The sequence below is a fragment of the Dipteris shenzhenensis genome, chromosome 17, assembly GCF_047967505.1.
Source record: "Dipteris shenzhenensis isolate YYH24624 ecotype China chromosome 17, Dip_SZ_1.0, whole genome shotgun sequence".
Lineage (NCBI taxonomy): Eukaryota > Viridiplantae > Streptophyta > Polypodiopsida > Gleicheniales > Dipteridaceae > Dipteris > Dipteris shenzhenensis.
Window position 1 is genome coordinate 46420707 of NC_141612.1, and position 72089 is coordinate 46492795.

General features: G+C 41.9%; 1 protein-coding gene across 4 annotated transcripts; it reads right to left on the bottom strand.

Annotated features, from left to right (window-relative positions):
• Positions 1-10418: 10418 nt before the first annotated feature.
• On the bottom strand, positions 10419-48342 carry LOC147892191 (putative serine protease EDA2). 4 transcript variants are annotated; one of them, XM_087387911.1, is made up of 13 exons: positions 48236-48342; positions 46979-47104; positions 43827-43982; positions 43463-43648; positions 32371-32487; positions 32008-32061; positions 15473-15544; positions 15240-15351; positions 14996-15092; positions 11096-11190; positions 10922-10996; positions 10735-10818; positions 10419-10528 (listed from the first exon to the last, which is right to left on the bottom strand). In XM_087387911.1, the coding sequence occupies exons 1-13, from the start codon at positions 48272-48274 to the stop codon at positions 10437-10439; spliced, it is 1305 nt and encodes a 434-aa protein (XP_087244037.1). In that variant the 5' UTR covers positions 48275-48342; the 3' UTR covers positions 10419-10436. The 4 variants fall into 4 exon arrangements, with proteins under 4 accessions (XP_087244037.1, XP_087244034.1, XP_087244036.1 ...); XM_087387908.1 differs by lacking the exon at positions 48236-48342 and adding an exon at positions 47660-48194; XM_087387910.1 differs by lacking the exon at positions 48236-48342 and adding an exon at positions 47237-47653.
• Between the last annotated feature and the right edge of the window lie 23747 nt (positions 48343-72089).

Consider the following 72089-nt stretch of genomic DNA (forward strand, 5'->3'; position numbering starts at 1 on the left):
TGGCTTTGGCTAAATGTTCCATGGCGGATTTTTGTGTGGCAACTAGCTCAAAGCACCAGTGACTATTGGGGCTCTTAGTGAGGTCTTGGGTACTTTAATTTAGGCTATAGTGTGTTAACAACTTTGGCAGTTTGCCCCTTTGTGTCGTTTTTTGTATCTTTGGTCTTCTTTAGGGATTGACCACCTCAATCTTCATCTTGTTCTTCTTTTTTAATGGGTCTATTGATATTGTATACTTTCTTCTAATATCTATATCTAATGCTACATATCTTTTTTTTTGAAAGGTCTACTAATGTTGTCTACTTCCTTCTAAAATTAATGCCACATAATGAGAAAATGGTTTCCATTTTGTGAGCCCTCATACAACCACGTGGTCAAATGAATTTCATTGATCTTCATGGTGATCGAATAGTGTAGGTTTTTGCTTTCTTGGGTAGTTGATTTAATTCTCTTTCAATTGTTCTTATGATATGCTTTTCAAGATGCTTTGGCATATGTTTTTAGGTGCTTTTAATTGTTTGGCCAAATGCCTCAATGAGTCAAAGTGATTACTTCTTAAGAGTCTTATGATCAACTAAAACCTCAAAAGTTGAGCCATATAAATAATGTCTTCATACCTTTAAATCATCTATTAACACATATAATTCCTTTTCTTGTGTGTAATACTATAGTTGATCATCATTTAGTAGCCCACTTCCCTTCCTATCTTTCTGCCATGGCTCAGACCATCCCCTCCCCCCTCTGCTTTTAGCATAAATCTTAGCTTTTGATACCATGTCAACGCATGCAACAAAAAATAACAAGCTTGCCCATGAGATCAGATTTTGAAGAAAATACAGATTCTACTCAAGATGTAGGCAAACATGTAAATGAACCACCACCCTACCTATAAAGCCCTCTAGACAAAGTTATAAATCCCTCCAATGGATGCACCATTTATGCCCATGTTGAAGTCTAATAGAAGCTTGTGCCCCTCAAATTGGGCCTCCAAAATACTCCAAAACTACCCTAAATCTAGGTCAAATTACTCGATAGGTTTGCAAGATCGAGATGTCAAAAGGTAGGAAAGTTCTTATGTGATCATTACTGCACCCTAGATGTACAGTTTATTGACACACAAACGGCTAAGATGGTATCTTCTATGAGTTGCCATCATGCATATGGGCTACATGAGGTGAGACATGCATTAGTGCTATATCACTTGCCTTTCTATTGAACCCCATCCGATGTCTCAAGGATTCAACTAAGGTTGCAAATAAATGGAAAGGGAGCAAGTAGTTGGTTGAGGAGCAAATGACCAACTCGAGAAAATTATAGGGCAAAGTAAGAGGCAAACCCTTCTTGCAAGTCAATGTTGTCTTCAACAAGACAAATCCCATGTAGACATTATTGCAAGGTGATGAGGGTGAGACAATGAGGGAGCAACTATTAGGAGATTCAAAGGGTTTCCCATAAGTGTGGCTGGTAAGTGTATTCTATGAGAATCAAGATGTTAGATGTGTTGGGTCTATTTTGGCATCAAAGTAATGGCACCTACCCATCACCTACCCATCTAATGGATAGTTTCTAAGTGACAAATGTGGGCAGGTAGTACCCACCATGCAGTGTCAAAACATCATGTATGGAAGGTCCTAGAGTCCTTTATGTTAAAGTCATCTTGTTGCCATAGAAACTCATGTGTGCAAAGTGGAGTCAAAGTGCTAATTGTATCTTGATTTTTGATTTGGATAAGTAGTACAAGATCTTTTTTTCCAATTTGTTGTGTACATTTCTCCTTGCTTCAATTGTTCCTAAGTTGGGCACCTCCCCTTGCCCCCCCCTATGGCTTATTTTTACACTGCATTCATCTGCATGTATTTATAGAGGCAAACATCATTTGGCCATTTAGAAATGTCTATCTACCCCATACACCCAAAGCAAAGGCAAAGGGCATAGCATGATGGGATAAACCAAACTCAGCATGCAACACCATGATTTGGGCATGAACATTTTTTAGCCTATGCATGAGAGTTACCCTAAAGCTTTGATGGAATCAACAAGAAAGCGCTCAATGTCTTGCATGGGCAAGAAATATAGGTTCATTGAAAGGCAATCCAAGGACAAATAAAGAAGAGAAAACACGTTGAATTGTCATGGGTTAGCAAGATAATGATAGTGGTAATGACACTTTGCACACATGTTACAATGACCTCAATGATGCTTTAATACTTCAGCATCCTAATACACATGATGGTTGGAGCAGCAACATGTTGGTTACAAGTATGGCAAAGATGCAAACACAAGATATTAGCCTAGCATGCATTATGGATGCAGATTTGGAAGCAAAGTTTTTGGGGACAGAATGCATATAGAGCACCTAGACATGGATGGCAGTACTCAACATGATAAGGATGATGAATAGTCTTCAAAGCTTGTAAAGTAGATGCATTCCCACTATAAGATCTCAAACTGGGAAATGCACAATCAATACATTGGGCAACGTGTGGTCCCACAACAATCTCACAAAAAGATGTGAAAGCAAGGGATCCCATGTGAAAGATGCATACTGTGAAGAGCATCTTGATGGTTTTGCATTTGAAATTGGATCACAAGATCATCGTGCTCTTGATAATAATATAGATGATGCCAATATAGATAAGGCAACCTTCAAATCAAGACAGCTCAACAACATGATGTATAGTGGGTTTATGTTAGTCAAGGAAGGTCAATGAAAGTGGGTACTTTGCATCCAAGGATACACTTATGCCTTTTGCCTATGATGCAACCCAACCATGTTCTTTGCTTTCACATGAGGGCTACAAATTAATATGGTACTTCTATGCCCTTTCTAGCACCCTTTCTAGCATGTAGACTAATAATGCCTCAGTTCTATTGATGCTGTAATCATATCCAAAACAATATTGTTAGGTTGTTGTAGTCTAGATGCGAAAGAATGGAACAAATTGTTTGCTCTTGTGTAGCAAGAAGTGATTTCAGTTATTCTGCACATGGACTAACGAGCAATTGAAGAATTTGGGCTCGATCAAAATTTGTTAGATGCATTTAAGGAAACTATTGTACAAAGAATGAGCAAACAGGAGGATGTCTTGATGAACCGTATGTAGTTCAAAGACATAAGCCATTAGATCAGCTGAGTTGCTGAAACATATTACAAAGATTATAGAAAACATCAAGCAATATGCAATTTGCATTGAGGACACTGTTCTCTCGGATGAAAAGAAAGTACTTTAGAATGCCATGTGGGCAAGACGAAAAGCACATGCAGCCCAAGTCAAAGTCATTACATTGGCAAAGAAAAAGATAGGAATAAAGGAACCTTGTTACCATCCAACCTTCACAACAAGTCCACCGAGCGATTTCAGTCCTATTGTAAGAGAGGACCACTTTTATGCGAAACCTTTAACAAGTAGCTATGTTGTATGGTTGCACAGAACACAACACGAAGTCTTTGCTAGCAAAAGGTTGGAGTTGGTTCAGAAGGGCAGATTTTTTTGGCAAAGATACAAGGAGTGGTAGGTTTAAATTTGACTAGGTGTTTTGTTGCCAAATCTATTGAGTGCTTGCTATGGCAATGGGTCATCCACATTGTGCGTTCATGCCATACTTCAATGGGGGGGCATTGTACAACCTTTACTATGAATCGTGTAATGGCTGAAAGAGTTGTGGCCTTGGTGCAGGTGTAGGATGTCTAGAATGCATCAAGTTATCACTTCTACACCAAAGATTTCCTATGCCCTTTGTCTAGGTTTGCAAGATTTTTCATGGACAATGTTGGTTGCACAATGATTTGCATAGCGGCGGGATGCTCTTGGATTATGCACACTAGAGGACAAGTGCGAGAATTGGCATTTGTGATTGGGGGCATGTAGCTTGTAAATGAATTTTCAAAGGAAATTTGTTACCTAGATGCTCACTTGAAAAGGCTTTCGAATAGAAATAGAGATTTTCCTATAAGAATTGGTTAGCACATGAGGTGTACGATGGCAAAACCAAGAGGCTACTGTAGTGGATATCTATTCTCTAGGTTGGATATTATCAAAGTTTTGTAAGTTCAGTCCCTATGTAGTGAAAAATACACTATTCCTCCACACCATAATGATTGGATGTTGTCTCTGTGCCAACATGGTGGACTTAGGTAGCACAGAATGTGTGTAGAGTAGCGACAAAGCTCCACTTGTACTTGCATAAGGCTAGGATAGTCTCTCTTAGGAATCCTCAACATGTATCTCCAACATGCAAGTTCTTTTTGCAACTCCTACATGCATGTTCTACATGCGAGTTCTACATACTCCTACATGCAACATGCAACTCCTACATGCCACTTGCAACTCCTACATGCAACTTCTAGATGTAAGTTCTACATGTAGAGAGAGAATGTCTTATAATTCCTACATGCAGAGAGAGAAGCTCTCCAACTTGTATAAATACCCCATAATGGAATGAAGCCCACAATCTTTGGGGCATTGAGTTGAGTTCTACTTTGGTATTCCAAGCAATTGGCACCAAGTGTCCATGCTTCCTTGCACTCCATGTCCAAAAGCATGTCCTAACCTTGCAACTCCTCCTCCCCTCTCCTCCAACCTTGCAACCCATCCTCTCCCTCTTCTCCTGTTCCTCCTCCTCCTCCCTTGTCCCTCTCCCTCTTCCTCTCCCTCTGCCTCTCCCTCTCCTCCTCCGTCCTCCTCCTCCTCCTCCTCCTCCCTTCTCCTCCTCCCTTCTCCTCCCTCTCCTCTTCCCTTCTCCTCCCTCCTCTTCCTCCCTTCTTACCCTCTCCTCCTCACTTCTCCTCCCTCCTCTCTTACACCTTCTTCCTCTCCCACTCCTATACCCCAATCATAATGATGCACGTCCCTTTCACACATGCATGCACTATGTTTTCTTACCACACTTAAGCCTACGTCTTTCATCGAAATATGACCCAAGGTCCAAGGCAAGTCTCAAAATGTCTATGCATATGTGCTTGTCCACAAAGGCCTCAACCTTCTCAACCTTCCACCTATTGCAGTTATGGTGCATTGCATCTTGCCCTTAAACTCCAAGACTTTGCAACAAACACACAAGGAAATGAAGGTGTACCTTCAATGCTCTTCAAGTACCTTACAATGGTGTTGCTTTGGACTACCTCTTATACAGTGCAAGCTACTTGCTAATAGCTTGAGCGCTCTTGATTGTGTCGGGCTGGGTCGAAGGCATGCTATGCATTTGGCCAGCATGGGGGGTGTTGTTGGACAATGCCATCTTGCACGCCATGTCCTTTCACTATATGTACGCTCGTTTCACAATAGCCAGCACAGAGTGCTTGGACTACTATGGAAATATCCTTTGTAGTAGCATGTGGTAGAATATGCACCAATGTTTGCAAAGAGCTCTCATGCTCCGCATCCAAAAGAATGTAGGTACGTTTACGATTTTGCCTATGCACTGGAGCTATCTCTGCAGGGCTGACTAGCTCATACACGAGCAAAGTGTACACAACTTCTATGCCATCACCCACCTTGAATGCAATGGGTGAAGTGTCTTGACAAATGACTTTGAAGGAACATTCCAAGGCCACACTTGCATGAACAAGGCAATCGTGGATAAACGCACACAAGTTCGAGGTGGTCTTAAGTATGCAGACCATGTGTTTGAGTTCTATATTGTTTGGATGAATTTCTAGCTCTTTTGCAAGTAATTCTTTCCAAGGTACCTTGACACATGGTGAACGAATAAATATGGAATTGTATAACATTTGTGCAAACATTTCCTATGTGTGAGCTGGGGTAAAATCAAGCAAAGATGGAGGCGAGTCAAAGTTCCTTGAATGAATCTTTTTGAACATGTTGTACTTATTAGTGTCATACAGTTGTATGTCAACTTGTTCGCCCATCATGTGAATGTCCACTTGTCACATAAGCATGGCAACAAAATAAACTTGACCAAACAACTACTAGATTGGAACCATGAAAGTACACGATCACATTACTGGAAGGTTTAGGTTGGTACAAAAGTTTTTCACGCGTTCGGCTCAAATGCCAGCAAGCACCTAGAATTTTTGATTGCGAAGCTCTTGCTTGGCTTAATGCCAAGGAGCATCGAGGGCACATGCAAAACACTCTCATTGTACAATTCTAAGAAAGTTGTTTTGGACTCAAGCAAAGTGTCCATGTGTACGAGACGCCCAATACATGTCTAGAAACATATTTTATTTATTTCTTTTCTTAAGTTGCATATAATGAGGTCACTATGAAAGAGAGGCTCTGCAAGGAATTATGTCTTTTGAACCACAAAGTTATCAGACCGACAAGTGAACGGAAAGCAAAAGAAAGTTAATTGGGGCTCAACCAAGCCGTAAATGCTAATAATAATTATGGATTGACTAAATCTAATTTGTTCATCAGCGAAGCTTGAGTGGATAATGGTACTAGTCTGAAGAGATTTCAACCCAGGGCTAAGGGACGTGGTTACCCAATCAAAAAGCCTACCTATCACATGATTACTAAACTGAAGAGCAAAAGATAGAGCCGATATATTCCCATATTTTTGATTTCCCCTATTTTCATTTTTCTTACTCTCATAGAAGTACTCATATAGAGACAAGAAAGAATGATATCGCGATAGACGGGAATAATTGAATCTAAAGAAGAGTGATAGATCATGTTAAAATATACATAGGCTGTATAGGATCTAGGATAATCTAGATGAGCTAAGAGTTTTTTTTAATTAAATAAGCATGATTATATGCATTGAGAAGGGTCAAAAGACGTACATTATATGGTATGCATGAAATAAGAAAAACATGAAATAAGAAATAAGCATGATTATGTACATTGATAAGGGTCAGAAGACGTACATTATATGGTAGGCATGATTATGTGGATTGTGCATTGATAAGGGTCAGAAGACGTACATTATATGGTATGCATGAAATAAGAAAACAATTACTTATAGGGCTTGTATCCTCATAGCTTGCTTGAGTAGATGCCAATCCTAGCTTAATTGTAGATAACAAAATTATTATTGTGTGATACAAATGGTATGATTCAATAAAGTGTTCTACTAAAGTGAAGTGAATTGGAGGAAATTTAAGAGAAGAAAAAGCATATGACATTTTCCTTAAGCAAGAGGGAAGGCATCACTGGCAAGCTTTTTGCTTTGGTGGTATGTCAGATAATATCTTCTATGTTATTTCTAGCAGCTGAAGAAAATATGTATTGGATCATTACTAGCTACCAAGCTAAATAAGAAACTTTGACGTGTGATTATACAATGATGTGCATATAGCCTTCTGTAATCACACATAAGAATAGTATATGTCATGTTACAAAATGGAGTCAATTTGAGTGACTTTTAGTGTGTTTCTATTGAGTTCTAGAGTAGTACTATACTACTTTATATCCTAGAGTGCCACATGTCACTATGGGACTTATCCCATATACATTTACCACTTAGAGTGTGTGTGTGCCTATCCTATAAAGACATTTGCTTTCTCATGTCAAATCACTCAAGTCTCAAGCCTTTCTTGGTGATGTAAGTACTTTACTTTGGTTCTACATTTCTTTCTAGCTTTCTTTCATTTCCATTATGTTCGTTTAGTCTTGCTTTCACTTTCCATTCCATTCCATTCCATTCCATGTCTTGCATCTACATGTGCTATCAGAGCTAGGCTACCTTCCAAGAGGTTGAGGTAAGAGATTGAGGACATTGAAGCCTCTCTCCCTCATTCCCCTTGGAGGAATGCCTTCTCTAATCCCACCTTGAGCTCTCCTCTTTTCCACCGTGAGCTCTTCTTCTCCTAGCCAAGCCTCACCAACGTGGAGCTACCCATCTATGACATGATGCTGAGATTCTACCACGACTTGGAGCTGCCACATATCCTGCACTTTGCCCGCCATTGCTTAGCCAACTGAGCCGCCATTTTTCCTCCTCTTTCCACCTGCTTCTACTACTCCAAACCCCCTGCCTTTTCTGTGATTCTACCTCCACACTGCCCATGCAGCTCTAGATTTGCTACTCACACTACCCTCAGGATTGTTGTCAAGCTATTGCTCCTATGCCCACCATTCTGCTTCAAAGAGCCACCTCTTTCTGCCTACAGTTCGGCCTCTACTTAGTCACTTTTTTGCCCGCCATTAGTTCTGCCCGCCTATAGTTCTACCTGCCACTGTTCTCTACTCGCCATCATCTAAGACAATACCTCTTCCTCTACTACTGCCATCCATTGTGCTCACCATCTATAGTTGCTCCAATCCTTCCATCACTCTTCTTATCCCGCTATCTCTCCTAGCTGCCAGCTTTATCAAGTTCATTCACTATGGGTTCGATTTCCATAAACTTTCTACTTGTGGACAAATTCAAGGGGGAAGGATTCCCCACATGGCAAACAAAAGTGCAACTCCTTCTCATGAAGGAGAATGTTTGGGATGCCATCAAAGATGATGAAGGACTTGAGGAATCAATGGAGCCTCAAATACGCAAGATTTGGAAGCAACACGACTCAAGGGCCATCGCAATCATCGAGCTTTGCCTAGATGATTCATTGATTCATCATATCGACTTCAAGTTCATGGCTAAGGAGATTTGGGCATGCCTCGAGAATATATTTGGTAACAAATTCACCAACTCCAAGGTTTTTTTGAAAATGCAATTTTATAAGTTGAAAATGGAAGAGTGCGATACCTTGAGTGCACATATAGCAAAAATTCAATCTTTAGTTCAACAACTCTCCAACTTGAAGTGTTCCCTGGATGACGAGGACAAAATGACTATCCTCATGACGAGTATGGAAGGGATCTCTCGCTTTGAGAATGCCCTTGAAGTACTTCGAATTGCATTGACTATCTTTGAAAATATGGTGTCTCTTCTTCTTGAAAAGGATCGCCGCAACAAAGAATCTCCATCTTACTCATCGGATATTACACAAGCTCTTGCCTCCACCAGCAAATGGAGGGCCTAGGCCATCGCCTCCACCAACATGAGGAAACAAATTCAAACCGTTCAAGTGCACATATTGCAACAAGCTTGGTCACATAGAGGACAGGTGCTACCAGAAGCTTGCCCAACAATAATCGAAGGATCATGCCAGTTGGGTGGCATCCACCACCACTAGTGATGATGCAGACAAAGATGACCATTTGACACAGGATCATGCTCTCACTACTTAAATTCGACATGTCTATCTCCAACATCTAGAGGATGATGGAGATGATGATTCATGCACTTTTTGAGCATGATGTGTTTGGGCTCTCTGCCCTTGGGGTGTTTCCAAAAAATGAATGCAATAAATCATGTGTGTTGAGTCAAGAAAGGTACTCTGCCTTGGATAGTCCTCCTAAAATGATGTATTTCTTTTCTATTTTTGGTGTGTGGCTCCATGTTCCTCATTAGTCTTTGGAGCCAGGAGGGGATGTACTGTGGGAGCCATATGTTTTGGCTTTGATAGGTCTATTTGTTGGTGCATTGGTCTCCTAGACCTTTGAGTTGATCATGCATCCATGCATGATGAGCCTCTGAGCCATGCTAGATGAGCTTTCTATGTTATGCTCACTAGCCTCTAAGCCATGCTCACTTGCCTCTAAGATTGTGTGGGAACCATGTTTAGTTCTAGAGTAGTACTATACTACTTTATATCCTAGAGTGTCACGTGTCACTATGGGACTTATCCCATATACATTTGACACTTAGAGTGTGTGTGTGCCTATCCTATAAAGGCATTGTACTTTCTCATGTCAGATCACTCAAGCCTCAAGCCTTTCTTGGTGATGTAAGTACTTTACTTTGGTTCTACATTTCTTTCAAGCTTTCTCTCATTTCGTCCTCTATTCGTCCCCTAGTTCACAAAACCAATGAGCTCTTGAGATCAATGGTTTTTTCAGAAAAAAACATTTGAGGGTTGAAAATGACATAGACTTCACATTTTCACAAAACATTATGATATTTAACATAGAAGATTAGATTTCACAAAACAACTTGTTTCCCATCATGTCATTAAGATTGTAGTTGCTATAGCTCTCTCTCTCTCTCTCTCTCTCTCTCTCTCTCATTTCCTAAGTGACTCACTTCATTCATTCACTCATTTATCCATTCATTTATTTATTTTAAATCTCATATGCAATCCTTGATATCATAACCATGGGATATATAAAGAAATTGATAGACACTTTTTTGTATGGCACAAAATTATAGCATGATAGACCACCATTACTAAAATACATATGCAATCAGCCTAACCTCTTTGCCCATAAGGCTTGAGGGTTAAAACTCATCTAGTCATACTTGAAAGAGTGCTACTTTGACCATCTCGTGCAATTTGAAAGACAAATATTTAACTGAGTAAATTAGATTAGCAAAGGAGTAACTAGATTAGAGAGAGAGAGAGAGAGAGAGAGAGAGAGAGAGAGAAGTAACTAGATTAGCAAAGGAGTAACTAGATTAGCCAACTTTTATAATGCAAACTGTCAATCTTGGCCAAGCCAGAGCTTGATGTACTCAGTGATGAGTTTCCGAGCTTCATCTATGCTCTCCCGCGGCTCGCATAACCTCGCATCACCTGCATTCCATCATATTTCTGTCTTAGAAACGCTTGCAGCCCACAAGTGCAAGATTTTTGATGTCATTGCTAGAGCGGTTTCTAAGCGAAATCGAGGTTCGTAACACCTTATGCTCCATGCAACTGCATTCCTACCGGCTTCCTAGCTGTACCCATCAGTGCACCAGCTTCATAATTGGGACGGCTGTTACAAATCCACACTTTACCTTGAGGGTTGAATGGGAACTGCGGGCATCCGCTGAGGTCTACGCAATGGGCGCAATTTTTGCACTTGATCACAAAGGCTGGCTCTGCAAAGCCAGGCAGTCAACATCATTTCTAGTACACATGTGCTTGAATCGATTTACAGCTTATTACATAGAACTAGAATCAGGAAGCTAGCATTGGACTTACGGCCAGGAGACGAGACTTGTTTGGACGCGTGTCGCCACGGATCTTTAGATCCATTAGTGAAAAATATTCTGGAACCTGGTCAGCTTGAACGCTTGGATTAACACATTACCAATCTCAATGGAAGCAACAGAAGTATCACGCAAAACTCGGGGGGAAGAAACCTATTCAAACAACCTGCAATTCGGCTCCCACCGTAGTAAAGGTTTGTCACGCCTGCTTTGGGGCTTGTTCCTTTGCCAAAAATAAAGGCACACAGGTCCAAGTAGTACCTGAAAATAGACAAACCTTTGGATTTCACATGCAAATGTCCTGAATGCGTTGACTGCACAGGCAAATACACACATATCCCCTCATACACCAGCCCAGTGCCACCTCACAAAGACATTAAACGTGCGTGTGCAGCTTCCCGTTGTCTGTCCTCTCTGATAGACCCTGTGGAGAATAATTGCAGAGCTTGGTCCGGTCAAGGTAACACTTCAATATGCAGATTTATTTATTTGTCAGGGAAGCGAGTGATTCATTACAATGTGATTTCGCCTTTGTGAAGTACCAGACAAGCCTTGGGCAGTTTGCATTATAATAGATGAATGAGACACGTTTGTGTTCTAGGATGAGATTGACGAGGTATTGAGTATTCACTTGTGAGACATTTCACGAAGAGGCCTCTTTTACTAGACGTGACACATGACACACATACATGACACAATATTCTGGATAAGTTGTTCCTTCCCCAGCAGTCCATCTTATTGTTGGAGTACGAGAGCCTTATCCGAGTACAAAAGCGATTAAGGCATCTGAGTGTGTGCTTGCGTTTGTGCGATGTCGTATGCTGTGAGTTTGGTTGGTATGATGGAGAGATTTGTGGATCTGGAGATGTTCTCATCCATGATTATGTAACTTAGGCCACTTAAATGCTCATTTCAAATCAATAAAATGGCTCCGCATTCTCTCAACATCCTTCATCTCAGTAGTGTCTTTAGTAGCCTATTTCCAAGATACGATATTAGAGCGAGACTTTCTTGAGGCACCTACTATCTACAACCTTGCTCCTGCCGATTGAATTACCCATTTGCTCCAGCTCTTAGTCAACCGCTCTTGTTTCTCCCATCCAACTCAGGAGCTTGCTCTGGGTCTAGAGGAGCTTCTTCATCGTTGCAATGGCAACTCGCATTGCTTGTTAAAATCAAGGCATATAAATGTCCCATCCCTACTCGTCGAGCAGCCGACAGTCACATGCATCCCCCTCCCCTCCACGCTTAAGCAATGGTGGTGGAAGATTTCACGTGGGGGGGATGGTGGCATGGATGACGGAGGGAGGCCATGCCTTTTTTATTGACTGAGCCTCTCCAGCCTACAAGATCCAGGGCCAGCGAGTTCTCATGATAGAGGCAGATGACACGACACCTCCTTCCTGCATGCGCTCTTTGCTTTTGCCGAAGGATGGTGTTGGGAGTCGATGTCCATCATCCTGCCTGGAACATCTGAGTCATTCATTGTGGTCTTGTGATAGGAGGCCAACAAGTCCCTCTTTGACCGCTGAGAGGCGGGAGCATTTTTGCAAGGCTTGACATGTAGGTATCTTTTATATCATAATTGCGAGAGGTATTCGTTGGATGAATAGACCTCCACCCTAGTTCTTAGCCCCTAATCCATAGATCCCTAGGCAGTGAGCTGGGCTCTCTAGAAATAGGCTGGTTTTTCTCTGACAACCAATTGTTTCTCTTTCCCATGATCAACGCCTATGGATTACTGATTTGTCATGTTGGTTTTTCAAGAATCAATAGAAGTTCTTTCCAGGGGAAAGAAAGTCAAACTCTCTTATGGAACACAGTCTAGTGTCTTGCTTTCCATTTCATCACATACTTGTTCTATTTAAGTTCGATCTGCTTCAAAGGCTTGCATGGTGGGGCAGTACTTATTCCCTTTGAAGTGGAGTGCCATTGGTGGACCTGTTTATGTCCAACCTCCTTCAAAGGCTTGCAAGGTAGGGCAATATTCCTTTTGAATTGGAGGTGACCTCTTTTGGGATGCAAACGGTCAAAATTTTATACATAGGGCCCAAGGCTGCATCTCAGCATGCAAATGACCAATTTTATGTAGGGCCCGAGGCCGGTAAAATTTTGTAATATTAAAAATTGTAATTAATACAGAAACATATCCTCTCAACAAGTGCCACATGGTGAATCTGCTTAGACTATTGTAATCATTTTTTTTTAGTACATTGTGATTTTGTAGTAGAGTATACCACTGTTGGGGTGCTAAGGATTTCTAATATATCCTTGAACGCACGTGATAGTCTAGTTTTTAATATAAAATATGAGTGTCTCTGAGCAATCATATTTTTTGCTTTGTGTTAGTCTCTGTGCGATCATGAGAATGCTCTAAAAGACAAGTCTCCTCCCTGTCTGCTGCAAAACTCTAGAGAACCCCCCTTGCTTTGCCATACAGACCCTCAGCCCCTTCTAGCACCTCGAAAATTCCCTCCTTCCCAGCATGTGCTGTAGAGCACAATATCCCCCTCGCCACCCACTCGAAAGCATCCCAACCTGGCTGTGCCCTCTTCCCCCCCTCGCAATCCTCTCAAAGCTGCCCCCCTGCCTGTGGCATACAGACTGCACCATCTGCTCAAAACCACCCCTCCCTGGTTGTGCCATCCAGCCCTCCTTTCCCCCTTGCAATCCTCTCAAACCTTCCCCCTGCCTGTGCCATCCAACCCTCTTTCCTCCCTTACAATCCTCTCAAACTGGCCATACAGCCCCAGCCAGCACCCTCCCCTCCCCCCCCCACGGCTGGCCATACATTCCCAGCCAGCCCCCTCCCTTCTCTTAAATTCTCCCCCCTGGTGGCAGTATAGGCCAGCCCCCTCCACTCCACTCTCTCACTCCCCCTTCGCCCCCTGCCTCTTCTCTTCCCGGCCGTACAGAGCAGCCCTCCCCTTCCTTCACCAAAATTCGTGCACCCTTTTCCTCCCTTCACTCATATTCTCCCTCCCCCCTTCCCCCTTCTCTCAGATTCATGCACCTCCCTTACCCCTCCTCACTGCACCCCATCCTGCTACCCGTACAGCCCCCAGTTCCCCTTTCGTACTCCCTTCAACTCTCCCTCTAATATCTGCAGTACAGCCCTTTTCCCCCCTCGAATCCCCACCCATTCTCAGCCATTTTCCTTGCTGAATACCCTCCCTCAATCTCTATGGTCTCCCTCAAATTCCTCCATTATATGGGGTTTCAGACAGTTGGGCACTGCATTGTACTCTTCCATGGGACGTAACTATCTCAAACATAATAGGATCATGGAATCTGAGAGGTAAGCATAGGAGAGAGAAAAAGAAGGCTCAAGTGGGGAAATTCCAAATGAAGCGGGCAGCCTTGGGTAAAAAGATTCGTGAGCTGCAACAAGAAAAGGCGGAGCACGGTAAACATATATGGGAGCAACAGGTCAATACGACTCAAGAAAGTCATTATATTAGCCAAGGCAATTAGCCTTTGCTTCTAGAGTGATTTATGACACACATGGGAGCTATGCGAATGGCAGGGGCATTTTTTATAATATTTTTATGGGCGGCTTTAAAGTGAGCCAAGGATAGAGATCAAGACTTTGCTATACTTCTTTTGGAATTTGAGAAATCCTATCACAGAGTAGGTTGGGGCTTTCTAGAAGGTACTTTACTACATCTAGGCTTCTCAGACTCGTAGGTCAGAGATGCATCCTCACTTTACCAAACAGCCCATAGCCAGGTTCTTCTTAGGGGTGCTAGAGAAGACATATTGGATATTTCCAGATTTGTAGACCAGGAACATGGTGTCTTGATACCTGGAGTCTTTCCACTCATGTATTAGTTTTTCATACTTAATAGAAATCTCTTTTTGGGGGAAGAGCTACAATCGTTTTCAAAAGAAGTCTATTCAGGGGGGGCACAGAGAGAGAGAGAGAGAGAGAGAGAGAGAGAGAGCTTACAAATAGAGAGAGAGAGAGAGCTTACAAGTGTTTGCAAAGCAAAAATGCATTTTGTTACTCACTACAAAACAAAAGGTAGTAGTGTGGAGACCATGATTAGAGAGTCTAAGTATTTACTCTCTGTCCAACTGAGCAAATCGAATACTGTTGTTTGCAGGAGCAGTCTGAAGGAAGCCAAATTCTGTACAAAACTGATATGTCCATAATCGTGTGCCTGAAAGATCACGTTTGGGTGTCTGAGAGAGAGAGAGAGAGAGAGAGAGAGAGAGAGACTCCTTTCAAACATAATGTATTGCATGACTCAAAAAGATCTATCGAAAATGAGTGTGTGACTATACTAGAGCAGGGAGATATGGCTCACCACTGTCAGGACCAGCTTGAGAAGAAATTTTTATGTGTTCTCGGTCATATTCAAGAGGTTTGATACCAAAACTTCCATAAACAAAAGTTTTAACAAAATCCTGGTAAACACTCTATTTCAAAAACCAACAGAAAATGGTAATTAGTGGAAATCTCTGCTCACATGTAAACAGAGCATATGAAGGTACAGATGTACAAGTCATGTAAGTAATGTTTGAGAAATTTTATTTGTACCAAAACATTGTTTCCTGACTTGAAGGCTTCAACAAGTGGCCTGCATAAAACGTCATAAAAGCCATATTGTACCTGAGAATGTGGAACTATCAGCTTGTGAACATATCGCTTGTCAGAAAGAAAAATACACCTACTTGACACGTTTTGTATACTAAAATAGCTTAAATTTCCCTCATTCACAGTTGTAAGCAATCTGCACCATGTCATGTCAAGATATATAATTTTGAGGGTGCAGCTTAATCAGAACCATACAAGGTAAAATAGCTGAAATTTCCATGATTCTCAACTTTGATCAATCTGCGCTGTATTATGTCAAGATATATAATTTTAAGGGGTGTAGGTTATTCAGAACCATATAAAAGTCTCCCCTGCAATAGCTCCCCGTCGCCTCCCCCTTGCTGCCTCGGAAGCCTCCCTCGCTGCCTGTCTCTCTCCCCCCTGCTGCCCGCTGTCCCTTCCCTGCCCATCTATTCCCTGCTCCCTTGTCCCCTCTCCCCTTGCTTCCCTCCCCCCCACACCCCCCCGTTGTCCTGCGCTGCTTCTACCCCCCCACTGCCCTCACCTGCCTCCCCCCCCCTCATCTCACTGCTCAATTCTACCCCCTCCTACTATTACAGGCATCCACAGCCCGTGGCCATGCTGGCTGACTGCCAGCACAGTAGCCATGTAGGCAGCCACATGGGCTGCTGTACAGCCCAGTGCAGACGTAGTTACAGGAGCAAGTGATGGCATCAGCACTGATATAAGCAGTCAGTGCTGACTGCCACGTCAGCAGACAGGGTTGGGGCTAGCAGAGCCAGGGCAGGGGTCAGTGTAGGTCGATGCAGTAGCAGCCAGTTGGCTTCCCAATCGGTTGATCTAGGGGCCCAAGTGGGCCTATAAAAGACAGCCCCTTGGCCCTCATTCTTCATCCACTCTTTGGGTCTTTCAGAGGCATAGTTCAGCAGCTCCTGAAGCCAGGATCAGTGCAGTACATTCCACAGCAGCAGACCAACAATACAGTTGTATTCAGCCCTTTGGGCATTCATTCGTTTAGCTATATATTCCTCTTCGGAGGCCTGCTATATTTTCTCCCTCTGATTCTCTCACTCACATCCATAGCATCTCGTGTATTGAGTGCATCCTTCTTGTAGTTTAATGAGCAGGAGAGAGAGTGAGTCAGTCTATCTCTATCTACATTGTTATCAGAGCTTCAGCTTTCTTTCCTGAGATAGGGAGGGTCAGTTTAGGGACAGTGCCACTGGTTTATGGTCTAGACGAGATCCGGGAAGGACACCATGAGCACTAATGAGCAGTCCAAGACAAGAGGGAAGAGGGATCAGATATCCGACCCCTACCACCACAGAATCCTGCAGATACTTCCATGTCTTCCATGACGGCCTTGCAGACTATGATGCAGATGCAAAAATAGCAGTCCGAGGCGCTCTTCACCTGCATGACCCAGCTTCAGGAAATGTGGAAAGAACATGAGCAAGCCGCCAAAGAGCGTGAGAGGGCAGCTCGGGAGGCAAAACAAGAATGCGATTGAGAGGCTTCAGAGCCAAGGAGCTCTGGGACTGCGAGGCTCAAGAGGCCAGGGTACTCAGGGAATGTACTGCTCGAAAAGAGGGAAGAACGGGATTGGCATCTCCTCATTTCTCTACTCCAACCATCGGAAGAGGAGGAGAGACTCTCCCCGCCAGTCAAGCCTTTTTTGGGGAAGCTCAACTTTACGTGGTTTGATGGTAAGGAAAAACCCTTAGTATTGACTTCGTGGATCAATCAGTTCAAAAGTAATTTTTCAGTGGTGCCTACGAACGACGATGAGTGGCGCATCCATGCACCTTATAGGCGAGGCTGTCACAAGGTGGCTCAACTGGTAGAAGGACCACTATGATGTAGATGAGGAGACACCTCTTTATAGGTGGACGGAATTCGTGAAAGATTTTCGATCATGGTTCCTGCCGCCCCAGTACTACTACTGGTGCATCTACACTCGTTGATGCTTTTGTATTGATAGAGTTGGGGCTTCACTCTTGCTTTTGCGATGGTGTACATTTAGGCTTAGGGCAAGCATGGATGGGCTGTTGATTGTTCTGGCGAGACTTGGGTACCCATATATAAGAGTTGCCAAGGTAATATCCCTAGGCCTTGAGTAGTCTTGTGGGAACCCATTGGTGATGTACCTTCCTTGTTGGATGGTGTTGTCTTCTTCTTTGATGTTGAGGTTTGTTGTTTATATGAGGGGGTAGCTGGCGATGGTGAGGCTACGCCATGAGAACACGGAGATGGTGAATCATTATGCCAATATATTCGCTCAGGTATTTGTATAGTTGCAACTGGAGGAAACTCAGAAACTGAGTAAGTTCCTTCATCGACTGCGGTCAGACATCCAATGGTATGTCCGTGGTTTTCGGCCACGGCACTATGAGTGTGCATATGAGCTTGCTCAAAACTTTGAGCTTGCAATGAAGGGGGATAGGGGCTGAATTGGTGAAGGCTAGCAGGAGAGGGGGAAGAGGAGAGGGGAGAAGGAGGAGAGAGAAAGAAATGAGGGAAAGGGGGTAGAGGGAGAGGAAGAGGGAGAGAAGGAGTGAGGGGAAGAGAGATAGGGAGAGACGAGTGTAGTTAGCACGTTGGAGGAAGGAGGTGGGAGTAGATAGGATTAGATGTGACATCAAAAAGTACATAGTAGGGGGTGGATGGGGACTTATATAGTCCCTCCACATTTTCCACCTAAAGGGCCTCAAAAGGACCTCTAACTTGGCCCCTTTTCAACTTCATTATAGCCATCCCTTCCCATAGAATTTTGCCCTTAAAAATTCACAGCATGGTTGTCCAAAAAGTGCAGCAAACAACTACTAATCAATCCACTAGGAGATAGGGGTCGTCCTGGACAATGCCATTAATTTTCATCCTCAGGTAGTCCCCGCTACTTGATAAGATACTCTATGTAGGCCTTGTTTCGGAGTACATGGTCTCTGAAACCCACGATGCGCTGCGGGACATATGTGGCCCTCTTCATCCATAGGTGGCAACTCAAGAAGAACATGGACATGCTGTCCAACATGTGGTTTCAGCAAAGATACATGGAAACCATCATGGATCGTGGAGATACTTGGTAGCTCCAACTGATATGCTACCTCTCCCACCTTGCGGATGATCTTGTAAGGACCGTAATACCTAAGAGCAAGCTTTGTGTTGGTATTACCTTTCAGCGAGGCATAATGGTTCTTATGGAGACGCAAATGCACATAATCTCCCTCTTTGAAAGACAAATATCTCTTGCATTCATCGGCATATTTCTTCTGCTTGGCTTGGGCATCCTGCATATTCTTTTTTGCCAACTGCAGAGGGGCATCCATCCTCTCCAAGTCATTCTGTGCTTGCTGATTTTTCACAGCCATGTTAGCAATTGAAGAAGGCATCCCGACCTTGCATCCGTACATTGCCTCAAACGGGCTCATGCCAATGGAGAGGTGCTTGGTACTGTTGTAGCAAAATTCAGCAATTGCCAACCATTTATCCCAAGACTTCATGAGTATCATGACAAAAGTGCCTCAAATATTCCTCCACCCATTTGTTCACCCTTTCTGATTGTCCATCGGTCAAGCAGTGCTAGGTGTGAGTAAAGTATCCACTGTTGTAAATATCTCCTGCCAAAAGTGACCCATAAATTTTGCATTTCTGTCACTGACAATTTCTTGAGGGAAACCATGATGCTTAAAGACATACTCAATGAATTGCCAAGCAACTTGTGATGCTGAATACCGGGTCTTAGTGGGTATGAAATGGGCCTGTTTTGTCATTCTATCCACCACAACAAAGATGTTGTCCCATCCCCTCTCTGTAGAAGGCAATCTTATGATGAAATCCATTGCTATGTGCATCTATTTGCCCTCTGGAATGGGTAATGGCTGCATGAGACCTATGGGTAATTTGCTGTCCACTGTATTTTGTTGGCAAGGCAAGCATTCAGCCACATATTTAACCACATCTCTCCACGTGCCTTCCCAAGTAAAGCTTTGCTTGATTCTTTCATAAGTTTTAGTGATACCCGCATGTCCAGCTATGGGAGAGGAGTGCATTTCTTGCAAAACCAACTAGCGGTACTTTGAGTCTGGCACTAAATAAATCCTATCTTGGCACCACAACAGCCCATTATGCAATTTGAAATCCGGATGACCTTGACTAGAAGGCTTTTGCAAATTTGAAAGTATGGGAGCTGCCTTAGAATTCTGCATATACTCTTCCTGAGTGCCATGTCCACTCCTGATATATGGTAGAGATAGCAGACAAATTGCAAGCCCACATCTTGGACAAGGCATCTGCAACCACATTTTCCTTCCCCTTTCTGTACTCAATGTCAAAATCATAGGATTGGACTACAGCCAACCACCTCTTCTGCTTATATGACAAATTTGGCTGGGTGAGGAAGAATCTAAGTGTCTTATGATCTGTTTTCACCTTAATTTAACTTTCGTACAGATAGTGGTGCCATTTCTTGAAAGCATGCAAGATAGCCAGCGTCTCCTAATCATAAACATGGTAATTGAGTTCTTTGGCATCAAACTTCCAGTTTTCAAAGGCTATTACCCCGTGTTCCTGCCTTAGAACATCTCCCAATCCTTTGCCATTGGCATCTGCCTCCACAATGAAAGGACGTGAAAAATTAGGGCATACCAAGACAGGTGCATGAGAGCAAATTTCAGGTCTTCAAAGCTGCATTGTGCTTCCTTTGACCACCGAAAAGCATCCTTCTTCAAGAGATCAGTAAGAGGAGCTGCCCTCTTGGCAAATTTGCAAATAAAGTGCTTGTAGAAGAAAGCAAGACCTAAAAATCATCTCAACTGGGTGGGATTTGGTGGCTGTGGCCAATCTTTGATGCATTTCACCTTTGCAGGATCCACCCGAATGCCACATCTACTCACAATATGTCCCAAGTACTCAACCTCCTTTGCCATAAAAGTGCATTTGCTGGCTTTTGCATAAAGCTGATGCATCGTCAAAATTTCCAGGACTTGCTTCACATGCTTAATGTGCTTTTGTCTATCCTTTCTGTAAATGAGGATATCATCAAAGAAAACTAGCACACATCTGAAAAGAAGTGGCTGCAATATCTTGTTCATCAATGCCTGGAAAGTGGCCGGTGCATTAGTCAATCCCAAAGGCATCACCTTGAATTCATACCAGGCCCGTTCTGTGCGGAAGGCCATCTTGTGCTCATCTCCTTCTTTCACTCTGATTTGATGGTAACTAGACCTCAAATCTATCTTCGTGAAAAACTGAGCACCCTTAAGTTCATCCAACGAGTCATGTATCCTGGGGATTGGAAACATGTTCTTGATAGTGGCCTTATTTAGATCCCTGTAATCAATGCACATGCGGTACGATCCATCCTTCTTCTTCAGTAGAAGCACCGGAGAGGCAAAAGGAGAAGTTCTATGAGAGATGAAGCTCTTCTCAAGCAATTCCCACACTTGTACTGCCACTTCCTCCTGCTCAACCTTAGAGAGACGGTATGGGGCTTTGTTTATGGGCTTACTGCCAGGCTCTAGAACAATGGTATGATCCACATTCCTCTTTGGAGGCAATTGGGATGGCATATCAGCAAATACATCAGCAAACTTCGATAGCAACTATTGCATATCACAATCCTCAACATAGGGAATGCTACCCCCATGAGATACTGACACATTCAATGCGTAGAGGGCATGCTCCTTCCTGAGCTCTCTGGCCAACTGCCTTGCTGAAATGACCTGCAATTTAGGAGTGGCAATGCCATGCAATGCTACAGTTCTACCCTTGTGGACAAAGCTGAGTGATAGGGCATTTAAATCCGTGTTGATTTTACCCAAAGATTTTAGCCAATTGCAGCCCCTAGGACAACATCTATTGGGCTCATATCTAGTGCCAAGAGATCCCCAACAAATTCATAATCCTCAAAGAGCTTGATCCTTGCATCTTGGCAACAAAATTTACCGACCAAATACTGTCCATTTGCCACCTCTACTCTCAGCTCATGATCAATCTCAGTAGCAATCAGGCCCACCTTCTGTATGGTCTTAGAATTGATGAAACTATGAGTGCTACCGCTGTCCACAAGCATGTGAATAGTCCTGCCATTAATTTACCCTTTCGATATGATAGTTTCAGCACTTTGAGCACCCATCAAGGCATGAAAAGAGAGAGCATAAATTGTTTGCTGCACATCCCAATAGATCTCCTCGTCCATAGGAGCATTTCCAATTGTATCCTCTCGTGTAAGGAAAGTGAGTGATAGGGCATTTAAATCCGTGTTGATTTTACCCAAAGATTTTAGCCAATTGCAGCCCCTAGGACAACATCTATTGGGCCCATATCTAGTGCCAAGAGATCCCCAACAAATTCATAATCCTCAAAGAGCTTGATCCTTGCATCTTGGCAACAAAATTTACCGACCAAATACTGTCCATTTGCCACCTCTACTCTCAGCTCATGATCAATCTCAGTAGCAATCAGGCCCACCTTCGTATGGTCTTAGAATTGATGAAACTATGAGTGCTACCGCTGTCCACAAGCATGTGAACAGTCCTGCCATTAATTTACCCTTTCGATATGATAGTTTCAGCACTTTTAGCACCCATCAAGGCATGAAAAGAAATAGCATAAATTGTTTGCTGCGCATCCCAATAGATCTCCTCCTCGTCCATAGGAGCATTTCCAATTGTATCCTCTCGCGTAAGGGAAGGCATAGCAACCTGATGCTCCACATGAAAGACTTTAGGCCAACGGCCTCGCATGTTGTAGTACATGTGGATTTAGTGTCATCGGATTCTTTACCATGCATATTATGTTCATTAGCACCACCAGGATCAAAGGGAAAATCAGCCCCTTCGTGGCTCCAACATCTGGAGCTTCTTCCATGACGTGTGCACCCTCTAAATCATCATGAGTGGCATCCAAAGTCTCTAAAGCATCGATTAAATCCTCATCATCTGATATCTCAATAATCATGCTGAGTTTTGCAGTACCAATGTTAACGCATTTTGCAAACTTCTCAATGCTCAAGAGTCCACTTCTCACCATACTTAAAGCATAAGTTTGCCTACTTTCTGCTGTCCATAATAGCCCTGGTGTGTTGTTTAAATTATGAATTTTCATTTCCAACACTTGGCTTAGCTCCGGGCTTAGCATAAAATGCCCTGTATGGCTTAGCATATGGCATCTTGTTGCTTGTGATGGTGGGAAACCTCAGAAAAGGTGTTGCTGCTGATTTTCTTTCATGCCAATCAATCACCTTAGGTTTCTTCTCAGCCTCATTTGTATTCCCATATGCGCTGCCCGTTGTCATCTTATACTTGCTGGCATATATGGGCGCAAATACCTCTACCAATTGGGTTGCATGCTCAATTGTTTGAGGGTTATGTGCCTTAACATCTGCAGCGAGAGAAGGCCTCAATCCCTGGATGAAACATAGCAACTTCCCTCTCTCAGATACGTCATGTACAAACAAGGAAAGTCTCAAAAAACGCTGCAAGTACTCTTGGACAGTACTAGTCTGTGATAATGCATAGAATTCAGCCAGATATTGCTCCAGTATGAGCGGGGATACAAATGTGGTGATCATCAACTCCTTGAACTCTTTCCATGTGGCTGGCCTCTGAGGCGAGTCCCTCATATAACGCCACCAAGTATGTGCATAGTCCTGCATGTGCATACTCGCAAAGATTATGCGATCCTCATCCTACTTTGGGTAGTAGCGGAAATAATCTTCCAACTTCGTAAGCCACTCCTCCAGCTCATTAGGTGTGCTAGTGTCCCCCTTGCACTGTGAGTTTGTCCTTGATATCCTTGGCTGCATAATTCTTGTGTGTATAACCTCCGGAAGTGCGGGCATCATCATGCTTGAGGTTCACATAATCGGAGGAGGACATCTCAAGTTTGATGGCCTTAGGTAGGGCCTTTTATGAATGGAAAGAATCTGCCAGCATGTCATCAAAAGTGGCTTGCTGCGCACCACTAACCCCTTGCTACATAGTAGCTGCTGCCATCTGATGCACTGGCTCCGTCTGGCTATATGTTCTCGTTGGCAGAGCGATAGGTGCATGAACCCCTAGCTAGGTCTCTCTGCCAAATGCATCGCTCCAGAATGATGGCCTACCAAAGGGAGAGGACTAACCTCTCTCCCAGGGGTGTGGGCTGCCATATAACCCAAGCCAACTCTAGGCATATTCGCTGGTATGGTGAAAGGAGCACTAACCAAATGCACACCAACAGGTCGGCCCAAAAGAGACGGATTAGCCTGCATAGATGCAGAAAGTTGTGAGCCAAAAGATGGCCTGACATCTTGCAAGAAAGTGCTTTGTGGCACAAAAAATGCATCATCTAAGGGAGCGGACAAAACATCCTGACTGCCTGAGTGGTCCCCTTGTTGGGGTGCGGGCTGCTTACCCTTATCCTGCATAGCAATGGCAGATGTGATCTACTGACCAATCTGCTGTCCCATTTGGGGAAGAGCGCTATCCTGCATAACCATGGCTGTGGTAAGCTGCTGGCTGAACTCCTGTCCTATCTTGCGAAAAGCACCCTGGAGCATAGAGGAGAGGGCATCCAGAAACTGTCTGTGCTGCCTGCGCTTCCCGGGATGCAAGAGAGAGAGGCTGAGTGGAAGGAACCTTTGTACCACCAGTGAATGTAGCCACTGTGGCAAGCACTTGCTCATACTGAGGAGCCTCATCACTGTCATGCAATATATCACTAGGGACACGCTTCGGTTGCATGGTGACTGGCCTTGGAGAGAGGAGCTGAATGTAGGCGAGGAGAAATGAATAGCAAATCCCTTTTGTAATGAGCACCTGAGATAGTGTGGGGAAACACGAGAAGGTCGATGGAGAGGCTCGGGAGAAAGGTCGTGAAAGAAGCTTCGTAATGGGGCCCGAATGAGCCTATGGAAAGTCCCTCAAAGAGACTGTAAAATTCTAGGGTGGGGTGGGGGGGGAGAGGTCCCCTAAGTCATCTAGGACACTTACGACTCCTAACCTAAAGACTGGAAAGACAGTGAGGACATTGACCTACGGTAACCCAACTTGACCATTTAACCCTAGTTAGCACTAACCTAACCTAGCCCAACTAACTAAACCTAAACCTAACCAAACTAACCCAACCCACTAACTAGTTAGACCTAACTAGACCTAAACCACACCCTAACTACTAGCCTAACCAACCAATTAACTAAACCTAATGAGCCAAACTGACCTACCTTAGTCAGAACCTTAGACAGGTCTAAGGTGAAATTAAAGCGGACGACGGCATCGTGGTAGCGGCATAGGCGCAACAAGGGTCAAGGACCCAAACACATCAACATTAAGAAGCCCCCGGATTCCACTGCTCTTGATGGTGAGAAGAAATCTAGCACGGGGCAGCAGAAGAAAAACTGGACGGCAAAAGACAACAATGGCCATGGAGGGCACTTGGATTCAGCGACCTGAGCTATCTATGCCAAAGAGAACCGCTGCTTCTTTTGCGATCAACAGGGGCACAAGAAGAAGGATTGCTTGCATTTTAAGAGGCTTCAGGCAGATGGAGCCATGTCAGGTGGTTCTTCCACAGCTTTGACTCCAGCCAAGACTAACTTAGTGGTTATAGAGGAGATCTAAGATCAGTAGGAGGGGGACTCTCAACAGTTTTCCACTAAGTTCTAGTTCTATGGTCAGATCGGCAGCTAGAAAGTCCTCATTCTTGCAGATTCAGGACATACCATGGACGTTATTTCTATCAAGGCCACTCAACGAGCAGGTTTCCGCATTCATAGGACAACATGTGGGGATCAAGAAGGTGGCCTCATCAGCCACTCTGAAGATAGGAGGATAGGTAGATACCCATAGTTTCAGGGCCGCACCCACTCAAGTTGCGGGCATCATCTTGGGAGCCTGATGGCGGCACCACTTCCAAGTTCATCCGAACTATCAAAACCCTCAAAATTCTAGATTACGGGGGTAAGTTCATCTCTTGGCTCAAGAATACTTTGCCTCGCCCTTTGATTTCCGCAATCCAAATGGCACACGAGATTCGCAAGGGAGGTGAGGCATACATAGTCTATGTCAACTCAACCAATACATAAGTTCTAGCTAGGACCCCTGTACAGGAAGCTTTGCTTCAGCAGCACCAGGACAATTTTCTCACATCGAGCCTTCCTCCAGCTTTACCACCGAGCCGGCCAAAGGACCGTCTATTCAGCTCGTTCGTGGATCATCGCCCCCAGCAAGCATCCTTACCGTTTCAGCAAGACGATGGAGGAGGAGCTTGAGTAGTACTTAGAGGAGTTGCTACGAAGTGGCTTCATCCGCCCCAGTAATTCACCGTATGGAGCTCTGATCTTTTTCGTCAAGAAGGACAAATCAACTCAAATGTGTGTGGATTACCGCGCATTGAACAAGCTGACCGTCAAGAGCAGGTTCTCCATACCAAGGATCGACTACATCTTTGAGCACTTGAGCGGAGGCAAGATGTTTTCAAAGATTGATCTGAAGAGTGAGTGGATTCATGAGACAGATATCCAGAAGACAACCTTCCGCATGGAGAAAGCCTAGTATGAGTTCGAGGTGATGCCTTTCGGTCTCACAAGGGCACCCAGCCCTTCACGAAAAGCAATTTCTTCTTGGAGGAAGTACATTACTTGAGGTACATCATCACTCCAACAAATGTTCGCCTAGCCCCAGCCTAGGTGAAGGATATAGTGGAGTGGGAGGTGTCTAGCATAGATCAGGAGGTTCCGATGTTTATGGGCATTTGCGAGGCATACAAGAAGCATATCAAGGACTTGGCAAAAATTGTAATTCTCATCACTGACCTTTTACAGGGAGTAAAAGCCAAGAAGCAGCATATCACCTTTACTCCAGTAACTCTTTTATCCTTTGATTTGTTTAAGGAGGCAATCACCACAGCACCATGCCTAGCATTGGCGCAATAGGATCAATCGTTTGATGTACGGACCGATGCCAACGATTATGCCATTGGAGCAATTCTTGAGCATAATGGTCACCCAGTCGCATTTGAGGGACGCAAGTTGATTTCAACAGAGACCAGATACTCCTTGTATGACAAAGAGTTATGTGCAGTCATCCATGTCCTCAAGACATGGAAACATTTTTATATGGTTAGGGTTTCACAGTCCGCACAAATCATCAGGCCTTGCGGTGGCTTCAGACCATGCTTGCCGCTCAGTGTCTCCGATTGCCAGACCAGCTGGAGCCAAACTTTTCGGCAGTTTGGCGGCATGATCGAGTATCAGCTAGGATCAAAGAATGTTGTGGCAGATGCTCTTAGCGGACGAGGAATGGTCACCTCTATTTCCATAGTACAGGAGTCCTCTCTAGCATAGATGCGCAACTAGTACCATACGGATCCAGATTTCGAGACACCTTGGTACAAAGTTAGGCTGGACACACGACCAAGTGACTTTGTTATATATGACGGGCGTTGTTCTTTAAAGGACGCCTTTTTGTGTTGCCCCCATACCATGCTACATCCTCTATGATATGCATGATTCTCCAACCAACGGACACAGAGGGGTTGCAAGCACTCTCAAGAAGATCGAGCATAAATTTTTTTGGCCACATTTATGCAGTGATGTTCATAAGTTCGTATCTTATTGCCAAGTGTGCCAGCAAGTGAAGGTATCCCACGGGAAGCAACCTAGATTACTCTAGTCCTTTGAGATTCTGGATCAGTCGTTTAAGCATATTAGCATGGATTTTGTTACGGACCTTCCACTAGCTATTGGTACCAGGATCACCATCTGCTTGACCATTTAACAAATTTGTCATGCTTATTCCATGCAATCTTTCCATCGACACACATGACACAGCTCGTCTTTTCCTCAGATGGTGGTATTCCATGTGTGGTATGCCCCCTATCATTGTATTCGACAGGGAAATTCACTAGTCATTTTTGGAGAGCCCCGTTTGACAACTTTGGTACCAAACTTAGTTTCTCCAACAGTTTTCCGCTGGGAGTAGTATTTACCCCTAGTTCAAGGGATCTTGAATGACACCCATTCTTCCAATTTGAGTCAGACTCCCTATGAAGCAGCTTTCGGCAAGAAATTCAAGTCCCTTCTCACTAGGACGTCCGAGAAGGTATATGAAGCCGATTATATCACAGAGACTTATTAGCAGATCATGGAGTCATTAAAGGACCGAATTACCTTGGACATGAACCATGCATCCAGTATTTCATGTGTCATGGCTCAAACCGTATGTGGGTCCGGCACTTACACAGTACCAGATGTGGGGCAGCCCGAAATTGTTAATGAGGCAGAGGTCGTTGAACCTGAGCAGATTTTACTTCATCGGTTCAAAAGAGGGATAAGCAATTGACAACGCTTGTATGCAGTCAAGTTCAACCACATGGGCTCCCAGGAGGCACCATGGGTGGAAGATGATTTTTTCACAAATTATTGAGACTTCCTTGCAGCGTACAAGGCGGCCTTTCCCCTACCCTAGTTGGAGTTTCAGTAGAAGGGGATGTCACTGGCATCCACAACCCATGGCCATGCTGGCCGGCTATCAGCACAACAGCCACGTGGGCTGCTATAAAGCCCAGTGCAGACGCACGGAGTAGGCACAGGACCAGACGATGCCGTCAGGAGTCAGCACTGATTGCCATGTCAAGAGACATAGCACAATAGCCATCACAACAGCCATGTGGACTATTGTACAGTCCAGTGCAGACGTAGGTAGCAGGCACAGGAGCAGACGATGCTATTAGGAGTCAACGCTGACTGCCATTTTAATAAACAGATCTGGGGCTAGCAAACAGAGCTGAGTCTGGGGTTGGTGCAAGTCAGTGCTGCAGTAGCTAGTCGGCTCCTCAGTTGGTTGATCTAGGGGCTCAAGGGGGCTTATAATAGACATCCCCTTGGCCCTCATTCTTCATCCACTCCTTGGACCTTTCATAGGCATATTTCAGCAGCATTGGGACGAGGTTTCTTTGAGTTAGCCTTGACTCTCTTGGAGGTGTGAACACAGTGCCCAAGGCTAGTTCCTTAGCGCTTGGTCCAAGAAGATCTTCTCCAAGCACTTCTCTTTAGGAAGGACATGTAGACGACTTTACGCTTCAGCAGATTTCGAGGTATACCTTAGGTGTACCATCAAGCCCTTCTCTTTAGGATTCGACCTTGTAGAGAAGGTTAGGCAGATGACTTTTCGCTTCATCAGATTCCTTGGTTTGGTTGCTATGATTGGAGCTTCTTTTGGGTTGGTCACAGAGATCCCTCCTCCCTACTTTATCGTCTTTTTTAGGAGAGCCAATTAGATTTGATATAGTTCCCAGAGTTAGGGTCATTGTGTCCAACCCTACTATTTGCATTGACCACCTCATGTTCTAGCATCTTGATGGATCTCTTTTCAGTAGAAAGTCGAGATCATGGGAAGGTAGGATCTGTGTTGGATATGCAGGACCTTTCGGAAATTTGCAAGAGATTGCCCAAAGAAGAAGAAAAAGCCCAAGAAGTCTTTTGGTGCAGCCTCTCCTCATACTTGACAAAGTGCTCATCCACCACCTACTATCTCATGTTGATAGATTTGGCGGCACTCCTCCACTGCCCATAGATTAGGAGGCTCCTCTTGACTTGGATCTTACTCTGGTCGGTGCTAGTGATATTCCAATTCTGGTTGTGGCTACTGGTGCCCATGAATGTATTCAGGCATGGCTAGTGATGCCCCAAACCTAGTCTTGGGCGAGGCTAGTGATGATGCTCCTTTTCTTGTGGGTCATGGTCTTCTGTTCGAGCAGCCCCCTTCCACATCAATTTTCCAATCTCCCTATATTGATTGAGGGAAGGGTGTGACTCCTGCCTCCTTAGGTTACAAAGCCATATTTATCCCTTGAAATAAAGAGGAAAATATTTTATTTTGACTTTGCTCAAAGAATATTGACTCCGATCAAAGAGTATTGACTTTGGTCAAATTGAGTTGACTTTTGTCAACTAGAAAAGTTCTATCTTTTTTATTGTTTTTGCTTAGTTGCGTGGTGGGGATGCCCATGCCCATGGAGGACTCGGATTAGTCTAGAGAACTAGAATGAAGTCAGTGGGGATGTCATAGTAGCTAGTCCATGCTATGCGTGATGGAGTTTATGGTTTTTAATCTTTTTTTTTCCAGAGATTATGGTTTTCAATCTTATAAGTGACTATCGTGAGATTGAAACTACACTATGTTGTGTTTTTATAGGATGAGTTTGGGGATGTTCCTAGATTCATCTAGGTATATGCTTCTGCCATATTAGCGGACATGCAAATTTCACCTTGTGAAGTTATCGTCCAAGTTGCGGCCTGCTGGTATTGCGATAATTCTTTCTATCTTAAATGGTGCATTGCCCTATCAGGTAGATTTAGATGCTCGTTTGGGAGAGACTAAAATGAAATTGTTTAGACTTCACAAGGCAGTTGTAGCTTGAATGAAGAGATTTTGGACTCCTTTTGATTAGCCTTCTCCTTTAGTGCTAGCCTTCGTCATGGCTGAGTTTGCCCTTCACCTTCGGAGTGCCGGCAGAAACTCAGTACGAAGACTTCGTATAAATGGACGCTCAATTATGTGTGGGTGTGTGGATTTGTATGTGTGAGAGCATATTTTTATACTATGGTCTACACCCACTGTTGGGCGTTGATGACGTCAGTGGGGATGTCATAGTAGCTAGTCCCTGCTATGCATGATGGAGTTTATGGTTTTCAATCTTATGAGTAACTATCATGAGATTGAAACTGGACTATGTTGTGTTTTAAGAGGAGTTTGGGAATGCTCCTGGATGCATCTAGGTATACTGACTAACCTCTAATGGGTGAGATGTGCTTGGTTGTGTTTTATTTGTGGTAGGCTCTAGGAAAGTGTAAAAATGCCCACATTTTAATGGGAAGGGGCATGCAAAAGTGGACGTCCAAAATGCTACAAGAGCCACACATGCAAAGTGGCTATTTTTGGCAGGGGCTGCCAAAGTTAGAAAACAACTCATTTCTTCTAGCCAGGATGGTGACTTTGAGAGCTATTCTGATCTGTTGCAAATTGTTGTAGCATCTTCTTTGAGCTCCATGCGATTGAACTTTTTGTATCAGGTTGTTGAATCTTGTCTTTTTTTTGTGTGGGGGGAGGGGGGGGGGAAGGGAGGGGACGGGAAGGGGGGGGGGGGGGGCAGTCCTTATTCCTCGCTCCTAGTGTATGTGTTCTCCTTCCCCACACCCCCTCTTTCAGATCGATTGGGTTGCTAGGAGAAATCGTTGTTGTTCCTGTCTTGACGAGTCTATTAGGTGTCTGTTTTCTCTATTGAATCTTGAATTTTGAATTCTTCTGTTGTGTTGATCTGCTGCAAATTGTTTAAACTGCTGTGAATTGTGGTTATCTAGTGCGATTTACTGAAAAGTGCTGCGATTTAGGGTTTCAAGGCTAATTATAGTGGTATCAGAGCTGAGGATCACCTCTTTCTTTGCTGTTGGCGATCCTAGGCTGAGAAAATCCTCTAGAGGTGATAGAAGTCCATAAGAGCAGGCAGGCACAGACAGGGAGTAATGAACTCATTTCTCCTTTTTCTGCAAGGGAAGAACCCTTGGTACAGTTTTCGAATAAGTTTTTATACTGATTTTGTGCGGCCAACAAAGTTAGGCCCTTGACCTAGTTAAACACCAGCTTTGTGGACAAACATTTGACCAATTCTAGTGTAGGAATAGATTGGCTTTGGCTGTCCAAGGAGAAATTCAAATTTGAGAACAGTTTGTTCTAATGGCAGGATCAGGAGAGCGCTGGAGTTCAAACACTAGGCTGCCTAGCAAGAAGAGATCTGAGATACCAGCTGATGATCTCGATGAAGATTTTGTGAAGGCCAAGATATAGGAGTATGAATTATTGAAAAGAATCCACGATCTCAGCATCTTTTTGAATCAGGTCCCACTAAGAATCTGCCAAGCAAGTGTCTATTACTTCCCTCCAAGAAATCTAGAAGAAGGCATTCTTCTAGCCCCTCATCAACTTCTTCAGCTCAGGTTCATCTAGGAGATGCCATAAATCTCGGCGTAGAGGGAGAAGTATGACACCGAGAACTAGATCCTTAACACGGGGGGGCCACTTTGTAAAAACCCCATATAGCACGTGCGATCCAGGGGAATTAAAAAACCTTGTAAATTTTTAGATGATAAAAGTATCCCTTATGTATGAAAATTTTCACTTTTTGAATTACAAAACCCCTTATGTATGTATATTTTATGTAACTCTAGAAAGATATAAAAACCCTTCTATTGTTGTAACGTAGTTGCGTGCTGCCATTGAGCCTCCAATCCTCTCTGGAGCCAAGAAGTATTTCTAATAGCAGTTTCTCCCAAAGCAGTTTGTGGATGAAGTCTATATTGCATGGGATGGCCACTCAAAAGAGATAGGGCATAGACTCTCGCAAGGGCTTCATTGAAATACTCCCTTTCATAGCTTTTTTGCAAAAAAATAAAAATCTAAGATTTGGAATCATGTGCACGAACATTTATTTGGTGACATGCATACTGTATCTATGTACTTAAGGAACAAGAAAAGCCGTACCGCTAAAGCTGTTGAATCTGCTATCAGGCTTAAAAAATCTGCATCTCTTCTTATCTGACAAAGCAAGCAGAAAAAAATCAATGCACACTAGAACATCCATGCTGTCCACCAAACTGTTATGTGAGAATTAAAAAAGACTGCTAAGATTCTCTGACACACCAAACTTCCTACAAAGGAAGCCTGTAATATGCATTGATTATAAACTTAGTTGTAAAATGTGAGAGTCTTAACAGCAACAGTCACAAGAGCTATACAAGCGAATAATCCATTTGAAGATTAGCTATGTTACACCTGAACTCTTAAGACACAAGAACATTGAACTTGCACAATAATTATGCTGAAAATATAAGACAAGTTTCATACCACTTCTGCATCGAAGAGAGCCTTCAAAAAGGTCATATTTTTCTGCAGATAATTATTTACAACAGCCTTAACCTCTTGCAATGCATCACTACAAGTGGGACCAACTGATTCTGCTACCTGGAAAGGAAAATTAAAGGAGAGGCTCAACAGCAACTCCAGAAAATGGGAGAGTAGTTTAGCCTTATAACAACCAGTGAAATGTGAAACCTTAATAGTTGAATAAACGTCCTCCAACTCATTGTGCTGAGTACATTTAGCAAATTTAGTTTACCAAATTCTTTTCAGGAAGGAAAGTTGGACAGAATTAGATTCTAAAAAAGCTTATGAAATCAACATGTTGTTAAGGGTTAATCTCTCTCTCTCTCTCTCTCTCTCTCCATATATATATATGTGGAGGGAAAAAACTGACCCTGGTTCAATGGGACACTAAGATCCTAGAGCTTAACATCAGATATCAAAGAAAGATATAGATTTAGTAGTGGGGAGTAGTCGGATGTTAGAGGATGAAGTGGCTTCATGCTCGCTAATCTTAGTGTGAATGTCAGCTTTATTTACCTTTGTGTCCACCTCTACTATCACTTCCTTCTTGATTGCTTGCACTCCTATTTTAACAAGCTCTTGATTGTAGAGATTTAGGGGAAGGAGGAGAGGCCTTGCAGGTCTGCTTTATCTAAGCTATTATGGCTTTCTTGTTGGCCCTTCAAAGCCCTGGATTCGGGCTACCAAATGGCCATCTATTACCTCAGTTCTCGTACTTCTCGCTATAGATAGAAAATCTGCTCTTGGGGGCCAACTGGTTAAGGGCCCTTGTTGGTATGCCTTTGTGTAGGGAAGAAGTTGTGGAGTCAAAAATTGTAGAGTAAAGGATTTTTGCTGACAGGATTAAAGGTGCACGATATTTTGCTTCATTTTGGCCATGCACTCCTAGCTAAAGCTAGCCCCATGGCTAGGATGGGAGTTCAGACCAACTTGGGGTTAGAGGGAGTTGCTGTTGCGGCTGAGTGCTGCTACGTTAGAGTGAGATGGTGCAGGGTGGGATGGAAGCTGGAAGATGGGAGGGAGCTGTTCCTGCTTGTGGTGCTGGAGCGGGGTAGAAGAGGAAGCTGAGCGGAGGTGGAGAGATATTTGTGTCTAAATACGTAATCCATAAGGCCAACAAGTGTTGGCCCCCCAAACAATATCATTGGCAAAGCAGGAAGCCTTGGAAGAGCTAGCGGTTCCAACTCAAGGGCAAGAGGCAAAGACAGAAAGGAGAGAACCTTAATTATGCAATATCTTGAGGAGGTTTAGGGGTACCTTAAGTCACTAAGGGAATGGGACACATGACATATGTTTATCAGCCGAAAACTAGTTGAGGGTATACCAGTATTAATAGGGCACATAGAGGAGCTAGGTTCTTTGGTTGAGGGCAATTGGATCATGGGAACTAAAACCCGTTTGGTTACATGGGAACTAAGTTCATGTAGTTCGGCTACATAAGAACCAAGTTTATGCAATTTGGTAACATATGAAATAAGCCCATCTCGTTCGATTAGGGCAGCACATGGAGAAGCAGCTGTATGCTGCAGTAGGGCAGCTATGTGGATAGCTTTGTAGGCTGCCACATGGGCTGCAGACCAAGCCAGCCACAAGGACTGGTAGGGCTTGTTTGTGGGCTGCAAACAAGCGAGGTAGAGGGATGGAGGCCTTTTGTAGGGCCTGGAGCTGGTCAGTAGAAGGCTTTGACAGGATAGTTGTGTGGGCAGATATGGCATGTGGTAGCACCCGTTTTTTGTGGTTTGTATGTGCAGGTTGGCCTCTTGGTCAGCTATTCCAAGGGGTGAGGTCTGCCATTGCCTTACCAATATAAAGGGGGAGCCTTGTTCCCCCATCTTGGCAATCCATGTTAGCAAGGAGTTGCAGCCCACTGAAGTTTTGCTAGAGGGAGCAGAAGAATGCAAAAAGGAGACGTGAGGAGCCCACATCAAGGGAGCACCTTGTTGCTTGATGGTGGTACATTGACCACCTCTCATCTCCATCCAGTGGCACATGAGGACCCACCTCTCTCATCCCCATTGCTAGCAAGTTGCATGGGTAATGACATGGCCTTTCATGGTAACCTTTGTCTACCCACCTCCATCATGCCATACTCTTTGGCCTTGTCTACAAGGAGTGCTATGCTTGCAAGATATAGCTAGTGATCTCAGAGGAGTTACGGAGTTACACTCAAATCCATCTCCCACGTGCACTAGGATCTCGATTGGGCAATTCTGGGTATCTTCTCATAGGCGATGGATTGAGACAAGATGGGTAGAGGGCATTCCACGTACGTGATGTACAAGGGACCAAGATAGAGGAGCACTTTGCATTCATATGCCCTATTGTAATATGAGATCCATGGACAACATCACTGTCTATGCAAGAGCGGTTTTGTCCGACTAGAGTTCTTGGCACATTCCGATCAGCGACGTGTGGCCGGTTTCTTCCTCGAGGCCAAGAGACAGAGAGATCACCTCATGTGATCACAGAGGAGAGCATAGGAGAGACCTTCAGAGTCCCGTCAGAGGAATTTTCACAGAATATTCATTTCTAGCACATGATGTTATTGTTGTGTCTTGTTCTCAACACCCGACTTAATGTACATCCACGCTTGCTTTCATTCATAGAGGAGCAGTGACATGGCGCCTTTCTTTCTCTTTTGTCAGCTATTATTTGACTTTGTCTATGTTGTTTGTGGGACAATTTAGATAGTGAATTCTAACAAATAACACATTCTATGGCTACTTGTTTTTCAGTACCAGCTGTTAAAACTGTGCCTTCGAGCATCATTATCGACGTTCCTTTGTGTGTGATGCTGCCTCTAGGCATGGTATAGATGCTGAATACATTGAATTGTGTGAAGGCTCTTCAAGCAGGCCTGAGAGCTTATCTGGTGCATGGTTGGTGGAAGGTTGTGAAAGAGTTATCTATTGACAAATTATAACTGCTTATGTTTTAGTACCACTTATTGCCTTCAAGCATTATTGTTGAATTTTGTTTGTCACTACAGCACATTCCTCGAGATATGTGATGCTACCTCTCGACATGGTAACTATGCTAAATACATTGAATTGTGTGAAGGCTCTGTTGGAAAGGTCACCTCCCCATCTGTAAGCCCCCATTCGATGGCGGGAGCGTTACTGAAGGTGGTGGTGCTAGGAGGTGCTACCAGAGATGGACTTGTGTACCAGGACGGTGCGTGGAAGCAGAACCAGACCTGGTCGAGTAGGTGCCACTGGATGAAAAGCCAGGAAAAGATTTCGACATCGAAGTGTTCCAGAGGACTACGACCAAGGAGTTACTGGAGCATCGTCATCCATGTTGGCATTGGGCCGAGATGTGTCAGTGAAGAGGGGGTGTTGGAAAGGTGACCTCCCCATCTATAAGCCCCAATATGAAGAGAGCATGGGGGAGGGAGACCTAGGGCGTACCCCACATAAAAAGAGAGAAAGGGGCTGCCACATAGACAGCATCATGGCTGTCATGTGGGCAGCACATCTAGAGCTGTTATGGGCAGATCAGAGGGAGCTTGGACAGGAGCCCGATCTAGGACATGAAGGCGCAGTGTTTGCAGGAGATTTGGGGGGGCTGGACCCCAAATATAGGAGGGCATCTGCCCTTGAAAGGAGGGCCAAAGCCCTAGTGTTGTGGACCAAGGGCCCTTGTAATGAGAGCCCTCTAATGGTGGTTTTTCAGTATAAGAGGCCATTGGGCCTCATTCATTCATTCAACAGAGCAGCAATTCAGGGAGCAGAAGGAGCAGCAGATCAGCCATCTGTGGGCCTCTATCCAGAGGGAGGCAAGTGGGCTGTAGAGCTGCCGACCTAGCTCAGAAAATTGCCACCTAGGCTTGTGCAAAGACAACAAGGTATTGGATTTGGACGGAATGTCTACAGAAGCTCGAGGTGGAGCATGCGGGCTCGAGTCTAGAGATAGCTGGCAGATAGGAGTACCTTGTTGTAAGATTAGAGGACCATACCATTCGTGGGACTCTGGATCTATGTCTGTCTTGTGTCCATAGCTTTGGACGGAAATATATTATTTTGGGGGTTTCTCTATCGGGCTTATTCATTGCCTATTGATGAGTCTACACACCTATGCTATGCACATAAGTTTAAGAAGTTAGTGATTCCACACCCCACACCACATTGTGTGAGCTCCTGGGCTATTCTATCAGTCTTCCACTGTGCATACCCTCTGTTGGTCGATTTCTAACTTGGTACAGAGCCCTAGTAGGAGAGGCTCACAGGTGTGTAAGGCTGAAGGCAAGGACCTTGCTGAAGGACGACCTTGATTCAGAAGCTCTTGGGAATCGACTTCCACGACTGGAGGACAATGCCCTTGCGAGAAGGAGGGTGACTCAAGTTCAGTCAGGTGTGTAAGGAGTTCTAGTCTATTGAAAGTTGAGTTTGATCGACTTATCTGGTGACACTCTAACTGCTTATGTTTTAGTACCACCTCCCGACATGGTAACTATGCTGAATACAGTGAATTGTGTGAAGGCTCTTCAAGCAGGCATGATAGCTTTGAAAATTATTGGTGTGGATTGCGTTCTCGTGCACATCTGCTAGGATGTAGTCAAAGCTGAGGGCCAAAGTAATTATAATTGGTCTTTGTATCTTGCTCTTGTAAATTGACCAAATCTATAGGCTCGAAAATTCAAATGTCAATGTGTTTTCATGGTTGCAGTAAGCTTGCTAACAATTGCATCATCTCTCTCTCTCTCTCTCTCTCTCTCTCTCTCTCTTTTCTTGATTCTGTTGATTGGCAACAGAAGAAACCCTAATATATTCATGTGGAGAACCGATTCAAGGACGTCCATTTTCTGGTAGACTTTTTACCATCGTTGGGGAATCATTCGCCCATGCAGATGTGCAATAATTTCTTGATAGTTTTCTAGAGCCTTTTGGCCACACAATCATGGTAAGTGCAAGTTGTCGAAGTAGGGTTCCTGAACAGTCTATTGTGGACTCCAAAGAAAGATATGTTGTACCTCTCATACTGTTATCAAAGAAATTGAAGGAAAAATGTTTACAAGCTACAAAGTTGTTCAGTTTATCTTACACAAACTCACCATGGGGTTTATCCTGATGGGGAATTACAGTACCATGATAATGAAGAGGGTAGAGATTCCAAGGTGTGAGAGAATTTCAGTGCTATGATCAATACATGCTAGAAAGCCTGAAAAATTATGCTGAAGCCTAGATCAAGCTAGTGTAGGGACAAGGTGGACCTGAGGCTGCTCCCTCTGATAATCAGTCCTAAATGGCCTTCCAAATAATTGTTTTTAGAGGTGTCATTGAGGAGGCCATGACACGGAGAGAGGGGGTTTATTGATGCTTCAATTGCATTTCCACAAAGCTTTTGACACGGTGCCAAGAGCTCTACCTCATGAGATGTCCAATAGTAGCTGGAGTATTATCATGAGATAATCTAGGCAGTCATGGGACTTTATGAGAGAGTGTCAGGTAGGATTTGGACATATGCAGGGTGGTTGAGAGAGTATTAGGTAGGGTTTGGAAGGTGCGGGTGGTTGAGCACTATTGGAGTCACACAAGGTTTTCCATTGTCATCAACCTTGTTTGGCTTCTATATAGACGAGCTTGAGACTTTCATTGGGACACTCGACGGCTCGTTGCTCTCTTGTTGGATCCTTATCCAACAATCCTCCTACATGGAGATGATGTGGTGCTACTCTCATCCTTAGTAGAGAGCCTCCAATGACACTTAGATGCACTCAACACTTTCTAGGAGACACATGACGTGAAGGTCAACCTTGGTAAAACCACGGTTATGACTTGAAGGTCAACCTTGATAAAATCAAGGTCCTGATCTTCAATACATCCAGGAAACCATGCACAGAGAGAACCTCACACTTGATGGATTACTGGTGAAAGGTTTTTGCATCCTATACATACTTGGGGGTTCTTTTCTCTGGCTTGATTTTCCCAATGCAACCAACGATATAGGATGGATTGAGCATGGCATACGCTCAACTTCGAGAATTGAGTGATAGTGCTTTCACTTTGCTTTCTTGGTCTCTTCTCTTTGACTCTTTGGTCCACCCAACTGGTATGTAGGGTATCCCTTGTTGAGGACTAGATGTATTAGATATAGATTAGGCTCAAGTGAAGAGGCTTTAGGTTCTGTTGCTATCATAGATGACCCGCATTAAGCCTTTAATACCCCATCACATAGCCCTTGCTGAATTCAGAGCATCTGTACTACAACTTGACACAGTATTCTAGGCTATCAATCTTTATCACATTTTGGGATTATGGCTCTTGTACTACAGCCTAATGTAGGCATTGTGGTTGACCCTACCTTTGTCCCTGGCTTTGGTAGCCGAGGGCGATCAGAGGTGTTGGTATGCACATAAACATAGATGGTTAGAGAATTGAGGGCTCCACATGGATAGATTATCCCCCTTTTAGTATAGCATTGAGGCCCCCTCTATCCAACTCATATATCACAAGATGAACCAAGGTTATTCGGGAGGATCTCTTATAGCTACAAACATTTAGATCTTGGTTGGCACCGATCCAACTTCCTTTGAAGATTGACTTATACAAGGACCATCTCTACATATTTTAAAGGAGGAATTCATTAACCCACCACGATATACATGAATCCATGTCCCCCATTCCTTGAGGATGTCGACCAATCAGGTTCCGTGTCTCATCAAACTGACAGTGAGTGGTTTGAGGACATACACAGAGAGCGTCACATATATACTTTATGTGATTGATAGGCGATTGAGCTGGCGGAGCATTTTGATTTCATATGCCCTATATAGTGTGAAATTTGAGGTAATTTCTACCATTGTCTCTTGAGGGATTGTCTTGGATGCCTATCATTTCTTGTTCTACCCAGATCAAAGATGCATGGTGACTTTCATTCATGATGCTATCCAAGATAGGGATCATTTTATTAGAGCACATAGGATCTCTTATGATATACATCTAGACTCCACTCAAAGAAAGATCACTGAGTTTTTCTAGTCAGCTAGCATGGACCAGCAATCCCTAGGGGGACGACGACTCCAAGGACCAGAGTGAGAGATATGGTAGACGGTTGAGGCACATATCAAATTAGGGGATCTTCCCTCCTTGCTCACTAGATCAGTGTCACAACTGACAATGGTGACAGCAGCACTTGTCTAATGTAGGGCCATAGCTAGGAGGCCACAACGAACCACACATGCCAACCATCACCAACACTTTACCACAGGCTTAATGCCACTGCAACCTCCTACCCCCTTAGGCTTAACCCCTTTCCTAGCTTTCGGATGATCATCATAGTCATGCCACATCACAACATCTCCATGGGATCAAAGACCTTTTATGTAGTGTATTCATATGATCATGGCTATGCTGTATTCATCTTAGGTGTTGATGCCCACTTAGTGGTTGCACCCTTTTAACACAGTGTATGGCGTTCTTCTAGTCTCATAGACCCTTTTCTCTTTTGAATACTTTTAACAAACTTTCATCTCTCCCCCTCTCTTGGTACAAAGATAAATATTCATGGGAAGATGCATTAGGGGCACTAGAAAGAGAGCGATTGTAGCTATCACTTGGAATTTAAAGCCTTAACCTACCTTGAAAATAGAGGTTCCTAATCATTATCATAGTTAGGAACTTTACAAGAAGATGCAACAAAAGGGATTGCAATCAAGCCAAATAACATTTGTTTCCATCCTAAAAGCATGTGCTTAAACATCACCCTTTGCTCAAGGACAATAGATTCACACTTGCAATATTGAAGGTAACCTTGATATATACTTATCTATTAGCAATATGAATGTTTTTTTCTATGAGATCTATTTGGTTCGACCTCTGGTTCCTTAAAAAAACTAGACTCTTATAACTTGTATTGGCAATATTAGTGTGAATATCACTCACACTAATATTGGCAATACAAGCTATTAGGGTCTACTTTTTTTTTTATTGGAGCGTTGTGATAGTTATATATTCGGAAGGATCCAATTTAGCAAAAGTAGGTCCAGTAATCATAGTTTGAAAGAATATAGAGGTAATTCTATGTGCTGTTTGTGAAAGGTATATAAGGAGATTTTAGAAATTGAGTTTTTAAATTATACATCTATAATAACGGATATTAATATTATCCACAAATTTCATCGGAGATCTATGTCAATGGAGAGTGAGGGGCTACAACTGCATTTTTAAATATGTATTTGAATGCACATTGTATGTATAGTTTTCTAAAGTTGCAACCCCATGTGGAAAATGAAGAGGCATGACTCGTATGATCGTTGATAAAGGGATTTTAAGTGGTTGTATCCTTGGCAAATAAATAATATCCCCTTATGGGTCCCTCGAATATTGTGGAAGAGGTTTCTAAATATGCTTTAGAGAGCATGTAACAGTGATGAAGAGGCACAAATGCAAACATGTTTGGTTACTTTGCCGAAAACCAAATCTAAAAACTCACTTGCATAGTGGAGAGGTAGTGGAAAAACTCAACCTATGGTTTATAATTCATGAATACATGTGCCAGCTTCCAACCATATTCCTTATTCCTCTTCCAATTGGAATCATAGTGAAACTCCAATTGGAAAGATAATAATATGCGCAAACATATGAACAATAACATAATCTGTCAAAGTGGTTATGCAAACCTAGGTAAACTTTGGTTGTCCACTTGTGCTCATGCTTGTTGGGCATGGCCAACTTATGCAAACCTACATGTGCTATCCAAAACGTTTATACAAAACCATGTGCCACATGTTAACTATGGAGCTCGGGGGGGTCGCTCATAAATATTTAAGCATAGCACGTGGGTTCAATAGAAGGAGTTTTTAAAATTTCCTTTTTATGCGTTTTTCACATACAGAAGGGTATCATTATAAAGGGTGTGTTCACAGATAAATTTACAGATAAGGGGTTTTATAAATATGCCTTGAATGCATGTGAATAGAAAAAGGGTGCATTTTATTCATGATTAATTTACAGATAAGGGGGTTTTATGAATATGCCTTGAATGCACGTGATATATAGGGTTTATACATAGTGATCCCCCTGAGTTATTGTTAATCTTGCCAAAAAGTAATATTTTGGGTGCAATTGTCATGATTAAAATGTAAAGGAGAAACATGGTCATAGTTAACAAAAAACGACGATATTTTTGACAGTAGTAGCTAGAAAGCAATGATATTTTACTAGCACTACATCGGAGCATGCAGGCAGTGGAGAAATAGTTTTTAAATAGTACTAACCACCCTAATTCATGGGTAAGTTTTTAGCAAAATCCTTGCTCTACAGTGGTTGAAGCATTGAATCCATAATTGTGAAGAAGCATTGGAGTCATATCCAAAGACATATGCATGAAGACATATTCAAGAACTTGCTTGGATTGCTGAATGCTATCGTGACCAACATAAGCAAAGGAGCTACAAGCATAAGCATGGTTGCAACGTTGCTCATATGGCAGGCACTATGAGAAGTTCGAATCTAACTTAGTAATCCAATTCTCCCCAATGGTTGCTTGACGTCATTGCTTTAAACACCACAACTCAAAGTATGAGAGATTGCCAAAAGCTATCACATATGTAATCCATGCATAATCGCTTACAAAGGTTCAATTTCTTAAATTTTGAGAGCTCATGTTGTGTTTCTCAACATCCTTCTCCAAGTTGTAGTATAGATCAATTGGGGATCTTCTTGGTACAAGTTCCACGTATTGATTTCCAACAAGTCCCCCTACCTTTATTTGTCCATCTATTTTTCCATGATTGCTTTGATCCTTCCTTCTTGAATTACTTGCTTGCCCTTCATTGTGCCATTATGGCCTCTTTCTTGGTGATAAGGCTAGATCTTAGGACTTCCTTCATGGTTTTGATTGCATTGGCTACTGCTACTATTGCTAGTGTTGTTTTTGGCTCTGTGATGGGTGTTGGTTGGATTCAATGAGCAATTCATCCAGGAGATTTGCATTCATAGGAATTTTCCCTTTTTGGTTCCTTCATCGCCCCTTCCAAGCATGTTGAGGTTTTCTCTTTTGACACACTTTGTTATCGCTTCCCTATAGGCTCTCCACTTGAAGATTGATGTTGGCTATCAGGACATTGGCTAGCTCACCCTTGCTCCCACTAATGCCTTTATTGCCTTTTGGATGATCTATCTTGGGAGAAAAGTGTCCAATGTACTTAATTGAATTTCATTTAGATAGAAAAGGGAAGAAGTTGTTGGCAATTATCTTCATCGCCTTACTTGTCACATAGTGTTAGCCTTGTAGCTACGGTCCTTTGAGGAAAATATGGTGCCCTAATAAAAAGAAGAAAAAGAGGATGTGTGTGTGTGTGTGTGTGGGGAGGGGGTGGGCGAGTGGGAGGGGACATTCATTGAGACAGGAATTTCTCGTGCCAAAAATATCAAAGTATCTCTAGGATCTAGATATTTCCTTCCAAAGTTGGGAAGGAAATATTTAGAATCGTATCATAATATTGTGGAATGGCAAAATCTTGCAAACTTTTGACAGTATTTTATATGAATATATAAGTATACTTTCTATAAAAACATTGATGCTCCAAGGCCCACCCATCACATGTGCAATAACTCATCCAATACCACATGGCACTCTCCTCCATTGTTCCAAAGTTCTCCTCCCCAAACTCTCCAAAAGGCTTCTCTTCCTTAAACTCTCCAAAAAAGGCCTAGAATGTTGTAACCTTCTCTAGTCTTCCACCTCTATGTCAATGATTATCATGGGAATATGGTGATCTCAAATAGATTCAAGCACCTCTATATTTGACTTCTATGGGCCAGCATATACAACACCACCTATTTTTGTGTGCAGTAGCTTCATTTCTTGCATAATATGCACAAATGTAGAAATCCTCATAAATACCCAAATAAGAAATAGGATTTGTGGATATTGAATGATGAAAATTGTTCAAATCGTCTTTGTGTGCAAAGTTTCAAGATTTTGGAGTCGATTTGATAATGTCTATGTGCACGGCGCAGCAATTACTTGGCTAATTCACATTTGTGAGAGAGAACAATAATTAACATTGATGTGCAAACCATACAGAATTTGAGATCAGACATCTTACCTGCTTATCATATGCATCAAAATCTTCTATAACGTGAACAACAGCGGAGCTAGCAAGGCTACCCCGTGTCAAGTGAGGAAACTTTAATCTAAACCAGGCGCTTAAAGCTCCTGCATAAGAACCACCAAATGTAATCCAATCATTCTCAGCTGTATGAGAAAGGCTGTACTTTTGGTTTATCTGATTCTGCAAGGTCAATTGCAAGCAGTTGTCAACTTAGAAAATTAGCAACATCTCTTTCCTGAAACTCCTCATTCCTTAGAAGTGAACTGCTACGGAATGCAGTTGTACTGTAAAACTCAGAAATTGTATTAATAAGAATTTTCGAGACCGAAGAAAATCAACAAATATTCTCAGATCATGCCTGATAATAGTTTCGGAAGGCTGCCAAGTCAAATAGAGCTTGCTTGGATGACAGGTACTTGAGGTTCTTAGTTGTAAACTTTGAGAATGGGTAGCTATATCCATAGTATCGGTGCTCAAGAGTAACTAAAGCAGCCCTGAATTGTTCACCTAAAACCTGAAAGTAAAAAACTTATCAGACTTGACTAATTGTCACTACGGCCTCTTAAACCTGAGATTTATAATCTACCATCACGCATGCTCTCCTGGCCAACAAAGCTGAGCAAAAAACTAGGTTCTTATGAATTTGGCATCATACTTGCAACAATTTTGTACTTCCAAAGAGAGATATGAGACAAGAAAAAGAGATGTATATTTGGAGATTTTGCTTCGACAAACTTTCCTGTGTTAAGCATAATGCAAGGATTCGAAACTTGAAAAATATTAAAATTCTTAATAAATGCCTCTTTTCTAAGTCTCATAACAAGCCCCCTTTTTTTCTTCTGATGCTCTTGTACAGAACAGTTCTAGAAGAGGTAAAAAAAGAGCCCACCAAAAACTCTACCCTTTGCCATCCTGTGAGAAAGACGGAACAAGGAACGTGAGACCTGCAACAATTTACACAAAGAAAGCGACCCTCTTCCCTTATCCACTTGCAAAAGTTTTTTATACCCTTCAGCTAAAGCAAGAAATATGAGACAGAAAGGCGCAAAGAGATGGGGCAAGGTCCTGGTTGTTTTGGGTTGGGGGGAGGCTACAGCGCTTGGTGCCAGCTCGATTTCCTCTCTGCATTTGTAATGTAGGGCAGATGTCAGTGTCACCCCAAGTTCATTCATTAATTAGGCTACAGTATTGCATGAGAGGAGCATTGAGGAGACAATCTCTCTCCTTGCCTCTTCCTCTGCTGAAACACATATGATTGCATAGGAAGACAGGAGTTTAGGGGAGGAACACTGATCACTCAGTGCCGAGTTCTTCCTTAATGAGGCTAGGAGGAGAGGAGGGACGACCATCTCTTTCCCTGCCTCTCTCTCTCTCTCCCCTTCAAATGCATATGATATTTTCTAATCGCCATTGTGCACATGAAAGAAGAATTGAAACAAGGGGTCACTGGACGTGCCCGATAGCACTGCCCCTTACCAAAATCTGAGACTTTGTATGCTAAGGTAAAGAATTAATGCACCAGGTGGCTAAGGTAGAGAGTGTGTAACTCGTTCTTCTTCCCGATTTCAAAGGGCTCCCAAAATAGCACGTTTCCCTATGCTAGAGCTCTGCCCCATTAGGGGCAATGCTAACAAAAATAATAACTTCCAATTCTCAAACCCAGATCAACAAAGTTACTGAAAATCGTTCGAATTCAAATGAAGACCCAGTTTATGCCAAATTTACTGCACGTCCACACAGAAATATCTATGATTAAAGAGTGGCGAACATGAAATCACATACACAGCACTTTATAGTCAGCATTAAGTTCCTAAAGAAAGCACAACAGATTCTTCTTAACAAAGAACAAGTGATTTTTTTACTAGTGCCAAAAGAAACATATCTATCCCCCCACCCCCCATTTTCAGCTCACACACTGAAATAGGTCCCATAGCCTTTCAGTGAGCTTGAATATGTCATCAATGAAAGCAAACTGCATAGAGGAGAGTAAAGTTCACCACAATATTAAGTAGTTCACCACCATATGTATGTTCTGAGTATGTAGAACGGCCAATCCTTTAGAAATATTTGCATACATATCGAATTGTTATTAAGAATTTGCCTTCCTTACAACTTAGGTGAGCAGGATCTAGATCCCACCTTGGCAGAAGTCCATCCTTTGTCTCATGCTTCTAGCAAATAACTCGCTGTCTGCCAAAAGTGCATTAGGTTTACAAATGGTTGGAGTTTCCTATGATGTGTTCCCATATTTCCTAAAGTCGAACCTGTCTGACATGCAAATCATTTGGATTTCCCAACTGGACCGATTCATTCTACGGGTGTTGCTTCAAAATGACCAAACACCCAATGCTACATCTCACACTAGCGTACATAGTGTCAATTCTAAAACAGTGCTGATTCTTAGAGGCTAGAATAATAATTCACACTCAGAAAACACATATCAAGTATTAAGTATTTTTAAAGGGAACTTAGAGACGAGAAAGGCTATACGTGTAAGATCTACTTTTCCCTAAAAAATTGGGAGAGTAGTGATGGGATCACACAATCAAGAATGAGCTCAGTATTCAATATAAACACCCTATAACTTTGCCTCTCTGTTTAAGCTCTTCATCTTTCAATATCAGTAGATGCAGATGAAATCCCATGCTGCCGACCCTCAAAATTGTATGCTCAGACCTGATTCAATCAGTTAGAGGAAGCTCTGCCACCACTTGATTGAGCATTTTAAGCACAGTTTCTGGGGGCGAATACATCTGTGGGTGAGACCATATTAGGGTTCATATGCTGGCCCCTGGTATGTCTTTGGGACCAGGGACCAATTGAGCTATGCAGAATGGATGGATCATAGACAAAGGTTGAGTTAGAAGGATATTCGGGAACGTAAGCAACAGAGATTGGTCGAGTGGGGTGATTCAAAGGCAGGTTTCAGCGTAAAGGCTCTTGTAGAGTCCTTCATACTGATCTGATCATGAAATTGTAAGAGTACCTACAATTTCATCCACATGGGCTAAATGTTGGGAGTTGATGGGATACCCCTGGACAAGATCTCAAACAGGAGTGATATATAAGTTAGGCATGAGCATGAGAGCAATTATCCCAAGATTGAATTTGGCGCCATGTGTGTGCGCGTGCGCGGGGTGTGTGTGTGTGTACACATACATACATACATACATACATAAATACACAAATGTGTGTGTGTGCGTGCATGTGTGTGTGTGTGAGAGAGAGAGAGAGAGAGAGAGAGAGAGAGAGAGAGGGTCTTCGATACAGTTCTACAGAGTCATTATCTGGCAAATAGTCTGCACTGAAGCATAATTGATTGTTTCACCCTTCAGAATTTCCTGAAAAGATATTAACCCATCTCCCTGCTTAAAGTCGTTTGATCTACACGCGGCTTACCGCATCGCTCAGTTACGGGCCATATTATTACGCTACTTGAGGATACACAGTATTTGAGAAAGAACAATATGAAAAAATCATCGATCCTGATTTTAAGAACTTAAACCTTACCGCTATATAGTCGTTATAAATGCCACCGCACGTGCTCTCTCCACATATAATCAAGAATATTGGACCATCGGGTGCATCGAAGTAGTCTAGGAACTCAAAGTATCTTTGCTGAAACTTTGGAGAATCCTGTAAACACAAACGTTAGAAAATGGAAAAGACCCAGAAAAGTTGGGGTTTTACAAACCGAATAGCTACATACGTACGTGTTAATTGGAATAGATATACAGGTTAAGCGTAGGTCGAGGAGGACAAGCTCACCTCATTGAAATGCTTAGAGAATATAACGTGGAGGTGAAGATACGTTTCGTGGCATAAGAAGCGCATTTGCAATTTCTGAGTAGCCGGCTTGGATGCTCAATTTAATTATCATTCTAAAGTACTAGGCTACTAGCAGTCATTGTATAATTATTAGATTACTGTAAATCGTTCAGCGTCTTTAGTATGCTTTGATAGCAATTGTTCAGCGCTTTTAATATGCTAACTGCCGAGCTTGTTGGGTATTAATTACGATTGTAAACTTAAGGTGGGACTGCAAAACTATCCTTCATTCGCATTGGCAGAAGGGTAAAAAGATTGACACGCGAGTTACGAATCGAAGCGGGCGCCCACATCATGCACTCCATTTTTCTTTCGATATCGCTTTCTTTGAGAGTGTTTATGTTCAAAGCATGAGAGACACACCTCAGCTGCATAGTGATCCAGTGTCTGGTTGAGCCATTTGGGGTTGCTACTCAAGAGAATGCTATTGGAGCTATCTTGTAGGATTGCTGTATATCGATATGTTTGCAGCGAATAAGAGGAAGAAGTGGGCAGTTGAGCAAACTGAGTGACGAGGACGACAAGCACAAGGCAGGAGCTAGGTGCCCACATTAGAGTGGGAACCAAAGAGCTGATGCGCGGATCCATGCTGAATGCTAGCCGTCTGGGCTACCGCGAGTGGAATGATGCCTACTTGAAGCATAATCCAAATCTCGTGATAACGTTGAGCGACTGGTGAAGAGGACGTGCACTCGGTGTTTTGATTAGAGCGGTAAACGGGACGTTGCGAAGTCGTAAAAGACGATGATTGAGGTGGTGAGCATCGTCATCCCTTGCAGTACGCCAGGTACACTCTCTCGTCTGAGAGTGGTGGTCTGAGAGAGGTGATGACCGCTGAGGAGTCTCATCGGTGAGATCACTGCAGAGTGCGAAAAGCAAAAGCTGGATACAGGTTCAAGATTGCAGGCTGCAATGGCGGAAGGCAAGGGATCGTCTGACCAAAGCCACGATGCCGTGCATGCATGCGCGCCCCTCCATCTCTGTCCATCTCTCTCTTTCTCTGACGTAAAAGGCTCGTCCTCCCTCGTCGTCGTCGTCGTCATCTTCTTCTCTCGTCGTCGTCGTCTTCTTCTCCCTCGTCTTCTCTCTCGTTTTCTTGCCGCCTCGAACATATAACACAAACACATCCACTGTGTGTGTGTGTGTCTCTTAGCATTTGAAGACGTGCCTTCTTTTGGACGGCAAATTTCATGAAATAGAGGATGAAGTCAACGTCTCGTCGACAATAGATCACATGAACTATATGGCTTTGCAAACAATAAGGCCCACACATAGTGGGAGAAAGAATATGGAGCAAGCCCGATACTTCTTGCATTTCTAAAAACTTCCGACTTTGCACATTTGGAGGAAAGATATGAACTTACGATAGCCCAAATGAGTGTGTGGTGCCTATGATAAACATTTTTAAGGTTTTTGTAACATTATGTCAAAGGAAATTCTTCCATTCACATGTCATTATACCTAGGGTTTTTGCAAAGGTCAATTGTATCCCTTCATGAAGAATCTCTTTATGGAGCAAGACCTTCATGTGTCCCTACACAAAGAGTGTCGATTCCAATCAAGTAGAATGGTATGGTGGACCTTGGTACAAGGACATCCACCATATCCTACGCAAAGCTTTTGGTCAAAGAAAGCATGATGGTATGATGGTACAAGGATATACATTCCATCATAATGGTATAATAGTACAAGGACATCCACGATATCCTACACACAACTGCTTCTGGTGCAACCAAGCATGCTCGAGGTCGTTTAACTTTTGAGTATGCATCCCTCGGCATGCTTATCCTTGCCTCTTATTGCGATGTCTACAAATAAGGTGCCTTGTTAAACTTGCAATTTAAAGCACTCAAAACACAAACTGCATATGAAATGCAAAAAGCAAAAAGTTATATGTATGCATGTATGTGTGTATGTATGTATGCATGCAAGTATACATATATAGTACATATGTACATACGTATGTATGTATGCATGTATGTATGCATGTATGCACATATGTATGTATATATGTGTGTATGCAGTATGCATGTGTGTATACATAGATAGATAGGTAGATAGATAAATATATATAGATTAATAGATAGATTCGATAGATGAATAGTTGGGGAAGTGATTAGCTTATTTATAGCAATGGCAACACAACATAAATGTATGTCTTATGGGTATTAATGAGAATTTACATGTGGATTTACAAGAGGACTATACTTGGTGGAATAAAAGTTAAAGAAGTTGAGGATCAAGTGTCTCAAGCTTAGCATTTTGATAAGCTAATTATAAATTTTTAAATGAAAAAAAGACCTTATAGAATAACAATAAGTTAAGGAAGCAAGGATCAAGTATGTCAAGGAGTATGGATTCCTACTCTTTCAATAAGCTATGGAAAGTTTATATATGAAGGGGTAAGGCCCTTGTATGTTGCTCTCAGATTTGTATATGGCATAACATATATAGAACAAGCTAGGAGAATGTAAAAAAAGAAGAGAGCTAGTTTTAGTAAGATTTTAATTTGATAAATATGGGGAGTTAGTACATTATTGTTTGATGATCCAAAACAAAAAGCAATATGATATATCTATACAAGGTATATTGAAAAAATTTGGAATAACAAATACAATGATATCTCCATGCCAGACTAAGTCTTGTGTGGATGTAGATGTTTATGTATATATGTATGTGTGCTATTGTAACAATTGATAACATCTCCAGATTTAGGTAGTTCATATAGTTGTCTTTCAAAGACATGTTATCATTATAGGGATCCATCTATTGGCATGATTATCCCTCGCTTATTGTTGCTTCTTATTGCAATGCTCCTTTTAACGTTTAGAAATAAGGCCATAGTCAAATGAGTCATTAAACTTCAAAGCATTCAAAAGAAAATTGAACAATGGAATGAGAAAGCAGAAAGGTTATGCATATATATCATATGTCTTTATGTATGCATGTGTGTATAGATAGATAGATAGATAGATACATAGATAGACAGACAGATAGATAGATAGATAGATAGATATATAGATAGATATCAATGGATAGATAGATCAATAGATGGATAGCTGGAGAAGTGATTAGCTTCCTTACACATTTGAAACACAATGTAGTTGTATGTCCTATGGGAAAAATGGGTATTATTGACATTTACATGTGGATTTACAAGAAGAGAACATTGTTGGGGGCAAAGTTCAATGGGCATGGTCTACTATAGGTCAGGTAGAGGTTTAGGGGGGATGGTCTACTATAGGTTAGGTGAGGTTTAGGGGGGCAGGTAATTGATATGTCACTTGGCACAATGCATGGTATACATGGTTGGTAGCTTTTTTGCCCATGTTCTTTTACTGTGATCATGGCACAATCATAGGCTTTCTCATTAGGGGAATTTTAGACTCAAAAAGGGCCTCTTGGATTAGGCCCTTAAGATTTGTGATTAGCAAACCAACCAATGGGAAGGCTTGGGCATTAAAATAATGGAGGATTCCATATTGGCCTCTCATTGGTGGAGAGTCCTCCCTTGGTCCCCACTAGGATCCCACTTGCCTCCCTCTTGCCCCCACCACCTCCTGGGGCATTTACTCCCCCCCTTGACTTTTGGCTAGTCCCCATACTCTCCTTCTCTTGGTAGGCCCCTGAATTCATGAGTTTTTTTCCCCTAAAAATAAAAATAAAAATTCTCAAAAGTATCCCTACCACCCAAACACCTCCAAGGATTCTCCCCAAAATATCCCTATTGACTCCCCACCTTCCTCTCAGCCTCTTCCTCCTTACAACCTCCTCTCAGCCTCCTCCTCTCAGCCTCTTCCTCCTCCCAACCTCTTTCTCTTTGCTTGCTCCCATTCTTTCTACAATGGTGAAGCACTCCCCTTCCCCTAGGCTTAAGCTGTCAACTCAATCTTGTGTGGGCCACATTTTGAATGATGACAATGATGTTTGGCTCCCTCAAGAGTTTAGGCTAATGTCTTGGGTCACAATGCAAATCATCTGCAATAGGTCCATTCAAGGTTTCTAGAAAGGATAGAGCAAAGAAAGAGAAGCATTGGAAGGGTCGCATTGTTGGGTTAAAAAAGGATTTAAGGTGAAGGTTCAGCATGTGTACATGGCTTGAGACATGAACTTAGACCCTGCAAGTCAAACTTTCTTTCCTTCACATTATCTCTCTCTTTTACATGACCTTCTTTTTCATTGTCACTTCAATTGTGCATCCTAATGATTGTATCTGTGTATGTGTTTTGAGAGAGGGTGTAGTGTGGTGAGAGTAGGGGGGGAGGGAAGGAGGGAATGTCATAGCTAAAAGCGTAAAAAATGAATTAACATCATTTTCTAGGGTTTAGGGTATTTAGTTTCAAAATTTAAATGCAAATACCTATTCCATGTCTTCAGAGAATTGGTAAGGTGATAGCATGAAATGGGCTATGAAGTTTAAAACCTATGGGCATTGTTTTAGGATCTCCGATACCATTTTAATTGAACTTGATGTTATGGGTCTAAGATGTTCATTTTCCATTGTCATGTTGGCATCCATTCGCGAATTGAAATGAAAGTTGGTAGTCCTATAATTCACAATGGTACAAATATTCTTGCTAGGCACTATTGCACTTGGTGTAAGAAAATGTGTTATCTTTAAGCATCCATATCAATTTTTTACCACATATCAAAATAACACCTCAATAGTCTTCTAGTCATGCGAATACGATTAAATGGCCACGATACTTTATGAGGGAATTAAACTCACCTACATTGAGGCCTGTGAAAAATACCATGGCCCTAAAATCTCATTTGCATTGTCAAGAATGAGCATTTTCATGTTTTTGCCCATGCATCCCCTCTTCTAATTCAAAATAACCCCTCGGTGGTATTCTAGTCATGTAAATGGGACCCAATGGTCATGATACTTTTTAAGGGACTTAAAGTCACCTATAATGAGTCTAGTAAAAAATATCACGACCATCGAATCCCATTTGCATGGCCAAGAATAAAAATTTTCATGTTTTTGCCCATGCATCCCCTCTTCTCATTCAAAATAATGCCTCAATGGTATTCTAGTCATGCAAATGGGACCCGAAGGGCCACGACGCATCACGAGGGACTTAAAGTAACCTCTATTGAGGTATTTTCCTAATATCATGGCCATGAGAGAGAGAGAGAGAGAGAGAGAGAGAGAGAGAGAGAGAGAGAGAGAGAGAGAGAGATTATTGGTGAAGGATGAGATAGAGATATGAAAGATAGTCTCTTTTGTTTTGTAAATAGGCTTGCAAGAATGCGGTCTACTCTTTTCCTCTTATGCTCTAGTTGCTCCTTGGTTCTATCTCGCTTCATGTTTTCTACACAAAAATGTTGACAGAAGAAACAGTCAAAGTACTCATTCCACCACCCAACACCCCATCTTATGCTATACTACACATGCCACTAATCATAATTCACAACACTTGTGAATGGGAAAATATAAATATGTGTAAAATAACTGATAGGGCCAACTTTATGCTTTTTACACCACCTCTTGAATGTGCTTACAAGCATAAATAACATAGCACGTCAACCTGCTTACACCCAGATGTTAGGTCTAGGGTTCAAACTTCCATGTTTAGTTTGCTTTTGTATTCATGTGATTTATCTCCTTCTGTCCATGTCTCTCAACACTACCAATGTGTGAAAGCATGCTCTAACCTTTCAATCTCTTGTCCTCCTCCTCCTCCTTGTGACCCCCCCCCTCCCACCACCTCTGTTTCCTCCCTTCTCCTTGTCCTCGACCCTCCTCTTCCTCCTCCCAGTCCCTCCACATCCTTGTTCATACTTCCTCAACCATTAACCCCATGAATCCTCAACCATCCTTGTTCATCCTTTGCAGCTCTCTCTTAAACCTTAAACCTATAGTTAGATTTCTCAACCCTCTCCTTTTCCTAAACCCTTGAACCCCTATGAATGTGAGAACCTCCATAAACCTTGTGATCGACACCTCTTTTCACCTATGCTCATACAAGAACTACTTTCCATACATGGGCCTACACCTCTCATCGAAATAGGACCGAAGGCCCTATCCTACAATTGTGATAACTCTACTACAATGACCAACCGACCATAAGTAAAGGTGACTAAATCCTTGGAATTTGGAAATGAGAGAAAAAGTGACAACACTCTTTCAATCCACTCACTCCTTACTTTCTCATTACTCACCTCTTTGACTCCCTCGACTTCCACTTCCCCCCCTTCCACTTCCATCTATTCTCACCCTTCCCCAATACCACTTTTTGACTCCCCCAATACAAATCTCCCCCATTTGTGTTTCTCCTATAGCTATTAACTATATAGAATAAACTTATTTTTTCACCCCCTTTTGTAAAGATCACACAATAGTTGGGAATTCTCCCAAGCTAACTTAGAATTTTTAAGTAGCTTTGTCCATGTCGTATACATATGCAATTTTTTTCCTAGATTTGGTGATTCTAGGAGCATGCATTCCTTGCTTTCTCATTTCTTATTGAAAGTAATGAGCTATACATTTGGTTAAATATGGAGAACACAAAACTTTACTCATGAATGGAAAATGAATTTAGTGGCATTGTATATCCTCTCTTTTCTCCCTTAGTTCTACATCCTCTCAGTGTCTTTAATAAGGTTGTGGCCATTGAAATTTCTCATTTCACTCCTTCCTCACATGTTTGACTAGTCAACTACAAATATTACCTACTCCACACTTCCCCACTCTACTCCCACTCCCCTCCCACTCTAAGTAGAAAAATTCGAATTCATGATTTGAAAAAATCGAGAAAATCGCTCGAATGATTCGAATGGAAGAAAAAATGTAAAGAAGAGAAAAAAGGGAGAACAATCTTCTATGGAGGATGGATTTCTTCGACAACAAGTGCATGAAGAGCACTTAAGATGCACAGAAGCATTTGTTAAAAATGGTATACCATTCAATGTCACGAGAGATGACACGTTTCATAATGCCTTGAAATCATGTGCTAGACCAGGATTTATTTTGCCAGATTATAACAAAATGCCTACCAATCATCTTGATAGAGTCAAACAAACTATAGCAGATTGCTTGAAAAAAAAGATATTGGACTTTAGTCCTATATATGGGTGCATTCTTGCATTTGATGGATGGACTAGCAAGCAGGCCAGACCCTTGATAAATGTAATGTGCATTACTCCCAAGGAAACTATGTTTTTGGAGAGTATTGATACGTCTCTAAAAGAAAAAACTTCGGCATATATTGTAAAAATATATGAAAGAGCAATCCGCAAAGTTGGTGGCCGTGAGAATGTTACTGCATTAGTAAGATATAATGCATCGAATTACAAGACCGCAGGTGAGATGGTCATGGCAAAGTATCCTACTCTGGCATGGGTGCCATGTGGCGCTCATACTCTCAACTTATTATTGAAGGATATTGGACAATTACCATTTGTGCAACCAGTACTGCAAGATGCTACGTCGTAGTGAGTTTTATAAAGAGTCATCAATACTTGCATGCAGTATTCAGAGAGCACTCTGTGAAGCAACTCAGGCAATTTTATCAAACTAGATTTGCCACTTCTTTTCTAGTTCTTGCTAGATTGTTGGAAGTGCATCAAGCTTTAGTCGAGACTATTGCTGATAGACGATGGACAAATTGGCTAGAAAAAAAGATGCAATACGTATGCAATACCAGGCTCTAAATGTGTATATCTTGTACAATCATCTCTATTCTGGAAAAATGTTGAAAGAATAAAAGGAGGTGTAGAACCATTTGTAACAGTATTTAGGATGGTTGATGTTGATGCCTTTGTTATGGGTAAAGTGTATTGGAAGATGTTAGAAGCAATATGACAAGTTAAAGAGTTTGTGCGCTTTGCTCCTAGGGAGAAGCAACAAGTGGTATATTTGGCCGATAAGAGATGGAAGCAAATGCACACCCCTTTGCATGGAGCTACGTTTGCAGTACATCCACAATATCAAATGCATGCTCAATCACAGAATCCTAAAGTCATAACTTTCGAGAGGTTTGTAAAAAGTTACTTCCTGGAGATAAAGGAAACCTGGCCTACCAGCAATGAGTGAGATATACGAATCACGAAGGCTCTTTTGGAGATCCTTGGAATCTTGATGCTATTAAGATGACTATTGCACCTACTTGGTGGAAGGAATATTGTGGAGAGACATTGGAGTTATAGCATGTTGCAACTCATGTGCTCTCTATTGCTGCATCATCGGGTGCATGTGAGTGAAATTGGAGTGCATACGATTTTATTCATTCTAAGAGATGCAATCGCTTAAAGCCATCAAGAGCTGCAGATTTGGTATTTTGCTTTGGAAATCTACGATTGTTGAAAGGATTTAATGTTGTGGCTAGGGCAGCAAGTGAAGCCATTGTAATGAGAATTGCTGGACAACGATTGACTACAGAATTAGTTGCTGAGGGTGCATTCAGTGAAGAGGAAGATGAGCTTGAGCTACTCAGTGACAACAGTGAAATCGAAGAGATAGACGATATTGTATATGTGTTGAATGCAATATAGAGTGATAGAAGAATATGATAGGTGATAGAAACAGTGAATGTGTTGTATGCGAGGGGATGGATGGGAGAATATGTCAAGCGATGGGAGAGCGCATATGCTTGTATCCATCTCGTCTCCTTTTGTATTGAAATCTAGAACCTTGTGGGCTACAAGCGATGTGTTGTAATTATTGAGATTGTGGATGATTTTGGTATACATAATAGTTAGAGACCACATTGTGACTTGCAAATACTTTCAAGGCAACATCGAAGGGAACATCAGAAAGTTGGAAAGAATAATCGAATATGTGCAATCGAAGTTTATATTTTCAAGTCTCAAGGGTTGATGATCTAGCTATTATGTGCACTAATTCATGTCGATATATTTTAATATTTCTGCATTAACTTTACAAGTCCACCTAATCCATTGAAAACCATGTAAATCACTTATACCACTTAGTTCACTTAAATCACTTAGTCCACTTAAATCACTTAAATCACTTATACCACTTAATTAACTTAGATCACTTAAATCCATAGAAAGTTACTTAAATCAATTATACCACTTAGTTCACTTAGATAACTTTAATCACCTAAATCACTTAAATCACCTAGTCCACTTAGATCACTTATACCACTTAAATCACTTAGTCCACTTAAATCACTTATACCACTTAATTCACTTAGATCACTTAAATCACTTAGTCCACTTAAATCACTTAAGTCACTTAAATCATCTAGTCTACTTAGATCACTTATACCACTTAAATCACTTAGTCCACTTAACTCACTTATATCACTTGAACCACCGTTGCAGAAGAAGAGTATTATAAAGTTATATATGAAGTTTACAATGTACATAATTATTTAGTAGGATCCACATCTACTATTCCCTTTTGGACTGGAGGTTGCTCTGGTTGGGGAGGATCTTGTGGGAGAACGTTCTCTAAGTTATCTCCCTCCATGCTCATACTTAGCCTAAAAAACGACAATAAGATAAAATTAATTTGTAACCACAAATAATATTAAATATTTAAACAATATTAAATAATTCAATAATATTAAACCTATACAAATAATATTTAAATATTTATTGTCGCATCATTTATCATATTTTAAAATTGGACCATCATTTTTATCGCAATATTTAGTTATACAAATAATATTTAAACATTAATTGTTGCATCATTTATCATATTTGACAATTGGATCATCATTTTTATCGCATCATTTACTTATACAAACAATATTTAAACATTACTTATCTCATCATTTATCATGTCACTGTAAATATACAAATTGTTCAAACAATGGAGTGGATCCAAACTTGGATGATATATAAAACTAAAAATGTTACAAGTTCCATGATCGGTCACTCATGTCACATCTTGGCATCCAAGAAAGACTCAGTCATTGGCTGGTCTAAGTCCTTGGTTTGGACTAAGCTGTATACCACATCTTGGAGCAATGTCAAAAATCCCACAAAAATCTGCAGTACTTGGATGTCTATCGGTTTGGTTGACTTTCCCTGAATTGCAAATTGTCGTAATAAATCACTTAAATCACCTAGTCCACTTAGATCACTTATACCACTTAAATCACTTAGTCCACTTAAATCACTTATACCACTTAATTCACTTAGATCACTTAAATCACTTAGTCCACTTAAATCACTTAAGTCACTTAAAACATCTAGTCTACTTAGATCACTTATACCACTTAAATCACTTAGTCCACTTAACTCACTTATATCACTTGAACCATCGTTGCAGAAGAAGAGTATTATAAAGTTATATATGAAGTTTACAATGTACATAATTATGCAGTAGGATCCACATCTACCGTTCCCTCTTGGACTGGAGGTTGCTCTGGTTGGGGAGGATCTTGTGGGAGAATGTTCTCTAAGTTATCTCCCTCCATGCTCATACTTAGCCTAAAAAATGACAACAAGATAAAATTAATTTGTAACCACAAATAATATTAAATATTTAAACAATATTAAATAATTTAATAATATTAAACCTATACAAATAATATTTAAATATTTATTATCGCATCATTATCATATTTTAAAATTGGACCATCATTTTTATCGCAATGTTCGGTTATACAAATAATATTTAAACATTAATTATTGCATCATTTATCATATTTGACAATTGGATCATCATTTTTATCGCATCATTTACTTATACAAACAATATTTAGACATTACTTATCTCATCATTTATCATGTCACTGTAAATATACAAACTGTTCGATTAATGGAGTGGATCCAAACTTGGATGATATATAAAGCTAAAAATGTTACAAGTTCCATGATCGGTCACTCATGTTACATCTTGGCATCCAAGAAAGACTCAGTCATTGGATGATCTAAGTCCTTGGTTTGGACTAAGCTATATACCACATCTTGGAGCAATGTCAAAAATCCCACAAAAATCTGCAGTACTTGGACGTCTATTCGGAACTTCGGTTGACTTTCCCTGAACCATAAATCGTCGTAAATGCCCGATTAGAGCTTCTGTAGGCCCTGTACTTGGCGATGGTGCACAAATGTCCAAGATTTTCAAGATGTGATGAGACATGGCTTACACATCCTGTGCAACATCGAAAGGTGGGGGATTGGTGCAAAGGCACTCTGAAGCAACGTGATGAAACCTAGCAATGGAGCTTCGCACAGTGTTGGGGCAGTCACTGAGTAATGTAGGATAGTGCTTTCTAGTGCTGCATGGGGTCATCATTCCCCAATCACAAATGCCCAGATACACCTCCTCGGATGACTCTGAGAAGTGTAGCAAAATGTTTTTCGCATGCAAATCATTATGCAAGACATTGTGTTGGTGCATGTAATGAATAGTGCTAACTAGTGCACTTAAAATATCAAATACATGCTGACAGACCCGTGGAGCTCTAGCACGCATTTTCACATCATCTCTGTGAAACACTGGAGATGGTCGCTTTCCGTCATGTCCAAGGTAGGTTAGCCATCTTTCCAAATGATTTCCATTCCAGAATGGAAATAGTATCATTGGGTTATCGTCATGGACTAGACCTATTGCCCGGATGATGCCTAGATGTACGACATCACCCAAGCATGTGGCTTCTTCCAATGCGCTGGCCTTCACTCAATGCATCAATGGACACAGAAACCCTCAGTACCTTACATGCATAAAACTTGTCCTTTTCAAAGGGAGCGACAAGAATATTGCACATGTTGATCGTTCCTTTCGTGCCTATGCCCACAGCTACACTAGGCGTGAATCGAATGTCTCATTGTTGAAGCAGTATGGGCCGCATGGGTCTTGGCACTTCTACATGATCACGCAAGCCATGTGATATGCGTGGTTCTTGTGCAGGCGAGAATGAAGGAGATGGGAATGTATCTGCTTGTGTAGATAGTTTGTGCATTTGTGGTGCAGGCGAAAATATGGGAGATGAAAACTGGTCTGTGTGTGCGGCAGGAGGCACAAAAGATGTGGTGAAATGTGATCATGCATGTGGTGGGAGATGTGAAAAAGGAGGAGGAACTTCTAGGTATGAAAGATCTTAGAAAAAAGGGATACGGGGTTCGCCATGTTGTGGTGGATGCACTGGTGCATATGCATGGCATGGCTACAGTGGCACTTGTGGCTGCGTTGGATGGAATGCGACATATGACTGTGGATGTGGGTGTATTGGTGCTTGTGGTTGTGGTGGATGTAATGCAGCATCTGACTAGGGGCATGGGTGCATTGATGCTTGTGGTTGCGGTTGTGCTTGGGGACATGGGTGCATTGATGGAAGGGAGGTTGAGGCAGCTTCTTTGCCTTTGTAACCTCGCCACGCATTCTTGATGTACGTGACCTTGGCATCTATAGCAGGACCCCCCACTTTGTGTCACATGAGTTTATGTCTCGATATATTTGATCGAGGCATCGTCGGCCCTCCATCGCTAAGTGGTACAAATACTGGTCTATAGACTCTACTATGAAAACATCTGGAAATCGATCACGCAAGGCCCTCCCTCCACACTTTGCCATTGTCCTCACCAAATTTTGTACACCACTTTCACCATTTTGGAAAGCTGTCTCAATGATGTCCTGATCGACATTCATTAAGAAGTGTACATTCTCGTTTTTCAGCACCTTCCTCTGAGACTTTGTGAGATCAGGTTGTTGACACTTCCTCTTCTCACCTGCGTGAGCCATCTCATATGCAATAAGCTGCAACACAGAATTCAAAAAAGAATTCAATGCCAGGTGCAATATGAAAATCAATGCAAGCAGTCTAAGAAATGCAAGTAGTCTAAGAAATTACTTAGGAATAACCTCTCAACTCAAGCTCAAGCCTCACATCATGTAACATACTATAGAAAATCAAAACACAAAAAATGTCCTAGGTATAACCTAATCGTGGACTTCACCATCTAACACTAGGATTCAACTGCAACACACAACTATCAAGGGATAGTTGAGTGCCAGACTAAGTGTCTAAAAGCACATCGCATGATTTCTAGCTTAGGCTACAACACACAACTATCGAGGGACAGTTGAGTGCTAGACTAAGTGTCTAAGACAATGTTGCATGATATCTAACTTAGACTGCAACACACAACTATCCAAGGAAAGTTGAGTGCCAGACTAAGTACTTGAACACATCTCTAAACTTAGACTGTAACACACAACTCTCAAGGGAGAGATGAGTGCCAGAATAAGCATCTATGAAAGCATCACTAAGCTTGGATTGTAACACACAACTCTCTTAAGAGAGATGAGTGCCAGCCCAAGAGTTCCTACAAACAAACATTTTTATACAAACTGAGACTACAACACACAACTCTCTTAAGAGAGATGAGTGCTAGTCTTAGGTAAAAGATAATTATTTATATTATAATTAAAATTGCAACACATGACAAAAACAGACTACAACACACAACTCTCACAAGAGAGATGAGTGCTAGCCTGCCTACACACTTAAAAAGTAGGCAACCAAGAGGTGGCAGGCAGGCAAGTAGGTGGCTCAAGAATACAGATGGATGTATTCGTACGAATACCAAAAATAACAACTGTTTCATATTTATACTACGTTTATTCGTACGAATAACCTCGTTTATTTGTACGAATAAAGGTTTATTCGTATGAATAACCTATTCGTACGAATAAATTAGAAAAAATCATAGGATTCATTTTAATTCAGGAAAATTGCGATTTCTCGCATTTTTTTGAATCGAAAAAAAAATTCGAGCAAATTAATGCAACTTAGCTCCCACTTGCACTCTATTTACTCCTACCCTTTCACCTATCAAAGTTTGTTAGACCTGTGAGAGCACCCGAATGGCCACTAGAATTTCTCATTCCACTCCTCCATCACACGTTTGGATCCTCAACTACAAATCTTCCCTACTCCACACTCCCCCCCTCTGCTCCCACTCCCCTCCCACTTGCACTCTATTTACACTTGCCTTCACCCTCAATTCACCTCTTGAAGTTTGTCAGACTTGTTAGAGCACCCAAATGGAGAGATTACCATTTGCTCTCTGCCTTTTTTAACCCAAAGCCTTGCTCAACTAAAGGGAGTCAAGTCTAGAGATCTCTGTGGTCTGAATCAAAGCATGTCTTGTCTTCACTGGAAAAGGGAGAGCTCTATATGGGCATCTTCCATCTCTCTTCCATTTTAAAAAAAAACCCCTTAAACAATGATGACATTCTAAAGCTTTGTCATCTTTTTAGTAAAGGACTCTAGACATAGGCCAACTGTGGGATAGGGGGTTTGAGCAAACTTGAGCTTTGGAAGGGTGACATTTTCTAGAAAGTGGGTAGAGCCTTCATATCTCTTATCTATTCCTATCCCAATAGATAGCATACATGAGCTTTATCCTATCCTAAACCATAAATGGGAGGTTGTCTGACAATTCTTTTAAATGGGGCTATAGATTTGATTTATTGCGGGATAAAAGGATCCCTAAATTCTCTTGGGGGATGCTTTGAAGAATCCTTATGCTACACTATGGCACATTTGGATTTCCAAGAATGCTTATCAGCTTAACAACAAGCTCGTTACTATGGATCTATTATTTTTTCATTGGTTTTACAAAACATTCTATCCAACTATTTTTCTTGTTGCCTTTGGCTAAATTCTTACTTAATCAAGACATGTGCAATACATACACAACTATAACGAAGAGATATGCCAACTCAACTTTGAGTTCAGGAACACCACTAATTCTTTGCTCAATGTGAAGTCACCTGCTAGGACCTGCAACAACAAGCACTGTATCCTCTCTTTCATGTCAAAGAGAAACCTGTGGAGTAACTAGTTCTTCACTGGCTTTTTTGTTGTACCTCCCAAGAGGGGTCCTTTTTCGTTATCAATATCAAGAATTTTACCTCTTAAATAGGGAATTTTGTTTTTGAATGACTGGTTAAGAATTGTATATATTTTTTGGAAGTAATTCAATAAAACTTTTTTGCCCAAAAGAAAAAAATTCACATCTCCCATCTTGACTCTTCTTTTATGACCCTCCTACTTGACTCCTCACTCTTCTCCTCAACTCCCCCATTGCACTCTAACTTTGGTCCTCACTTGGACTTCCTACTTCCATTCCCATCCGTGTCTTTTGTGTATTCATAACTACTTGACCCTGTCACTCCACCCCTTCTCCTCTCTCTCTCTCTCTCTCTCTCTCTCATCCTCACTCATCTCTTTGACTGCCCCAAGTTCCACTTCACTAGTCCCACTCCCACCCCACTTCCACTTCCATCTACTCTCACCCTTGCCCTCACTTGCCCACTCCTGCCCTTACTTTTTTTTTACAGCCCTCCTATTCCACTCATACTCCTCCATGACTCCCTGGCTCTGACTCTCAATCTTACCCCCAACCTTGTCCCCCTCCACCCCCGCTACTCTCTCTCTCTCTCTCTTTCTCTCTCTCTCTCTCTCATGCATGCACGTGTGCACATGCATACACACATTCACACATGTGTGCATGCACATGCATACACACATTCACACATGTGTGCATATGTGCTCATGCACGCGTGCACACACACACACACACACACACACACACACACACACACACACACACACACACACACACACACACACACACACACACACACAGAGACACAGAGTGTGCACACGTGTGCATGTGTATGTGCGCACATACACACACACAAGAATGGCCCGAGGTAGACACATACAAGCTTAGGGGTGGGACATTGGATTAAAATAACATGTATCTAAATAGGAAAGAGCACATAAGAATCTATGTACTCAAGAATTGGATAAGAATAAAATATAACTTTTAATAAAAAGAAAGAAAGCAAGATCTATATTTTGATAATGCCCTCTATTATTGCCATTGATGCACATCATGGGTAGGGACTCTAGTAATGAAGTCCCTTTTGAAAGTGGACCATTCCATGAGATTCAAATACTCCATTTCTTTTTGGCCCTACTAAGGATATATGAAGGGATGGAGAAGTTTTTTGCTAATCAAGTTCATTGTTTAGAAGTTAGTTCATTTGGTCAAGCTAACCATGTTAATGGCATGCTAATGGGCATTTAGTGTAGGATAAGTGGTAGTTAGGCCATTGTAATGAGTTTTAGGTTTAGGATTTTGTCTTGTTCTTAGCGTACTAAATAATTTTGTGATTTGTATTTTTGGTGTTACATGAGAGGTAGTGAATTATTTTGTCTATTAGCTTCGATGACACCACCTTTATTAAAAGCATATGAAATTAATGTCTCTTGCCAAAATGGCCACATCCCCACTCACATTTAATGGCCTATCCCTCGTTCATCACTTTTCTCCTCTCTTCTCACTCATCTACCTTCCCCCATATTGACTCACCTTTACTTTCTTTGTGCTCTTTCCCTTTCATAGCCTTTTGTTTCTCTTTTATAAGTTATTGGAAATTTTTACTATAAAATTTATCCGATCTACTTTATATTTTCTCTAAATGGGGCCTTAGTGATTGTGCCACCTTGTTGAAAGCAAGGTCGTAGTGTTTAGCATAGATACCTCTCAAAACACACACACACACACACACACACACACACACACACACACACACACACACACACACACACACACACACACACACACACACACACACACACACACACACGCACGCACACACACACACACACACACTTTTTTTTTTAATTTTTATTTATTTTTTCAATGAAAGGACTTCTATTAAGTATGAAAGAAACCCCAAGAACAAAGCTCTCTCTCTCTCTCTCTCTCTCTCTCTCTCTCTCTCTCTCTCTCTCTCTCTCTCTCTCTCTCTCTCTCTCTCACTCCCCACTTCATCAAGGATTATTTTTGTACCATTAGAGAGTATGCATGGGTAAAAAAAAGGAATTGTTAATTCTTGCCCATATAAATGGGACCTGATAGCCATGATATTTTGTATATGCCTCAATATAGGTGCGTTTAGGGCTCTTGACAAGTATCATGGACATCAGGTCCCATTTGCATGGCTAAAAGACCACCAAGGAATTTTTTTGTACCATTAGAGAGAAAGCATGGGAAAAAACAAGGAAATGCTAATTCTAGACTATGCAAATGGGACTTGATGGCCATTATACTTTGCATGGGACTCAATCTAGGTGCTTCTAAGACCCTTGAAAAGTATAGTGACCATCAAGTTCCATTATCATGACTAGAAGACCCCCTAGGCATTTCTTTGTACCATCAGAGAGGATGCATGGTAAAAAACAAGAAAATGCTTGTTCTTGACCATGAAAATGGGACTCAATGGCCATCAAGATTTTCAAAATCCTCCATTTATGTGATTTTAAGGCCCTTGCAAAGTATCCTGGCCATCAGGTCCCGTTTGCATGACTAGAAGACCAACGAGGCATTTTTCGGTACCATTAGAGAGGACGCTTGGGAAAAAATAAGGAAATGTTCATTCTTGACCATGTAAATGGGACTTGATGGCCAAAACACTTTTTATGGGCCTCAACATTTGTGATTTTAAGTACCTTGCAAAGTACTGTGACCATCGAGTCCCATGTGCATGACTAAAAGACCACTGAGGCATTTTTTTGTATCATTAGAGAGCATGCATGGGCAAAAACAAGCAAATGTTCATTCTTGACCATTCGAATGGGACCCGATGGCCATGATACTCTTCACAAGACTCATATAGGTGATTTTAAGGCCCTTGCAAAGTATTGTTGCCATTAGGTCCCATTTTCTTGACTAGAAGGCCACTGAGGCATTTTTTTATACTATCAGAGAGGATGCATGAGAAAAATAAGGAAATGTTCATTCTTAACCATGCAAATGGGACTTGATGGCCATGATTATTTACAAAGGCCTCAATATAGGTGATTTAAAGGACCTTGCAAAGTATTGTGGTCATGAATTCCTATTTGCATGACTAGAACACTACCAAGGCATTATTTTGTACCATCAGAGAGGATGCATGAACAAAAACAAGGAAATGTTCATTATTGAACATAAAAATGGGATCCAATGGCCATAGTAATTTTCACAGACCTCAACCTAGGCTATTTTAAGCACGTTACAAAGTATTTTGGCTCTGCATGACTAGAAGACAATCGAGGCATTATTTTATACCATCAGAGAGGATGCATGGCCAAAACAAGAAAATGTTCATTATTGACCATGAATATGGGACCAAATGTCCATGATACTTGCATGGGACTCAAATTAGGTGAGTTTAATTCCCTTGCAAAGTATTGTGGCCATCCGGTCCCATTTTACATGACCACTGAGGCATTATTTTTGGACAAAACTAAGGAAATGTACACTCTTGATCGTGAAAATGGGACCCAATGGCCAATTTCGCATGGATTTCAATCTAGGTGATTTTAAGACCCTTGAAAACTATCATGGACATTGAGTTTCATTTTCGTGACTAGAAGATCACCAAGGCATTTTTTTATACCATGAGAGAGGATGCATGGGCAAAAACAAGGAAATGTTCCCTCTTGACCATGCAAATGAGACTCGATGGCCATGGTAATTTGTATAGGAGTGAATCAAGACGACATTAATTACTTTGCAAAGTATTATGGCCATTGGGTCCCATTTGCATGACTAGAATACCACCGAGGTATTTTTTGTACCATCAGAGACAATGCATGGGCAAAAACAAGGAAATGTTTATTCTTGACGATGGAAATGGGACATGATGGCCATGATACTTTGCAAGGGACTCAATCTAAAATGAATTTAAGTCCCTTTCAAAGTATCATGGCCATGGGGTCCCATTTGTATGACCAGAAGATCGTGGCCATTGGTTTCCATTTACATGACTATAAGATCATTGAGGCATTTTTTTGTACCATAAGAGACGATGCATGGGCAAAAACAAGGAAATATTCATTCTTGACCATGAAAATGGGACCTGATGGCCATGATACTTTGCACAAGCCTCAATCTAGGTGAGTTTAAGGCCTTGCAAAGTATCATGGCCATTGGATCCCATTTAAATGACTAGAAGACCATTCAAACATTATTTTGATGCATGGTGAAAAATTGATATGAACCCTTAAAGAAATTCCTCTTGCTTACACCAAATGAAATAATACCTAGCAAGAATATTTTTACCATAGTGAATTAGAGGACTACCAAATTTTGTCCAGTTTTGCGAATGGATACCAAACATGGCCATGGAAAACCATCTCGGTGCAAGTAGATACGGGCCCTTAAATAAAACCCATTTGCTTGTTGATGATGGACATAAAGAGATAGTGTAGACTGATATATAGAATGTATAGGCGAATTTTGACCTCAAAAAATATAATAGGAAAATTTTTTACTGAAGAAATGTAAACAATACAATACAATGGCCACTACATTGTAGTACATACCTTTATATGAAAGGGCAGATTAGGGTTGGCCAAGCCCTTATTTTCCCTAAAAAACTTTTGATCACAAAATAAAGCAATGATATTAGCATTCAAAAAGTGGCTACCAAAGTCAATATTAGCATCAAAATAAGTGTCAAAAATAGGTCTAGAAAAACTCTAAGAAGGATCAATATGGTCGTCGATACTATAGTTCTGTTGAGAGATCACGCTCAACATCATGTGGTCATATGTGCATAGCACCATCATGTGATCATATGTGCATAGCATTAACCCAATAGAGTGCTGATGTCCTAACCGTAACCCTAAATGGGTTTGTATATATTCTACATTTTCAACTAAATCTAGTGTACTCATCTGTGGTGTGCTCATCTCCACTCTTCTCCTCAGAGTCTCCCCTCTTCATATTTTGTCATGGTATCAGAGCTCCCTTACACTCTGCTGAGGAATTGCGATCCTTGAGAGTGTGAGAGTGATTGAGAGATTGAGTGTTCATCTAGCACTGACTGCAATGAAGGCTCCATCTAGCACTGACTGTAGTGATATGGCTTCTAGCAAATGACATGGCACCTACATGACAGTAAGAGCTCAACAGCTCCTCCAATGCTTCAGTCGTTAATGAGCAATGACCTTCATGGCTCATAGCCTCTATGACTAGATGCCCTCTACAACGACCTTACGAGCTACCTTCTAGATCTTACGTGCCACAGGCTGCTCACAGCCACAGCCCACTAGCGGCTCCTTCAATCGGCCTCTTTAGCAAACGCTTCAACAAGCTGACGAGCAGTGCCTCCAAGCCACCATAGCTCCTCTGACACAAGACTCCATGCAAAGCCTCTTCATCCACAGTCGACTTAGATAGCTCCTAGTCTGACTCAAGCTACCAACACGAGAAGCGCCCGACTCCCACAATGTCATAAGCCTCGACTGGCCACCAATGGACTATGCCACACAATACTTCTCTTCCAACGAATAGTGCAGACGGGCACCCAAAAGCTCCCTATAGCTCATAGCTCCAGGCTCTCCAATGAAGGATGCCACAACAACGAAAACCTCCAAGCGAGGTCCATGCAAGCAGACTGTACATATGATTGATGCTATGGTGATCAGCTTTGACGTACTCCAATAGTGACGCCTTCTCCTATGGCTGACTCCAAGCTCTTCAGCACCCGCATCCAACCAACCACACACCTCCTTCACCTTGCATATAGCCCACGCACGGCAGCTCCTAAGGCTCCAAGCCTCCCCATCGACCTATGCTACTCCGTTTCTCCTCACGGCCTACTGTGAGCATCTCCATTGCCATATCGGCCTCCAATGTGCAGCCGCTCTATCACAATGCTCTGCATCAACAAAAAATCTAAGGTCTAGAGACGAGGCCACATGGAAATGCAATGTGGTAGATAAGACATTACTATAGTTGATAAACTAACCACGATTTGGTTAGCCAAGGTGTGGTCAAGACACTGCCACATGGCAATCTTATCCACAGTGCCAAGTAAGCAAGGCCACATCACCCCTTCCACATCAATGCCACATCACCATGCCACATCATCAGTAGTAGGTTGACCTCAACTACCACATCATCCTTTGACCAAGTCAAAGTGCCACCTTATCCTACCCAGTCAGCATTGCCACATGGCATTATCCCCTTGCAGGCACACATAGTGCTCCATAGGCACTTCATGTCACACTCACTACCATCTCAACATAGGGCTCCACAGTCACACCCCTTGTTAAGCACAGTGCCACATCATCATTGCATGTGACTCATAGTGCCACATCATCACTGTGCATTTTTAATCTTTGTTGCCCCTCCACTTAGATAAAGCCGTATCTCTTGATCCAGGAGGAATTTGAGCCTAGCTACAAAAAGGTTAAACAATTGATTTTTTGTGCTCTACGCGCTCATCACATCATGTGCACATTTTGGCACAAGTATCACTCACTTTTGAGCCTCACTGACAAATCCACTTCCTACACACACATCAACCTCTACATCGATGCATATGACCCAGCACATAAAAAGAACCAAAGAAAAGAACTTATTTGTTGTTCTTTCATTGATCGATGATTGGTATAGATCTAGATCAGAGTAGACTAAATTGCCATAGAGGGGATGCTTTGAATTACTCCAAGTTGCCAATCTAAGCCATGCCCAAAATTCCCGACTTGCTCTTACTCGGAGTTAGTCCCTATGCTCACATACGGTTTCACATCATCACATTTCGTGAAACCTAATGTTCATTAGTTCAATGAGCAGACTTCAGAGTGTTCAGAGGCATTGCCGATTGTTCAGTGGGTAGATAGCACATGATTTAATTTCACACACACACCATCATTATAAAGCCTATTTGGCTATTTCATGGCATTGTGCACATCATTTCAGCCTTGTAGAGCCTCTTGGCTATTCTCGGCATCATTTGCCACAAGCCTTGTAATTCAGATCAGATTATATATATTGCAGTTCTACCTTCACCGATAGTTCATATTTCACTTGCCACAATCAGTGTTTTGCAGTTGATTCACACAATGATCTTCACGACACTTTGAGTGCATTTCTTGCACCATGTTTACGACTAGCAACCTCAATCTAGATGCATTTGCTAAGCTAGACAACTCCAATTATGGCACATGGAAATACCAAATGGAGACCATTCTTGTACTTTAGGATAAATGGGAGTATGTCGATGGATCTACACCTAGACCATTGAACGGTCTAGCCAATAGTAGCTCTACTCTACCTATTATCACAGCACCAGTAGCAGGAACTACATTGGGATCTCCGACTACATAAATAGTTTTCGCACTTGTAGTAGATCTTGCCATTATCCGAGCTCAGGTAGAATGGGATAAGAAAGATATGTATATCATCTGATCAAGCTGAATGTGCAAGATATGCTAGGATAGCTCAACACTATTAAGACATCAAAAGAAGCATGGGATATGTTTGTAGCTCTATATGAGTCCAAGAACCCATCCAAGATTCTCACACTGAGAAACCAAATCAACCAGAGTTTTTGCAACAACAGCGAAACCAGTCATGCTTATGTACTCAAGATCAAAGACTACAATAATCAACTCGTAGCAGTAGGAGAGACTATGAATCCAACAGAAATGGTTCAAGTCATTTTGAATGGACTAGGAGAGAGATACAAGAATCTTGTCTAGAGTATTTCCATTCAATGGAAAATATCGAAACTGGAAGAACTTCAATCAATCTTACTTGGTGAAGGACCCAGGATGCAAGCCATTCATGCACACAAAGGTCATTCTAATGATCATGCATTTACAGCTTTAGATAGAAGGAGAGGCAGAGGTAGAGGCAAAGGTAGAACATTCCAGTGAAGTGGTCATCATTCGCAACAAAGTCATCAGCAAAGTCAGAATCAACATAAGCATCATCCTCAACAACATCAGCATCAGCAAAGAGGAAATCATTCCAACCGAGGAATATTCCAAGGATAAGGGAATGCATCCACCAATGTGTCAAACATCCAATGCAACTACTGTCATAAGTTTGGACACTATGAAAGAGATTGCTGCAAGAAGCATTACGACCAAGGCGGTCAATCCAGCAGTAATTGAGGGAATTTCTACGAAAGAGAAAATCATCGTGGTGGACATTGTAGTCACAGTCATTTTGCAAATGAACATGGGAATATGTTTCTTGCAAATGAGGAAATGCAAAAGATTGATATAGTGTACCTAGACAATGATTGCAATACAAAAGAGGATTTCAACTATTAAGTCGACCAAGTAGAACAGGATCCTTGGTACATCGACAATGGTGCATCATCTCACATGACAAATAATTAGGAATGGTTCACAGAGTTGAAACCATTAGAAGGTCAGAAAAATGTCATCTACACAGCAAATAATACACCAAATCTAGTTCAAGGGACATGCATTATCCCTATGAACAATTTCACTGGTACGAGAGGATTGGTGAAAGATGTACTCTATGTTCCAAAGCTCAACAAAAAACGACAAAACACAACTATCGAGCCATCTTCGATGGAGATGAATGCACTATCTAAGACAAATCTAGAAGATTTTAGCTAGTAGGAAAAGATGTCAAGGAAGGACGCTTGTATAGAATGCTAGCTACAGTACCAGATATGCATGCCATGTCATCTCAATTGCAACATATGACACTATCCACAAAGTGGCACAAGAGATATGGTCATGTCAATTTCAAGAGCTTGCTAGATCTCAGGAATCAGAATATGGCAATCGGGATTCCAAAGCTATAGTTTCTTGGAAAAGTTTGCAAAGCAAAGCACCTCTTGAGCATGAGGTATTCTTGATTTGATTCACATAGATGTATGGGGTTATGCCCAGACCCACAACATCAATGGTTCACTTTACTACTTAACTTTCATCAACGACTATAACAAATATTGTTGGGTCTATTTTTTGAAAGAGAAAATTGAAGTCTTTTCTAGATTTCAAGAATTCAAAGCCATGGTAGAAAACCAGATAGGAAGAAAGATCAAAGTCATGAGATCAGATACAGGAGGTGAATACATGTCTTCAGCATTCATGAACTTTTGCAAAAGTCCCAGCATTCGAAGACAATTCACATTTGTAGATACTCCTCAGCAGAATGCAAGAGCTAAAAGGAAGAATGGTACTTTAGCAGACCACGCTAGAGCGATTCCTAGTGAAAACCATCTTTCGAATACGTATTGGGCAGAAGCAATAGCCACTGTAAACTATTTGTTTAGTTGGCTTCCTACCAAACCGATATAGGGTATGACACCTTATGAAGCATTCAATGGACACAAGCCACACATTGGGCATCTCTGCATATTTGGTTGCATAGCATATGCCCACATACATAATTATCATCGCAGGAAATTGGATACAAACTCATGCAAATGCATCATGGTTGGCCACAGTAAAGAAAGTAAAGCATACAAGTTGTATGGTCCCATCAACCACAATGTCATTATCTCCAGAGATGTAATCTTTGATGAGGAATCAGAATGGAAAACCTCAAATACACAGGAGATAGAAGCATCGATTTCATAGTCATCTATAGAAATGGTTGATGAAGAAGAGCAAGAATTTCTAGAAACACCCCAAGTAGAGCCACAACAGCTCAGACGGTCTACTAGGGAAAGCAGACCTCTAGCCAGATTGACATGTGCTCAGAAAGGCAAAGCAATTCAGGTTGAAACCTCCAACTATGCTCTTATGAGTGAGATTGAAGAAAAAATTCATGCATTAAGTGGAGAGTCTTGAGATACATCAGAGGTACAAGACAGTTTGGGATAGATTACAGAGGAAGTCATCCATGGTTGCATGGATACTATGACAATGACTATGCTGGAGATCATGAGACCAAGAGATCCACACAGGGATATGTATTTTTCATTGGTCAAGTGCTATATCACGGTTTTCAAACAAAAAACCAACTATTTCTTTGTCTTCGATTGAAGTAGAATATAGAGCACTCACTACAAGTGCTTGTG

Excerpts from the sequence above, each read along its gene's own strand:
- LOC147892191 (XM_087387908.1), bottom strand. The coding sequence starts at position 47,884 with ATGGATCCGCGCATCAGCTCTTTGGTTCCCACTCTAATGTGGGCACCT. Across the intron at positions 47,105-47,659 it reads TGGATCACTATGCAGCTGAG|GATTCTCCAAAGTTTCAGCA; the intron begins GTGTGTCTCTCA and ends TTGTGTTTACAG. Across the intron at positions 32,488-43,462 it reads TTGATGCATATGATAAGCAG|GTAGCAGAATCAGTTGGTCC; the intron begins GTAAGATGTCTG and ends TTTCCTTTCCAG.